Genomic DNA, 72,089 nt, shown 5'->3' on the forward strand with positions numbered 1-72,089 from the left:
GGCGGCCCACAACACACCAAATCGCACCAACCCGACAGTGGACGACCCTAACCATCCCTTATGCTTGGTATTTCGTTCCCTCTCTCTCCCTAGACTCCATAATTTCTCCCCTAACCTGCTCCAAGAACCATTTTCGGAGCTGAGAGGTGCAGAGAAAGATATAGAGAGAAAGAAGAAGAGAAAGAGGGAGAAAGGGAAAAAAGGGAGCTCGAGGAATTGCAGAGGAACCTCCCTTGACTGTCCAGGAAGAGATCTCGAGGCATAGAATCCCAGGAACGTCGCACAAGCCTAACCAAATCCGATTCAAACTGAATCTGATCCAAGAACAGGTGAGTGGCTTGAGTTGCTTTCGTGTACTCTCCTTTTCATCGTGTGACCATGATATCTCAATGGTTGGTTGAATGATCTTGAAAGAGGACATTTCAATGAGAATTTAGAAACAAACAGTACTCAATTTGGTTGAGAAACGAGGGAGATTTGAGCGAATGAAAACTGAGAAAAAACTGGAATTTTTTGCAGAGTCGCGATTTTTCGAAGTACAGGGGTTACGAATCAGTTTTCAACCTATAAACATAATTTTTAAATAATCCATTACTTGGATATAAAATAGGACATTCAAATGAATATTTAGAAACAAACGATGAGCGATGTGGACGAACTGCCCAGTTCCGGTCCGCCGAACCAGATTTGGTCAGTTTCGTACCAAGTGTGGGAAATCTTTTTCAGTTCGCCCGACCGAGGAGAACGAGCTGAGGAAGTCTGGTCCGCCCGGACCAAGTTTGGTCCTGGCGGACCAAACCTGTTTAGGACCAAAAATTGGTCCCATCGACCAAATTTCGCTTGGACGGTCCGGATCCGGTCCGCCAAACCGAATTCTGGTCCAAACCGGACCAAATTAACAAAAAAATGAGATTTTTGGACAAATTAAGAAAGAGATGCGGGATCCAAGGCCCAGACCCGGTTTAACCTAAACCGGACTAAAAATGGTCAGAACTGGACTATTTAACTAAGAACGATGGGATAAGATATAATTGAAGTAAACGGTAAAATAAAGGGATTAGACGAATGTGGATAATGTGGAAATACATATAAAGGGAAAAGGAATTTTAACCCGATGAGAGAGTGAAAAGTAAATTCAGAGGGAATTCGGAGAATGATAAAGTGGAAATACGATTTAAAGGATTGAGGATATGCTTGTGATTGAATGGTGATGGACCCCGATGAGCCTCGTATCTAGTACCGGTTGACGGCGTGGAGTCAGTACTAGTGCGATGGGGAGGAACACGTGTCCAGTGCCGGTTGACGAAGTTGGAGTCAGCACTGGTGCGTGCGTGTGGTGTTTCTGTAATCGTACCGGTTGACGACGTGGAGTCAGTACTATTACAGAAACGTGTGCCCGTAATAGTACCGGTTGACTGCGTGGAGTCAGTACTATTACGGGGACGGGTAGATGTGGAACCAGTGTCGATTGACGAACTTGGAGTCAACACTGATGTGTGTGTGGGTGTTTTGTAGTAATACCGGTTGATGAACTTAGAGTCAGTACTATTACAGAAACCCGTGGGTGTGGACCCAGTACCGGTTGACGAATTGAGTCAGTACTGGAGGGTTATGTGGACATTTCGGTAAAGGTACCGGTTGACGAATTGAGTCAGTACTACTACTGAAATGTAACACCAGTACCGGTTGACGAAGTGGAGTCAGTACTGGTGTATGTGTGTGGATGTTTCTATAACAGTACCGGTTGACGAAGTGGAGTCAGTACCGTTATAGGAATATGTAGTGAAGCCAGCACCGGTTGACGACGTGGAGTCAGTGCTGGTGGATCTGGATGGTCGTCTCTAAAATAGTACCGGTTGATGACGTGGAGTCAGTACTATTATAGAGAAGCAGGGTAGAATCAAGTACCGGTAGACGAATTGAGTCAGTACTGGATAACATCGATTGAAATGGTACCCGATAGTTCCGGTTGATGAATTGAGTCAGTACTATCATGTATCGATAATGTGTAGAACAATCCTATGACAGTAGTCAGTAGGATTTAAATGGAATTAATTAATTATAATGGATTAATGTGTGGGAATTGTGTGCAATTAATATGGCTTAGATCATTGTTGTATCATCGTTCTCGCTGGGAACGGGATGACCGATATCAATCCGGGCTACTCACTAAGCAGTTGTGCTTAGTCCTCGTTGATTAACCTTTTTCAAGTAACGAGGAGCACTAATACAATTGGATAGCGATTGAAGAGGAAGCAACATCACGTACGGATCTGATTTATGTTAAATTTATGGAATGACGTTTTCCCTTGTGTTGTATTTTAAGATCGGACGTGTGGTAATTAAAACTTGTACTAAACTATTCCGCTGCGTATTTATGAATTAAAAGTTTTAAAATTCTCGTATTTTTGGTTTTATAATATTTTATTGAGTTTTGTCCATGTGGCGCATCCTGTATACATTATACGGGATTCGGGTGTCACAACATTTGGTATCAGTGCAATGTTCCTTCCACGGGAAAGAGCGACTCATTTCCTTAAGGTTTTTGAATGAAAAATGTTTTTCAAAACCACGTCCAAGAAAAAGGTTTTAAAGAAAACTGTACTAAGTGATGCAAGCTTCTGTCGTCAAATGCTTAGTGAAGTGAACATGGTGCATTGGGAATGCCGCCATGATATGCTTAATGGAAAACATAACTTTTGCAATTAAGCCGAACTTCTGACCCAAGCGATTGGGATTAGAGAACTAATTTTGAAGTCTCTAATTAGAGGACCCCTTTTATACCAACATAAGGGATCAAAATGTGACCAGAAAAAGCAACGGTGCATTCCTGATCAAATCACCCTAGTAAAAAAAAACTGAAGGACCATCACGAATCGGCATACTCTACCGAGGATTAAATTATTGGATCGACTACACCAAGAACTGGACGATTCTACAAGACCGACTTACGGTTCAGACATCACCAATTAAGGCGAAAGATGTACAAAGGACAAACATCACAGTCTTAATAGGACCACTTCAAGTTCTAGTAAAGTAGTGAAGACTCACGAATACATCCATAGTATTCATGCAAATGGTGAATCGTATTTTAACGGATTATCTGAATGGGCTCATCATCATAAATGATGCTTTCATATACTCACCAGACTAATGCACCAGGATAAAGCATTATGGAAGGTACAATGACCCAATTATGCAAAAGGCTCATGGTCTGGATTTGTGGGACTCAAATAGATCTCTCTAAAGACCGAAGCTATCATGGATGGTAGGTTACCAATCTCTACGACGAAAGAAAAAAAAAACTTTCTAGGATACACCGACGAATTGTTGATTCATACGAAGGGCTAGCTACAACAGCTAACCCAAGGCAAAGTCAAATGAAAAAGCACAGGAGGTCCGAACGGACCGTTGATGCGAAAATAGTTTCAGATGACCGATACAAAATTCGACATAAACATAGATCTTGACATTACTATGGTCGAAGAATACTGTACGAAGTTTATACCGATGGATCATAACAAGGCTAAACTGCATGTAATGCAATCCACATATGTGCATCGAGGTAGTTGAAATGCGTGAGGAGAACTACCCAACACACGATATGGAATTCGTAACAGTAGTCCATGCATTGGAAATTCGGAGGTCATGCTTTTATGGAGAAAATGTTAACGTCGATCATAAGAACTCAGCCTATGCAATCTCTCCAAAAGGACTTGAATCAAAGGCAACATAGATGATCAAAGTTCATCACCAACTATGACTTAAATATTAATAACCACCCAGGAAGGCCAACGGTGTGGTAGATACGATAAGCCAAAAAAAAAGGATTCTAATGGGCATTTGTGACGTGACATCTTCACATAGTAACGTCGTTGATTTGAAAACCAATTCGAGATATTTGTCCCTGAATCTTGAAGGACACATGATTAACATAGCAGGACAAGCGGATAAAGGACAACACGATGATACTTTACTCCCTAAGTATACGGATCATAGGAATGAGTATGGTAGTAAAGGGTACAACTGTATTAGCAAAAAAAAGGAACTTCATAATCGGAGAACATATTATATGTGCTTGCTGACCTCGGATTGGACAAGAAATGTTGTCAAAGGCGCATCGACCAAGTTATTCATATACCCCAGGATAAGTAAACCATATCAAAAGATATGCTAAGTGACATACTTGTTCCGAAATCAAGAAGAATGTGGCTAAGTTTGTAGCAAGATGCTCAACCGTCCACAGGAAAATGTGGAGCTACAAATACAGGGGGTAGACAATCATTATTAAAAACCCCGGAATAGAACTGAGGGCCAAACACTAAAGACTTTGTGAAGGGATTATCATTCATTTCAGGGAAGAAGAGGATGATCCGAATAGACATGGACCGAGTAATCCGAAACTGCTCACTTTCTTCCTATACGACAGGAGTATCCGATCGAGAGGTTGGTGCAAATTTATATTAACGATATTGTGAGACCGCGTAGGGTTCCGAACGATATTATCTCAGACAGAGATGCTCGTTTTACTCCTCACACATAGGAGGCAATACAAGAAGCATTGGAGATGGAGTTGAAGATGAGTACGACATATCACCCTCAGACAGACGGGCAGTCGGAGCAGACTATACAAACATTGGAGGATATGCTCTGAACATGTGTGTTGGAGTGGAGAGCTCCGTGAAATCAGCACAGGACGTTGTGCGAGCTTGCGTACAACAACAATCACCATGCGAGTATTGGTGTACCATCGTACGACGCATTATATGGGAGACAATGCAAAACGTCTTTTTTGGACCGAGATCGGGGAGAGACAGAAATTCGGACCCAAGATTGTGGAGGAGACCACAGAAGTAATTCGAAGGATCCACGCAAACATGAAGACGGCGCAGGATCGGCAGAAATCATATGTTGATCAGAGGAGACGTGAGGTTACTCTAGAGGTTGGAGACCGGGCATTCCTCCGAGTTTAGGCCATGCGAGGGCATGTAAGATTTGGACAGAGCGGGAAACTGAAGCCGCGATACATCAGATCTTACCTGGTGAGTGGAAAGTAGGTACAGTAGCATGTCGTTTTGGTTTGCCATGGGTGGTAGGCAACATCCATTGATGTGTTCCAAGTGTATATGCTGCAAAGATACATAACGGATCCTTCACACATACTGCAACTATAGGAATTGGAGTTCTCAACGTTATGCATTTTTTAGACGAGCCTCTGCAAATTATGGATCAGAAGCTCAATAAGCTGCGGACGAAGGAAGTGCCACTCGTGAAGGTCTTGTGGCGGAGCCAAGGGGTCTCAGACATGATCTGGGAACCCGAGACGGAGATGCGTAGTAGTTATCCCCATCTATTTACTTGAGCTTATACAAACTCTCGTGTGTGATATTTTAGATTATATCATACTTGTTTCGAATGATGCGACGATATGGATATGTTTTTGGTAATGATATCAAATGTGAGAAGTTCTTGAGGATATCATGTGATTCCAAATTCGGGGACGAATTCTTTTTAAGGGGGGAGGATTTGTAATACCTCGAAACCCGTTAAGAATATTTAATTATTTTTTTTAAAAAAATAATTAAATGGATACATCGTAAAATCACCAAAAAGGAATAGTATAGTGTCAGGAGAAGGCACGAGGATCGTCACGCAAGGAAAGACGGAGAAACCGAAAGAAGAAAAAATAAGGTTTCAGGCTTGGTCGAGGTCAGACCAGAACCGGGTCCGGACGGACCAGAGGGAGACCAAGAAAAAAAAAACAAAAATGGGAAAACTGAGTTGGTCCGCCGGACCCGGACATGGTCAGCTCCGGACCAATCCAGTCAGTCGGAATCAGACTGAGCACGACGGACCGACGAACCAAGAGAAAGAAGTGTAGGAAACAGGACCTGGTCAGCCGGACTAGAATCTGGTCAGGGCCGGACCAGGACACTCGGTCGGACCAAAACGGAATTGGCAGACCAAAAATCTGATTTAGTCAGTCGGTCCGGCGGACCAAGTTCTTGGTCCGGCAGACCGGCAGTGCAAAATCTGCCAGCTCTGCAGCAACTTTTCCACACGATTCTCTCGCATCTAGGCGGCCCACAACACACCAAATCGCACCAACCCGACAGTGGGTGACCCTAACTAGCCCATATGCTTGGTATTTCGTTCCCTCTCTCTCCCTAGACTCCATATATGCTCCCCTAACCTGCTCTAAGAACCATTTTCGGAGCTTAGAGGTGCAGAGAAAGATATAGAGAAAAAGAGAGAAAGAAGAAGAGAAAGAGGGAGAAAGGGAAAAAAGGGAGCTCGAGGAATTGCAGAGGAACCTCCCTTGACTGTCCAGGAAGAGATCTCGAGGCATAGAAGCCCAGGAACGTCGCACAAGCCTGACCAAATCCGATTCAAACTGAATCTGATCCAAGAACAGGTGAGTGGCTTGAGTTGCTTCCGTGTACTCTCCTTTTCATCGTGTGACCGTGATATCTCAATGGTTGGTTGATTGATCTTGAAAAAGGACATTTCAATGAGAATTTAGAAACAAACGGTACTCAATATGATTGAGAAATGAGGGAGATATGAGCGAATGAAAACTGAGGAAAAACTGAAATTTTGCAGAGTCGCGACTTTTCGAAGTACAGGGGTTACAAATCAGTTTTCAACCTATAAACATAAATTTTAAATAATCCATTACTTGGATATGAAATAGGATATTCAAATGAACATTTAGAAACAAACGGTGAGCGATTTGGATAAGAAACGAGTGAGTTATGAGCAATCGAAGTCGGACCAAAAACCTGAAAACACGAAAGGACGAAATGCCTAGTTCCGGTCCGCCGGACCAGATTTGGTCAGTTCCAGACCAAGTGTGGGAAATTTTTTTCAGTCCGCCCGACCGAGGAGAACGAGCTGAGGAAGCCTGGTCCGCCCGGACCAAAACTTGGTCCGGCGGACCAGACCTGTTTAGGACCACCAATTGGTCCGATCGACCAATTTCGCTGGGACGGTCTGGATCCGGTCCGCCAAACCGAATTCTGGTCCAGACCGAACCAAATTAACAAAAAAATGAGATTTTTAGAGAAATTAAGAAAGAGATGCGGGATCCGAGGCCCAACCCGGTTTAACCTAAACCGGACTAAAAATGGTCAGAACTGGACTATTTAATTAAGAACGATGGGATAAGATATAATTGAAGTAAACGGTAAAATAAAGGGATTAGACGAATGTGGATAATGTGGAAATACATATAAAGGGAAAAGGAATTTTAAAACTCGATGAGAGAGTGAAAAGTAAATTCAGAGGGAATTCGGAGAATGATAAAGTGGAGATACGATTTATAGGATTGAGGATATGCTTGTGATTGAATGGTGATGGACCCCGGTGAGCCTCGTATCTAGTACTGGTTGACGGCGTGGAGTCAGTACTAGTGCGATGGGGAGGAACACGTGTCTAGTGCCGGTTGACGAACTTGGAGTCAGCACTGGTGCGTGCGTGTGGTGTTTCTGTAATAGTACCGATTGACGGTGTGGAGTCAGTACTATTACGGGGATGGGTGGATGTGGAACCATTGTCGGTTGACGAACTTGGAGTCAACACTGGTGTGTGTGTGTGGGTGTTCTATAGTAGTACCGGTTGACGAACTTGGAGTCAGTACTATTACAGAATCCTGTGGATGTGGACCTAGTACCGATTGACAAATTGAGTCAGTACTGGAGGGTTATGTGGACATTTCGGTAATGGTACCGGTTGACGAATTGTGTCAGTACTACTACTAAAATGTAACACCAGTACCGGTTGACGAAGTGGAGTCAGTACTATTACAGAATCCTGTGGATGTGGACCTAGTACCGGTTGACGAATTGAGTCAGTACTGGAGGGTTATGTGGACATTTCGGTAATGGTACCGGTTGACGAATTGTGTCAGTACTACTACTAAAATGTAACACCAGTACCGGTTGACGAAGTGGAGTCAGTATTGTGTATGTGTGTGGATGTTTCTATAACAGTACCGGTTGACGAAGTGGAGTTAGTACTATTATAGGAATATGTAGTGAAGCCAGCACCAGTTGACGACGTGGAGTCAGTGCTGGTGGATCTGGATGGTCGTCTCTAAAATAATACCGGATGACGACGTGGAGTGAGTACTATTATAGAGAAGCAAGGTAGAATCCAGTACCGGTAGACGAATTGAGTCAGTACTGGATGACATCGATGGAAATGGTACCCGATAGTGCCGGTTGACGAATTGAGTCAGTACTATCATGTATCGATAATGCGTGGAACAATCCTATGACGGTAGTGAGTAGGATTTAAATGGAACTAATGAATTATAATGGATTAATGTGTGGGAATTGTGTGCAATTAATATGGCTTAGATCATTGTTGTATCACCGTTCTCGTTGGGAACGGGATGACCGGTATCAACCCGGACTACTCACTAAGCAGTTGTGTTTAGTCCTCGTTGATTAACCTTTTTCAGGCAACGAGGAGCACTAATACAATTGGATAGCAATTGAAGAGGAAGCAACATCACGTATGGATCTGATTTATGTTAAATTTATGGAATGACGTTTTCCCTTGTGTTGTATTTTAAGATCGGATGTGTGGTAATTAAAAGTTGTATTAAACTATTCTACTGCGTATTTATGAATTAAAAGTTTTAAAATTCTCATATTTTTGGTTTTATAATATTTTATTGAGTTTTGTTCATGTGGCGCATCCTGTATACATTATACGGGATTCGTGTGTCACAACTTTATTCTCGATCGAGTTATAGAAGTAGTACCCTTTAATTTCCTTAGGGTATCCTACAAACAAAAACTTGTCTGATTTGGCGGATAGCTTATCAGAAGCCTGACGTTTCACGTAAACGTCACATCCCCAAATCTTCAAGAAAGACAAACTGGGATGCTTCCCAGTCCATATCTCATATGGAGTCTTCTGAACCGTTTTCGTTGGACTCCTTTTCAGAATGAAAGCAGCAATCTCTAAGGCGTAACCCTTGAAAGACTTTGGAAGATCAGTCTGACTCATCATAGACCGTACCATATCTAATAAGGTGTGGTTCCTCCATTCAGACACGCCATTCCATTGTGGAGTTCCAAGATGGGTCAACTGTGAAACAATTCCACAGTCTACCAGATAGTCAGTGAACTCTTGGCTCATATATTCGCCACCGCGATCCGATCGCAATGACTTAATAGTCTTGCCAAGCTGGTTTTGTACTTCGTTTCTGAAAGCCTTGAACATTTCAAGAGTTTCAGATTTATGTCTCATCAAATAGACATAACCAAATCTACTGAAATCATCAGTAAATGTGGCGAAATACAAATAACCTCCTCTAGCGGGTAAGCTCATGGGCCCACATACATCACTATATATTAGGTCCAATAATTCTAACGCCCGTTCTCCTTTTCCACTAAAAGGAGACTTTGCCATTTTATCCATCAGACAAGATTCGCATGCTTTAATCGATTCATAATCGAAAGAATCCAGAAATCCTACAGAGAGGAGTTTCTGTATGCGTTTCTCGTTGATGTGGCCCAAACAACAATGCCAGAGATAGGTCGGGTTTAAGTTGTTCGACTTAAACCTCTTCGCATTTACGTTATATACGGACATGGAATCGGAAGGTTGATCGTTCAAGACATACAATCCATTCACAAGGTAACCATTACCATAATAGATATCGTCTTTGAACATTATCAGGTTCTTATTCTCAATAACAAACCGGAAACCATCCAAATCCAAACAGGAAATAGAAACGATGTTTCTGCTTATAGCAGACACAAAGTAACAATGACTTAGTTCTATAACCAGCCCAAACGGTAAAGATAAATCATAAACGTCGACAGCCAATGCAGGAACCTTTGCTCCATTCCCGACGCGTAGATCCACTTCACCTCGAGCCAACGTCCTACTTCTTCTCAGACCATGCACATTTCCACAAATGTGTGAGGCACATCTGGTATCCAATACCCAAGATGAAGAAGTGAATACGTTAGCTTCGATAACGTAAATACCTGAAGTAAAAGCTTCAACAAGCTTCTTCTTCTTCAGATCTTCCAGAAAGAGTTTGCAATTTCTTTTCATGGCAGAAATGACACTCTCCTTTCTCGGGTTTAGAGTTGGCCTTGTTGGCAACATTTGCCCCAGTTGCCTTGCCTTTGCCCTTTCCCTTGGAACGTTTCCGCTTTTTCGAACTCTTCGAAATAACGAGCACGTTCTTTTCAACCTTAAGGCTCGTCTCGGCCGTTTTCAGCATCCCATGCAGTTCGGTCAAGGTCTTATATATGCCATGCATATGATAGCTCATGATGAACTGATCATAGCAATCTGGAAGAGACTGGAGCACAAGGTCAGCAGCCAACTCCCTGTCAATCCTCAAGCCGTAACGCTCAAGTTCTTCTAGATGACCCTTCATCTTAAGAACATGGGCACTAATCGATTGCCCTGTCGTCATACGACATGCAAGCAGATTCTTCAACGTGTTGTATTTCTCAATACGCGCATGCTCTTGGAACATAGTCTTCAACTGCTTGAGCAGATCAAAGGCGTTGACGCCCTCAAACTGTCGCTGCAATCCAGGAGACATTGTCCCGAGCATGAGACAAGAGACCTCCAGGTCGTCGTTCTGATGCTTCAACCAAGCATCACGAACGGCTCTCGCGGCGTTGGCCGGGGGCTCAGCAGGGAGAGCCCCTTCCAGGATGTACATCTTCTTCTCGTTCCTGAGAACAATTCTCAAGGTCCGGTACCAATCCAAGAAGTTCGTCCTGGTTAGCTTATCCTTCTCAAGGATAGATCGCAATGACATGGTTGGTACACTACCACTTGTCGCCATGTCATACAGAGATAAACAGAACAACACAATATGCAATATCAATTAGTACAATACTAATTATAGTACAATTACTATCACGGATGACATGATGCAAATATGAGATAAACTCCCACTAAGAAAAATAACCCTCTAGTAATTTTCTTAGCAGGCTAAGATCCATATTTCACATAGACTTGAGTCAGCTTTGGCATGACACTCAAACCTATGCTATTTAGGTAGACATCCAATGTCAATCACATCCAATGTGACTCTTAGATCGTTTATGCGAAAATAGTATCATTATACTACCGCATATTTCTAGTCCCATCTATACCGTTAGGTCCAAGTCCAACTTGATAACCCAACTCAAGCCAAACCATTTTCGAACATATGAGAATCACCATTTCTCCATCTTGTCTCACAAAGATTGTTTGGTATGCTCAGCTTTGGCATGACCCATACACAGACGATCGAAGCCTTGACAAGTGCTCGAAGACTGGGCGGTATAAGCTTGAAATTATAACGAGGGATTTTATCGTTATCAAGAAGCAGTCTGTTACTTTCGAGAAATGAGAACCACAATTTCTCAATTCTTGTCTCACTTAAATAATCCGGTATGCACAGCTTTGGCATGTCCCATACACGAATTACCAAGGTCTTGGCAAGAACTCTACTTGTAATAACTCTATTCTCGATTGAACAAAATATAACAATTATGCTTTTGTTCCGACTTTGTTATTTAGCTCGAATAGACCGTCTATTCAGCTTAGTAAACTAAGTCCCTTAACTCCCACTCAATCAAGTAACTCTTATACTTGATTAAGTTTTATGCACTTAATTCATGTAGACCTCTACATAATTAAGTCATAAACCAAAAGCAATCATGATTAACTCAGTCAAGTAACCATTACTTAACCGAATCGAATTCAGAAAAACGCGAAAATCCGAAAACAGTTGGTTGGTACGGGGCTGACCAAAATTTGGTCCGCCGGACCAAACCACAAGTCAGTTTTCGGAGTCAGCTCGGACCGGGGAAAGAGAAGGCGGAGTCAGTTGGGTTGGTCCGGGGCTGACCAACTTTTGGCCAGCTCCGAACCAAGACCAATGCCAGCTCTCTCTCTCGTTCTCGGACCAGATTTGGTACGCGCGGACTGAGGTCGTTGGTCCGGGACTGACTAAACTTGGTCAGCCGGACCAGACACCTCCAGTCCGCAACGCGCTTGTATCTCAGACCAGCTCTTTGGTCCGTCTGATCCATAACGTTAGGTCCGGGGCTGACCAAATCTTGGTCAGTCGGACTACACGTGTTGGATCAGGTTTCGGAGCAGAAAATTCTCGCCTGACCAAACTGACGTCTGATCTGCCGGACTCGTCCTGTCTAAGTCCGAACTTTTGGTCCGGGGCTGACCAACTGGTCGGTCTGCCGGACCACGTGATTCTGGGCAAAATCATACGAAATTTTTTCATCTTGATCTGATTTCTCGCTCCGTTCGAATCCGTTTTTCGCTCCGTTTTCTCGAGTTAATTCATGATTCAAGCCTCTACATATCTAAGTTTTGTTACATAACATAATCTACCATAGATTCATTTATATAACAGATTTAAACTTAGATCAAAACCAAGGAAAAACCAAGTTTGAACAATTTTCAAACTTGCTCAAGAGTGATCGTTCTTCATCGAAACGAAGAACCGAGCTCCAATACCACTGTTGGGTCACAAGGGATCCTAGACTACCGGTTCAAAACCGTGCTAGGATCTGATCTGTGGGTTTACACAGAGGAATTAGCGTTCAAAACGGTTTTGAACATCCACGGACCAATCTTTTCGATGAAGAACTTTCTTGAGAGAAAAACTAACCTTTGACTCACAATCTGAAGGTTGGTTTGTTGATCATAGCCTAGGTGTTGAAAGAGCCAACACCCTCTTGAGCAGTCCACACCTTGGGATGGTTTCCAACTCTTGGAAACTAGCTTGCTAGAGCTTGAAGAGATCAAATCTCTTGTTTTGGATCCAAGAACACTCTCTTGAGCTTGAGAGAGTTTCTCCAGATGCACCTTGGCTCATCTGATGGCCAAGGGACGAGATAATGTCGAGACCAACCTTCCCCACCTGCTTCCCATTAGAGAAAAGGCGACAAAAAGCAATTTGGAGTTTTTGACTCTTGGTCCGGAGCTGACCAACACTTGGTCCGCCGGACTAGGCATGTAAAACTCGCGGAACATTTTGGTCAGGTTCTTGGTCCGGAGCTGACCAACGTTTGGTCAGCCAGACCAAGATCATTGCGCTGCCGATAGTCCGAAAAATTCCCGATCCAGTGGACCAGAAACTTGGTCCGCCGGAACAACCGAACTCCGGACCATGCCCACACACCGACTGACTAGTGGGTCCGGCGGACCAAGATTTCGGTCCGCCGGACCAGCCATGCTCCGAGCCAATGCCATGTGCTCCGACTGACTGACCTGGTCCGTGACCAAGGTTTGGTTAGCTCCGGACCAGCCAGTTGTTTCGGCCAAATCGGTCCGCCTCTCCCAAGTCCGTCTGGTCCAGCTGACCAACTCTTGGTCAGCTCCGGACCAGACCTCAAAGACGGAGAAAAATCCGATTTTTCTCATCTGTTCGATCCCGTCCATACACGTCCATCCCATATGTGTGTGACCCTTTAGGCTCCTCCACATACGGCAGTAAACCCGAGATCCGATCTCGGTTTACAAATCATAAGCGGTCTCTAGCAAGACATTATGATTACCCATATTGGAAAGAGTTAGATGTGATATAACCGAAAAGCCAAAGATAGCTCTAACGATGATCCTCTTTGTCTCACGATATCATAATCAAACTCATAGTTCGAATGCTTTGTCGTATCTCGAGTAGACTGTAAGAGATAGATGACATTCATCTATAGTGCGACCACACATTTCTACAGTCTCACTCCTACAGCGGGTCCAAGCGATATCTCTCTCTTTCGAGAGGGACAAAGTTTCATCTTGACTATCTACTATCCACTGCATGATTCGTAATGTACCCGAGCCACGCCCTTATAATCATCCGGTTAAAGACGAGGTTTGACGCAATCAAAGTACATTACTCATCATGATGGATACAATAGATATCTCAGGTCTAAGGATCCAAAGTGAACCATCAAGTGAGATTCAAGTCATGGATAAAATCCAATCGACAATCTTACGCGAGTCATCCAGTCATTTGTTCCAAACAAATACTCATGACCGTGATCCGTATCCAATACACATGATCATCCATCATGTCTCATGTTAGTCTTAATTCATCATTGCTCCCACAATGACAAGCGACTAAGAAATTTAGGATCGTTCATAACGATCTATGGATATCATTATTTATCAAATATGCAAAATAAATAATGAACAAACAATGCATTCATCCAATAAATACATCGTATCATACATAGTTCTCATATCGTATGATCATCCTAGAGCATCACATCCATCAGATCTTCCTCAACCACATCATCTTCTCTCCGGTTAACCTCAGCAGATCAGCAGCTCCTTTATGTCCAAAGTACTCCTCGGTAGGCATTTTAACCCTGTGCAGCTCTGAGCGGACATAATTGTTAAACTCGAATGTACCTCTTGTCGTGTTCCACAAACTTGTGTCCAAGTCTCTAAACAGGACCAGGCTGAGCATTTGGTGTACCCTACCCAACATCACTGTTGTGTCAAGATTCACCATTGTTTTCTCATACAGTGCATCCTACATCTTAGTTAATGCTGGGTATATTAAGTCACACATACTAATAACATTGGGCAAAAATACCTTTGACAAATACCTATTCTCGCACAGAGTGCAGGCTATGGCCAATGCCGAGTCTAAGTCTGACCCGAGATTGAACTCATCTACATACCTCACTAAACAAGCCCAGATGTTCGACATCAACAGGTGTTCTTACATTTTTGCACCCACACATCACAGGATGCTGATACTCAGAACACAGCATGCAGGATCGCATTGGTGGCATTCAATATCTCATCGAATGTAGACACAAACGCTGAGTTATTGAACTCCAGTTCTCAATCAAAGAGTCCACATCATAAGCGACCCATCAATGTTCCAACCCATGGTATGTCGTCTGCCCCTTCTCCAAGTGGTCTAGATACAGGAGACAACCCTTCACAAGACGAGTTGTTTTATCTTGAACGCATCGCCAGATTGGAAAACACGGTACAGATTCAGTAACTTCCTCCTCCCCAAGCCATGTCGAGATTCATCCTGACCAAACCTGAAAACTTGTTGTGGTCACGCATCATCCCTCCACGAACAATGTTCTTCAACTCAGCCGGAGCAATTACATCCTTTCCAATTCCGACGCCCAATTGAACACACACGTTTTTTTTCTCCCAGTGTACTTGTCCGGAGACGCTAACACACTCAACACCGCCGGTGGGTTCCCTGTCCAGGTTGAACCTGAGATCGTAATCCACCACAAACTTGTCACTTGTAATCTTGTTAAACCAACCCTTCGCTCTCCGATCCAACAGCTCAGTGACACTGGAGATAATGGACTTTAAACTACATCTATCCTCACGCCGATCCATCAGAAGATGGCATGGCTTTTCAGTTATCATGTCGTACTCGCGCTTCGCGTTCGACCAAGCTGGAGAGCTCCTCCACATGCGATACAACAGCCGAATCAACGTCTTTTACTTGATCAACCATTTTTCAAGCTGTAGAGTTTGATCAGCTACCCGTTTAGATCTCGATTACATCGATCGTTTTCATAGCGCAAGTTCTAAAACCCTAAACCTCAAAAAACAAAGGGAAGATCGCGAACATGCAAAACCCGTGCCAAAAAGTAACATTACGTCTATGCATATACCACTCACTCACATTTTGGCAGCCGATTTCATCATCGCAGTCGCGCTTCCATTCTCTGAATCCCCCATTATCTTCTTCTCTACCCCAAACTCAAAACCCTATATTTCGTCGAGAAGAGCTTTGCTTGAACACAGAGACGCTCCAACTTCCACATCCGAGAGTGAGAGAGGGAGGAAGAGTGGCAGTTGTCTTCACTCCGAACGGCTATATTATATTACCCATGTTTGGGCCGAATATGAAATCTTAGCCCAATTACAACTGTAATGCTTTGTGAATGGAAGGCCCAATATCCAAGTTATTGGGCCTAACCCCAATCAATCCGTTCAGACGTGGATATTGGTCAATTTGCGAATCATGAAACACAAGACAACATTATTATACCAAATATTTTTTTTGATGAAATATTATACCAAATATTATTACAACGGTACAGAAATTGATATAATTTTTTTAACAAAAACACAACATATTATTATTGTTATTGTAGAATTAAATAGTAAAATTAAATAGGGGTGTGAATTTTGGTCCGAAACTCCGAAGAAAGATTTTTGAATGTGAAAAATAAAGAAATGTTACGAGTTATGTGTAAAAAATACGTTTTCAAATTTTAAACCACTGACTAAAACATAAAACTTAAAAGTACCTTTCCTTTTCAAAATTTGAACCAATGATCTCAATATAATCGTGTCTTTACACCACATGATATCAAACTCAAAAGAAAAAGTACATCTTTGATTAATATCAATCCCAATGCTATCAATTTTAAAATCCAAAAGAAATATATATGTTTTTGTAGGGTGGGCATTTCGGGAAACGGTTCGGGTTCCGAACGGGAATGGATCGGTTCGGTTCTTTCGGTTTTACAAAAATAGATACCAATCGGTTTTTATATTGTATTCGGTTCGGTTCGGTTTCGGTATTAGTTCGGTTCGGTGCCGTGTTTTGTTAAAAAAAAGATAGATTTTCTTTAAAAATATTCGGTTTTTCGGAATTTTTAAAGTTCGATTCGGTTCGATTTGGTTTCGGGAAAATTCGGTTCTCTAAAAATGGTACCGTTCGGAAATTAAGAACGGTTTCGAATCCAAAAAAATACCGTTTTTTCGGTTCGGTTCGGTCCGGTTCCGAAGAACCGAACCGAAACGTCCAGCCCTATATTTTTGTAAATTACATGATCTTTCATTCAAAACCCTTTATTTTTTTGAATCCAACAATAATTACCATAATCACCTTCTTAAGAACAAGTCAAAATCAAATCATACCCAACAAGGAAACCAAATTAAGAAACACAACACTATAGATACACAACACATTTACAGAATCAAAATATCAAAATTAAAATTTGTTCTGATATTAGAGATGGAAATTATTTACAAATGCTCAACTTAACTTTCATAATTTAGTTTTTTCATTAAACCAAGATCTTGGAATCTATATTGAACAAAATTGGGTTACCGTTATAGTCATTCTTCAATTCGTAGATTTTAATCTCATAGGAATAACTTGTATAATTGATCTCGATTCAAACCTTTTTTTAATAGATCTGCTAATTTTTTCTTAGATTTTACGTTATAATTATTACACTATTTGACATCGATTATATAATGATATTATATATGTCTACGATGTATTTGTCGAGATTTACCATTATATACTATTTTGTACCCTATCAATTGTTGATATGATATATTATAACAACACTCACACTCACAGGTTTGTTCCACCAAAATTTTAATGTAATCAGGGACGGACCTACGGTTTAATTGGGTGGGGTCCTATACCCCATCTATCTAATAATTTATTTATAGATTTTATAAAATTTTAATTGAAAGTTTAAAAATGCCCCAATACTTTTTTTGTGGTCTCCACCCTTTTTCTCCTCTTTTATTTGTTTATTTTTTTTAGGTTATGTTGTTGCCGTTTTTTCACTCCTTATTTTTTATCTATTTTTTTAAATCTTTTGATTATCTTTCTCTAACAAAACATAGAGAGAAAATAGTCAAACTAAAGTTATTTAATTATTATGGTTATATTTTAATCATTTTTTATTTTTTATTTATTTATCTGTTTCTATATTTCATTGGTAAAATTTACAAATAAAAAATTATAACAATAAAGAGATATTAGATAAGATTTTCTTTTAAATAATATGTATTTTTTTTAAAACACCGTATTGAAATTGTCAATATAAAAAATTATTATGTGAATTTAAGGAAACAAAAACATAAGCAATTTACATGACTACATTATTTCTATACTGTTGTAGATTTGTAAGTTAAAAATTTTAATAATCAATTTGACGAGCTAATTCGAAACTATTCATTTGTATGACAACTTTGAATCATGTTGACTCATTTTGTGAGTTTAACATGTCAAATTTAGTAAAATTGATTTGATTTATCTCATTACTTTAGTTCTTTGGAAAAAAATGTATCTTTCATATGAATTTAATTTTTATATCGAATAATTTGATATAAGATAACATGTTTTCTAATTTGACTAATATTGGAGATCTTATATTAGATAATTTGAGTGATTTTCTAATTTATTTCGTTGAAAAAATATATTTCAGATGATTATAAATAAAATTATTATGAATAGATTTTTAAAAACAAAGAAATCAGTTGCAGAACGTAAATATTTTTATAACTATATATTTTTATTAGGTTTTTATGTTTTATATATATATTTAATATTATTGTCCATATTCAAAAACATTTTTGGGTCCGAATGTAATGGTTTCTTTACACCAAGTGATATGGACTTCAAAACAAAAGGTACATCTTTCATTAATATCAATTCAAATGTTATCAAATTTAAAATTCAAAATAAATAGGTATCTTTTTGTAAAATACATGATTTTTTAATTCAAAACCCATTGTTTTTTTATTAAAAAAATCCAACAATAATTACCATAATCACCTCCTTAAGAACAAGCCAAAACCAAATCATACCCGACAAGGAAACCAAATCAGGAAACACAACACTAAATACACAACACATTTAGAGAATCAAAAAATCAAAATTAAAATTTGGTATAATATTGTTGCGAGTTCTTGACTAATGGCAAAGTGGAGCAGTTGTATGATAATGGTGATGCTGGTGGTCCTAACGATGGAAACAACAAGAGGAGAAGACATGAACAAATGGATCAAGTGTTATAGGACTTGCTATGACCAAAAGTGCCTTGGCAAATCGGATCCTGCTTTAGGAAACTGCGCCGAGTCTTGTAAGAACAAATGCGGCGGCCCGACCCCTCCAACTTCTCGATCACCGCCGCAAAGTATTCGTAAGTATTAGACATTGAAATTCGATTCTGGTTTATTCGATCTTGATAGCCATAATATAGTGTTGAGACATCTTTGATCTGATTATCTATGTAGACCCTTTTGTCCATTTCATGTATGCTCACAAGACTAATAATAAAGTTTGGATCTTGATCCGACCAAATGATACATTTTGAGATTTCAGTTTCATAATCCAATACATTTGAATTCGAACAAGGGTGCGTACATATAGGATTTTGGGTTCTCTTCTAAAATCGGTTCAGAGGCTTCATGTTACACAGACCCTACAACAAAACCGGACTAAAACGAGACATCTTTCGGCTTTCCCAAAATATTCTCTTACACCATTTTTTTTTGCCTCGACGATCGGATAAGTCGGAAAATGATGACCTGAGCCCTTTTTCTCGCCGCTGTGTTTGGTCTACGGGTCATTATCATTGTCTCCATCGAAATATTCGTCGTCCCGTTGAATGTGCTTGTCCCGTGCTCGCTCTGAAGAAGCGGTAGAGAGTTTCAAGGAAAATGAGTTGTAGAAAGTGGAAGGATTCTGGATGTAGGGTTTTCGGGTTTAGGATACTTACGGTCCACACGAACATCAGGGTTTTGTTCGTCTTCATTGAAATCCGGAATGTAGAAGTCAGGTGGAACCTACAGTGCCAAGAAAACAGCGATAGAAGCGATATAATCAAGAAAGCTGAAGAACAATGAATTATAAAACAACAAAGAGCAACGAGTTACCTCCTGCATCTGCACGCTTGGAGCATGCTGGATGTAACGTAGATTTTCCAGAATCTGTACTTTGATCGAGCTAATATAAGATTTTGTATTCATATTCTCCTGTTTGATCAACAAAAACCCGGTATAAAAACAGGACAGAACTGATAAGACAGATCCGATTCAACGGGTCATTTAGGGTTTGATTGAAGCATGGAAGCAAAAAAACAAGAGGTTCAAACTCGGAAGAGTTTCCATACAATAATATGCCCACCAGGGATCTTCAACGAAAAATCCGGTGCAAAATACTTGATATAGTCGTTTTCGGGGATCTCTGCCAAAGATGATAAACCAAGCATAGAAATTTTGAGAGCTCGAAGCAGGAAACTCAACTTTGCACATCAATGCCATGCATGTTTTTTGATTCATTTAAAAGAAATAATCTAAAAAATCGATATATATATGAAAAAAATATGATATTCCTCTTACCATTGGAGAGCTCTGCATCTAAAAGAACTCCGGTCTCGACGGTCCAACACCGAGCAACGTTCTCCTTTGTGTATCCCCCACCTCCAGTAACCTAAAAAGAACCGGGATAAGTGAATATCATCCAAAAGGGCATATACCACTAGATGAGTTGGAGAAGTACCAGTAAGGGAATATTGAATTTCTTCACAAATTTAACACATTCAGAATGACCTGAAAGGAATGGAAGAACATCTCAGACGTCAGACCAGAGTTTCTCCAATAACTAGCTAAAGACTTGAGCAAAACGGCACGATGAGAGAGAAAGAGATTTGATTATAAGAAGATCCGCACCGTCGATAGAGAGATTAAAGCATCCTAGCCGATCTCTAGCGAGTGAATCTGCCCCACACTGAAGAACGATGGCACCCGGTTGATACATCTCAACAACCTTGGAGATAATCTACAAAAAAAAATGAACCTTTTTAAAAAAATAGTTTTCATGGCAAGATCAAACAAAAATATAAAGCATCAAAATTTGATTTTCTGATGTAATAATACTTACGGTCCTGAAAAGACGGTTGAAACTATTATCGTCAATTCCATCCCTGAGTGGAACGTTTATGGCATAAAACTTGCCTTCTCTTTCTCCTATTTCCTTTGTTAAGAAAACATTTCAGAGTGACAGCCTGAGTTTGGAATGAAGATGAGAACGAAAATAACGAGAAACGATATGCAACAACCGGCACAGCTAAACAATGATATGCTAATCCTGGAAGAAAATTATACAAAAACCCATTTGATTACACTCTTAAAACATCAGGAACAAAGTTCTGAAAACTACCTTAACATCTCCCGTTCCCGGAAAGAACTTATCCCCAAACTTGTGAAAGCTAACAGTCATCACCCTGTTGCCATAAAATTAAAATTTTCATTATCAGTTTCGGAGTCCAAGAGAAGATTGATGTAGCTCCTTTCCCATAAAACATAATACATACATATATATGTATATAAGCCTACCTGTCAGTGAAGTAAAAGGCTTCTTCCACTCCGTCACCGTGATGCACATCTATATCTATGTATAAAACACGGGCATGGTGTTTCAAGAGCTCCAGTATTCCGAGCACAAGATCGTTGATGTAACAAAACCCAGATGCCTCACACTTTTTGGCATGGTGTAACCCACCGGCCCAATTTATAGCAATGTCACAAAGTTTGTTGTTTAATCTGCGTGCAGCATCTAGCAGAACATGTTAGTCAGTGAACAAGGATGCAAAAGGGACAATTAATACCGGACACGTAGATCCTACATGGATTATGAATTACCTATTGTCCCACCAGCGTAAATTTGACAAAACTCGAACATGTCCTCAAAGACAGGACAATCCTCTCCAAGATTGTCTGCACAGAGGATAACACACTTAAGGGAATAAGAATAGTTTCAAAGCAACAAACCTCTCCTTCTCTGATAACAAGATAAGCCACGTAAAAATTACCAGACCAATTAAAGAAGGAATAGCTTTCTTACATCTAGCCATTTCATTTGCAAATATATTCTCATTCCCTGGATTAATTCGTTGCAGGAACTCGACATAGTCGGGAGAATGGAACTGGGCCATCTCAACAGGATATGCCTTGTGTGGACGCTGAAAGAATCAACGAAAAAAATAACACCTCAACTTAGATCGATCTATCCATAGAATCTAAATAAAATGGGAAAAAATAAAGAAAAATTGAAATAAAGAGGCAAGAGACTGACATAAATTTCCATTTTGTCGTGTAGACCATATGAAAGGATAAGATGATGGGTCATACAAAGCCGGTGAGGTTTCATAGGATGATTCGGACCAAAATAGACACTCCCAACATCCCCTGTAACATCAATACCCATCAGAATCTCATTAGAAAACCCATATAGTACAATTTCCACAACATCTATCCACGCATTCTACAGCAAAAGCTTTGCCAAGATAACAAGAACAATTAAATTGAGCTCCCTTCATATGGAAAGCAGTGTTTAATAATCAACAAGAAAGAAAAAGCCACAACCTTTAGCACTATCTGCAAGGTTAGAGCATAGGGGCTGCGGCAGTAATGAGAACCGTTCTAGGGTTTCATGTTTCGGCAAACGATATCACAAAAGCTTCACCGAAATAATCAAAGGAGTTCAATTCAGTAGTACTAGAGTCGTTTCCAGAATTAGGGGGTATCTTCTTTGAACTCAAAATTTCAGATAATGGAAGCGAAAGGAGGAAATTCCACCTAAAACCCCTGTTTCCTCCATCAAAACCCTACTCCGAGCTCGACCCAATAGAAACTTGTCAGGATCCTACAAATCTTCGTACTTATTATACCCTTCGCCGTTTCTTGAAAACGATTGAGAAAAAAAAAATCTAACCTTTGGAAGTGTATAAACCATGAATATAGACGCAAAGCACGATTTGCAGATGTAAAAGGTTCTAAGGCCGCAATGAACAACCACAAACAAAGGAACCCAACAGAATATTCTGAACTATTACAGAGAAGTAAGAAGAAATCAGAGAGGTAAATACCATCATAGAAGTACGAAATTTTGTCTTTCGAACGCATATTTCAACAGAGACGCAGAAATTCAACGAACCCAATTTGCATAGAACGAGAGGACGAGAGATTCAAAGACTAAAATTGCGTTGTTTCAGCATATATGTGAAGGTTTCGCCATTGGAGAACTCTCGAAGGGGACACGAATCTCGCGCACACAGGGAGGACGGATGGGAAGAAAATAATGACTAAAACGACGTCGTTCCACCAACTAACCGGGTAGGTGACGTGTACGACACGTCAAATTCTGGGAGTATGACATGGATAACAGCTGGACACCACGTGGACAGTGATGTCACATGATGACGTATATAATTTTGATCAGTTCGGGCTCTCTCCACCTCGCAATAGCACAGAAGTGAGATTCAAGTGAAAGCCTTTGATGGTTAGAGTGTCTCCACGACAGAGCATCCGTCTCTTAATTTTTTACGAAATTATCGTTTAAATTGAAATTTAAAAATATTCATATTAAATGAAATAATATTTTTATATATATTTTCTCTCTATCTATAAAAAAAAATATTATATGATGTGGATTGTTTGATCTTCGTTGATGCATTCTTTCATAATAATTGATTGTAGATTTTATTAGTTGCTGAGGATTTGGATGAGAAAAATTGCGTGTGAAACCAAAAATCCATTAACTGTTACATTGTAATAAAATAATCAAATACGTCAGTTAAAATGTAATAACATAATTAACAAATAAAATACTGATAAAATCTAGTAATAATGATTAATTATCTGTTAAATCTGAAATTCTAAATTCGTCTATAAAAATCTGTAATAATTAATATAATTTATTTATCCTTTTAAAATTAAAATACATTCCTAAAAATGATATATAATTTTAAAATAATTAATTAATTTAAATAATTAAACAAAAATATATGATATAAAAAAATTATACGCATGTAAATGAACTACCAAAATAATATAATACAAACGAGTTGTCCAAAATACTGTGTACTAAAACTAAAGTCTCATTTTTCCATATGCAATTTATTAACATTGCTTCAAATATATCTCATAACACAGCAAAACCAAAAAGGAAAAAAATATCATTGGATAGAGAAATCGAAATGCTTTGACAAATTTACTAATCCGAAAAATGAAATTGACATATAATAATACTAAAGGATATCATTAAATGATCAAAGAATTAGAAAGAAATTAAATACAGAGAGCTAACCAAAATAAATTGTAAATGCTTTTTAATCTCCAAATTAATGCTTAAATGTGTAAATTTTATGTAAATGAAATGTAAATTCCATAGACAAAAAAGTAATATAGTTTAAATACAAAACGGGTTTTATTTGGGAGAAATTCAGAAAATGAATATTATCATCTGTGAATTAAAATCGTATAAACGTGAAGTGAATCTAATCATATAGGGTCAAGAAATATCAATCTTTCTAAAACTTGATTATGTTGCCCCATCCTTCGGTTTTGTTGGAATAGAAAACATTATTTTTTTCATTTATATATATATAAAATAGACTAATGAGATCTCTTGAAATACTCAAATTTTATCCGATATTTTAAAACTTTTTTGGAATGCTCAAACTTTTATCTGATGTAATATATATTTTAAAGCTTTTTGGATTTATCTATACTTAAAACCTTCAATAATCACATTCATACAAAATCATATATACATAATACGTACCATATATGTATATAAATTTAAAATTTAGCGCTTTATATCTATATTAAAAAGATCCAAATCTAAATGCATTGTCATTAAGGTTTGTGGTTAGCTCTTCATTATTACACCTTTTAATAATTAAAATATAATATTTATTTTATATATATATAAAGACTGTTTCTTTATTTGTAACCGGGACCCACTTTTTCTTTTCTTCACGAATTTGGATTCAATATCTTAAACGGAGATCGCAGACCCGAAATGATTGAGCCTGCAGTAATATTAAAATATTCAAAGTGATCGTGAAGGTCTGATAAAACTGTACCACACAATATATACTTTAGCACATATATGTGTGTGTATATATGTGTATACATCAATAGAGGAGGAAAAGCTGATAATCACAAAGGCAAACAACGATGATTACCGTGGAACTGCAGTTACGTTTCATCTTCGCCCTGACATGGTTCCTCTTATTTTTCTACTTCAAGAAACCAAAGAGCACAAACGCCAGTCTGCCTCCAAGCCCTTCAATCCTATGGCTCGTTAGCCACATTCACCTTCTTCTCTCTCTTCCATGGTGCAAGTTCCTCCAAAAGCTTTCCTCCAAATACGGCCATGTCCTCTCCCTCCGAGTCTTTAACACCACAGTCATCATAATCTCCTCGGCCTCGTCGGCTTACCAAGCTTTCAGGACCCAAGATCTGAACCTCTCGTCCCGTAACCACGACGCTACCGACGACGAATCTTCGATACTGTTCGGCTCTAATGGATTCACCACCTCTCCCTACGAGGGAATTGCTCAGACAGCGACATCTGAAGAGGTCACGCGTTGTTCGGGCGGAAGAACTGGAGAGGTTTTACATGGGTCTGTTGGATAAGGCGAAGAGGAAAGAGGTGATTGAACTGAGAGAGGAGATGAAGAAGCTCTCGAGCAATACCATAACGAGGATGATGATTGGAAGGAGGTTTTCTGAAGAGAATGGTGAAGCTGATGAAGCAAGAGACTTGATCTCAAAGTCATCCGCCAGTCGTTGAGAAGTTAATCTCAGGACATATACTCCGTCCGCTCAAGAGATTCGGGATTTCATTGCTTGACAAAGAAAACGATATTTCCCGTCGATACGATGAGTTGGCCAAGAAGATTCTCAGGGAACACGAAGAGAACTCCGGTAGAGACCAAACGGAGATAATGGATGTTCTGTTGGAAGCTTGTCATGACGAGAAGGCTGAGTACATGATCATAAGGGACCATATAAAGGCATTTCTGGTGGTAAAGTATATATATTCTCTTCTTGAGCGTGATATATATATATATGTGTGTGTGTGTTGTATCTAACTGGGTGGCATATGCAAGATATGTTCCTTGCCGGCACTGATACGTCGGCAATGGCGACAGAGTGGATAATGGCAGAGCTCATAAACCATCCAGACGTTCTTAAAAAGGTGAGAGAAGAAGTCGACTCCATTGTTGGGCGTTCAAGGTTGATTCAAGAATCAGATCTTCCAAAGCTACAGTACTTGCAGGCAGTCATTAACGAAGGTCTGAGACTACACCCACCAGGCCCTTTCGTGCAGAGAATCATGCAAGATTGGAGGGTTTGATGTGAACGAGAAGGCGTTACTGCTCGTTAATGTTTACGCGATAATGAGAGATCCAAATTCGTGGGATGATCCAAACGAGTTTCGACCAGAGAGGTTCTTGATTTCTTGGACAACAAGGCAAGGTAGTGATAACAAGGAACGGGTTCTCAAGTATGTTCCTTTCGGAGGGGGGGGAAGAAGATGTCTAGGTGAAGACTTGGCTTATATTTCCATGGGAATGGCCATAGGAACAATGGTACAATGTTTTCAATGGGTGATTGAGGGAGAGAAGAAGGTCAACATGGAAGAAGTAGGAGGCATGACCTTGACCATGGCTCATCCACTCAAGTGTGTTCCTGTTCTTCGCTATTAGAATACATGTGCCAATGGATTTGATTTGGTTATTTGCGGTTTAATTGGTTTTTGGTTTAATCGCTTTATATACAATTTTGAATTCGTGTTACCATGTTTGTTTTTCTTTCCCTTCTATTGCTTTGTACAAGAGGAAAATTGCATAATGGTAGCCAAGTTTGTGAGGCTTGTATTCTTATTCTTGGTAAACATTGACACGTTATTTTTTCTACTTCTACAACTCATTATGAAAATGTTTTTGATTTAGTTCACTCGGATTTATAGACTGTTTTTTTCGTTTTTTTCATGATCGATCACTTCAAATATTTTGTTACGTTTATAGATGAAAAAATCAAATGCACGTGATCTTTCAAACCTTTAAACAGTTTTGCTCTTATCACTAATGAATTTAATATTAAGATGAAATGTTTAAGAACAAATAATAGAGAAGAATAGATAGATAAGTAATTCATTCCAACAATACCTACTTCAAAATAGAATCATTCACCTGAAATCTTGTCCTCACATGCCACAACAAAATGGTGCAGCCGAACGTAAAAATAGGTATCCAATGAAAGTTGCTCACACCTCATGTTTCACAAAAAGTGTTGGGTTTTCTGATATCTCACTAGCAATTCATAATCCTAGAGATCCGGTTCTAGGGTTCATGCAACGGAAAATGAAAAACAAAAATTTTTCTAAACAAACCCTAAAACGAACATGCATGATTGTAGATCTATAGAAGAAACACTAACCTCAAACGATCCGGGGCCTGCACTCACAAATGAATCGTCGATCACAAGAAGGCAGAAAATATACCAAGCCCTCTACACGTATCCACATGTCAGAAAGGATTCCAACGGTTGGAACTCGTCTGTTAGGACTAGAAATCTTGATCTCTATAATGCGCAGGGTTTTAGGGAATCAGAAGCGGGTTTTGGGACTCTTAGATCTGCTCTAAAAGTTTGAGGAGACATATCAAAACTCTAGGGTCGTGCCCTTTTATTTTGGTTCCAAAACACCCTAGTTAGAGTAGGAGAAGGAATGTCTCGACGCCTGTACCGATCGGTCCAGCCTGTGGACCGGTCGGTATAGGTTAACTTTTTCCATCTGAACGCAACATTTGCTCTGTGGACCGGTCGGACTGGACTCTTGCGACTCGGAGATATTCGTCTCTTTCTCGTGCACTTGTCCTTCCCTATGTGTGTGACCGTGTAGGCTCATCCGGAATAGAAATAAGACGCATAATCTTCATTCCGGTAATATAAGTTGATAACTCCTATTCTTCTCTATATTTTGATGAGAGCTTGTCTAGGTTTTATAAGATAATCACATGCATTCATAGGCATTCTAGGCTTGTTAGGATACAAAACCCGGTTGTGCTTTAGTTTTGCAGTGTTACAGGTTTCGAAGATGATTGGACAAAGGAGTTATTTGGAGCATTAGAGGAGAAGTCCGGATGAGATACTCATGTTGCGACATCAATAACTTTCTCTGCAGAAGTCCAAATCATGCGAGACTGGTACCATTGGAAAGAGCACTTCAAGAGCTTCGCGTAGACACCAAAATCGCGTAAATCCGACACCGGAGCAGAAAGTTATGAGCAAATTCGTGAAGAGTCCGAGTCAGATGGGCCCGACTTGACTTGGTCCGAGTCAATACTTTGACTCGGTCGAGTCAAAACCTAGAAAAACCCTAATTCGCAATTTTTAGAGTTCTAATGAAAGGAGAACTCTTGGGAGCCGCCCTAAGGTTATAAAATAGACCTAACCACGTCCTAGAACAGAGGAGAGCCTTAGAGAACACTTAGATACAGACTTTTGGAGAGCTTTTGGTGAGAGAAGAATAGAAGTTCATGGGATTTCGGGAAGAAGAAGGAAGATTCGATCGTGGAGACTGCACATCTACATGAGCTTTTCTCTCCTCTCTTTTATCTCTTTTCTTTTGAGCTTTTTGTTGTTTTCTATGAACCGTGAGTAGATCCACGGCTGTGGGTTAGGGATTCGTTTGTGTTTTGGGTATGTTTGAACCCTAACTTGGTTGCGATTTGGATTTGTTTCGGTTTTATCGATTTGTGCTTTATTCGATTGGTGTTTGCTGTCCCCTTGGCCAATTATTTCAGATTCTGAACTACATAGGAATATGGGTTTAGTTTCGGATCGAAATCGATAGAATAGATCGTATTATTCACATAGGAATATGGTTTGATCGATCTAGGATTGATGATAGTGTTCTTCATGCATCTAGTTTGATAAATCACATAGGGATATGGATTTAGAGAACTTTAGATAGTGAGTTATATGCCGGGAGGTGATTTCTCTATTTGTGTTGCTTGACTATTCCCGAATACAGATTCAATATCGTGATTCTCGCATGCTTAGCATATACCCATACACGCGAATACGGTCCCGACACGCACGGTCATCTTTGCTTGATAGTTACACGTTTTTATTTGCTTTCTTATTTTAGTTATTTTAGATTCCACATACTTCCACCATTACTTTCACTTGCTTGCTTTGATTTAGTTTCGATTAGGGTTTAGATTTAGCAACCGGTCATTGTGTTCGACCTCGTGTTACGACGATCCGTATCCTTGCGGTGAGTTGTGAATCGTGTTATAGATTTTAGACTCGGTACACACGTATCATAAGTCATAGGCGATCTCTAGCAAAACACTATAACTACCTAATTCGAATAGAGTTAGTCTCCTGATCTAACGAAAGCCGGTAATAATCCATATGATGATCCCTTTGTAACGCGATATCATATGTCGAACATAAGACATGGAGCTAACCATCTTATCAGATTCGACTGCTTTTCTCGTTCGTTGAGTTAATTGAAACATCAGATAACTTATCATCAGATTGCACGCATCTCAGTCTTAATTCACTCGAGGGGCTCAAGCAATACAAATTTCGTATTGACTATCTATTATCTGTAACATGATTCCTGTCATACCCAAAGGACGCCATTATAATCTTCCTGTTACGTAAGACGTTCGATGCAATCAAAGTATAACACTCCTCATATCAGATACCATAGTCATCTCAGGTCAAAGTATCTAATCATGAACCTATCACATGAGATTCAAGTCATGACTCATGTCCATCTAACAATCTCATGCGAGTCATTCGGTACTTCATTCCAAATCAGTACCCATGACTGTGATCCATGATCATCTATTACACCTCATTCTAGTCTTAATATCTTAATATATTATCATTCCCATAACGAACCAAGGATTTCCTTATTTCATCAAATATGCAAAACGGATAAAGAGAAAGACACTCATTCACTTAACCAAAATCATGAATCTATTCATACAAAATGTCACGGTACTCATATTGTAAAGCAACGTATAGAGCACCTAAACCAACAGAAGGTAGTGAAGATATTTTGGAGCGATGCCCTCAAGATAATCTGTTTTCTCATTAATAGGCTCCCGACATAAGTATTTAATGATAAATCTTCATTCAAGCTACTCTATAATCACAAATCATCTCTTGACCACTTACGTGTTTTTACTTTTAAAATGTATGTGTTTTGTGTTAGTTCGGACGTCCAAAGAAATAAATTGGACCAAAGGAGTACGAGATGTATATTTGTCGGATATCCTATGAACCAAAAAGGGTACATTTGTTATGATACTTTTAACTCGTCACATTTTCACTTCAAAAGACATCAAATTTCTAGAGGAAACAAGATATTATACCAATAAAGATTGACTGAGCTTGGAGAATCTTGTGCAAGAAGGAAGCAACTAACATTATCCATATATTCAACATATGATATCATCAGAAAAAAAGATTAAAGTTTGAACCATTATCGGGCTTAAATTAGATCACATCTTACTCAATTCAAAGTGGATAATTGATTTACTAGAGGCTAACTATAATTTATATACCGAAATGTGATTTCAGGACTGTTACTACTGCGAATGCATATATGGTTACACACAACAGGGTTGAATAAGTAAATGTGTGAATTTTGAGATTTAGGGTTACTCGGACCGAATTAAAGTCAAGGGATATTCGGATCGAGTTGTAAGTGACACGAGCGAGTCACTTAGATAAGAAAATTCAATTTTGCTCAAAGAAATAACTCGTTCTGAGTTGTATTTGACTCGGCTGAACCATTTGGGAATATGAGAAAATCAAGTTCTTTAAAAAAAGGGGAGGGACTCGAATCCATAGATCTCTTCAAAGTAATCAACTGAATAATTCTATCAATCTTTAATCTTTATCTCACAACTTCTTATAACCTTGGATATGGCCTTGTTTATGTCCAAATGGCTCCAAATAATCATTCAATTGCACTTTGCCTTTACATGAGAAGTTTTCAAATTCTCTAGAATAAAGTAACGACTTGATTACAAGTAAGACTTTTAGTCTCAATCAACTACGTTAAAAAATTTATCGAATGAATGCGAATTTCTATGAATACTTAAGTTAATATATGCTGTTTATGCTACTAGTAATAAAATTAGGGAAAGATAGTTGTTATTAATTTGTGATTTCTTTATAATCAGTATTTTTTCCATTAATCAGTTTGGAGCCATCCAAGTCTGCTGTTCAATTATCTTCTGTTCTTTTCTGTTCTTGGCACTTGGTATTATTATTATTATTATTATTATTATTTTTTACTTTCCTCTTTCTTAGAAGGATGTGTTTTAGATTTTTTCACAATTATCAAGCAAATATAAAAAAAATTATATATACCCCTATTAAATTATATTTTCATTCATTTTTATTGAAGTTCATTTTTTAATTAAGGATAAAATTGTAATTTTTCTTATAAATCACCTAAAAGTTCTAAAACGAATTGTAATTAGTAATAAAAAAATATTTTGTAAAACGACATCTATTAAAAAACGGGAGGAATATTATTACGTTGTCTGAAAAAAAAAAATTGCACGCATCCACTGATTGATATGTCCACACATCTAATTTTTTAAACAAGTTTTCATGTGTGTATATATATATATTAGAATATTAATTTTTAATTCAGGATAGTAATTGGTTGAGATGGTTAGATGTTGGATAAAACTCTTTTTCAATTTAGATTAAACATTCACTTGAAGGAAATATTAATATAGAATTTCTCCAATATTCACTTGAAGGAAATATTAATATAGAATTTCTCCAATCTTTTGAAAGATATAGTTAAATCAAAAATTCGATAAAATTTTGAATATAAAAAAATATAATATTAGTTTTTATACATTTTTTTGTGGTATTTTCAATGTATAATATATTGTGTCTGATGTTCGAATTTATCCTTTTAACTTTTGGTTCGAACTATTTTTTTGTTTTTGTATATTAAGTTTGAGCAACCATTCGGTATTCAATTTCTTTTATGAAATTCGAACGTTAAATTCTTTTATTATTTTACTCAATTGAGTCAAAATATGTATATAAAAAAAAAATCAATTTCAATATATATCTTGACCTCTTTCTTTTGTTTCTTAAACTCATTTACGATAAAGCTCTACATATATACGCACACATGCACGGCATAAAATGTGTCATAACGGGATGGTGAAACAGAAACGTGTTGTATCCGTGTCGCTCACATATAAAATGGCTACTGCATATCGTTGCACATAGATATATATTATATCTATATATATAATTTAGCATTTTGTTTAGGAGCTGGAAGGAGGAAATGTGGAGGCTTAGGGTTGGAAAGGGAGGAGACGACGGTTACTTGCACAGCACAAACGACTATGTCGGGAGGCAAATTTGGGAGTTCGATCCTGACGTAAGATCTCAGGAGGAGCTCGACGAGGTTGAAGAAGCTCGTCGAAACTTCTCCCAGAGACGAGCTCGTGTCAAAGCTAGCTCCGATCTCATATGGCGCCTACAGGTGATGAAGTGTTGACTATGTGATGACGTGTGTGTATATATATATATCTGTATAAACATCTTTTATCCCTCATATGATCGAGATCTTACAGTTTCTGCGGGAGAAAAATATTAAACAGAAGATTCCCAAAGTAGCAAAGGCTGCACTTACAAGAGGGGTTCACTATTTTTCAGCCTTGCAGGCTGATGATGGACATTGGCCCGCAGAAAATGCAGGGCCTCTGTTCTTCCTCCCGCCATTTGTGAGCCTATATGTAAACAAATACAATTTAATTGTTTCTACATTTTCCAAAGTATAACAATTTCAATGAAAATCTACAAGTCATTTGCTTGTACATCACTGGACATCTGGATACCATCTTCTCTGGTAACCATCGCAAAGAGATTCTACGTTACATATATACTCATCAGGTACTTGTATGCAAATGAAGCATTACATAATCATCTATTTGAAATCTTGCTTCATATATATACATATGTATGTATGTATGTCATATGATTGATATATTCATTGTAGAACGAAGATAGTGGTTGGGGTCTACATGTAGAGAGCCATAGTGTTATGTTTTGTACTGTTCTCAACTACGTATGCCTACGAATCCTCGGAGAAGGGGGTGATGGTGGTAAAGAAAACGCTTGTGAATGGGCTCGTAAGTGGATTCTTGACCACGGGGGCGCTACATTTACGCCTTTGCTAGGAAAAGCTTGGCTTTCGGTGCGTAGAATTTGAGATATATTACGAAGAATAGGGGAATCATCTTTAACAAGTTATACAACATTTTTCTATTCTTGTAGATCCTTGGATTATATGACTGGTCTGGTTGCAAACCGATGCCACCCGAGTTCTGGATGCTTCCTTCTTTTTGCCCTATCAATGGAGGTTCCACTCCTTTCTGTGACATTACTAGATTCATTAAGGGAGTAAGTATAATGGTTTCCTTCTATTTCTAAGAAACGCCTTCGGAAAAACAAAATTATATTAGGTACCCTTTGGATATATTCTCGGATGATTTTCATGCCCTTGTCATACTTGTACGGGAAAAGATTTGTTGCATCCCCAACTCCTATCATTCTACAACTTCAAGACGAACTCTATACCCGGCCTTACAGCGAAATTGATTGGAAGAACACGCGCCATCAATGTGCACAGGTAAACTATCGATCATTATATGTACATTTATCATGCATGTATAACTTCATTCATACGTAGAGAACAACACAACGAGCATGCTATGTATTGAAGAAATCTATGGAGAACAGACAATTGATCAAAGCAACAGAGATTCACTGTAGGTTTGAGAAATGTTAGGGAGAGAGTTTGATTAAAGAACTCTTTCATTCCCCTTATTTTCCTGTACGTACACAAGCTTTCATATATACAGCATATATGTTTACAATTAAGGTAAGAATATATATTGTAGAATATGAATTAGCAAGTTTCTCCGTTGTAGAAGCAAGTTTCCTGTTCTGATAAGATTCTGCAGTATGTCTTGGGATGTCTTGGTGTGTTTCCTTTCTTCATTCTCTGTCTTGATCCGTAAATGTCTCCAGTCGTGTGATGGTGCTCATCTCGTGTGATTCTTGCTCAGTCTTCGGGTCTTCAACATTCCCCCTCAAGATTGGCCGGGAATAGTTGACGAGGCCAATCTTGGAGAGACAATTACTTAAGACAAATGAGCTCGTTGCCTTGGTTAGTACGTCAGCTAATTGGTCTTGGCTCCGAGTGTATTTTGTCGATATTAGTCCCTGAGTTATCTTCTCCCGAATGAAGTGGCAATCCACTTCTATATGCTTCGTCCTTTCGTGGAACACCGAATTTGCCGCTATGTGTAATGCGGCTTGGTTGTCGCAGTGTAAGGTGGTCGGTCCGTCTAGCTTGATTCCGAGGTCGTCAAGTAACTGTCGCAACCACATGATTTCGCTTGCAGTGTTGGCCATTGCACGATATTCTGCTTCAGCACTTGATCGAGCGACGACTGTTTGCTTCTTGCTTTTCCATGTGACCAAGTTGCCGCCGACAAAGGTGCAATATCCCGTGGTTGACTTCCGATCCGTTCTGTCGCCTGCCCAGTCTGCATCGCAGTACGCTACGATTTCCGTGTGTCGATTCTTTGTCATCCAGACTCCTTTGTTTGGCGTTCCTTTGAGGTATTTGAGTATCCGAGTCACCATTAGCCAGTGGGTTGTTGTTGGCGCATGCATCCATTGACTGACCTGATGCACAGCAAAGCTTAAGTCAGGTCGAGTAATCGTTAAATAGGTTAACTTACCAACAACGCGACGATATTGCTCTGAGTCTTCCAGTGATTCCCCCTCGCGTTGATCCTTAAAGTGTTCTTCGAGCGGAGTTCGGACGGGTTTGCATGCTAGCATTCCTGTATCCTGTAATAAATCAAGAATGTACTTTCTTTGGGAGAGAAATAAGGAATTAGTGCCGCGGGTTACTTCAATCCCAAGAAAATATTTTAAGTTGCCCAAGTCTTTGATATCAAACACCGACGTCAAGTACGCCTTAGTTTCTTTGATACCAATTGGATCGTTTCCTGCAATTATAATATCGTCAACGTACACAATGAGGAGAACAATGCCAACCGCGGTATGTGAAATAAAGAGGGAATGATCGGAGTTGCTCCGATTGAAACCGCGTGCTATGATTGCAAGTGAAAGTTTATGATACCAAGCACGGGGTGATTGTTTGAGACCGTAAATTGATTTGTGTAGACGACACACTTGGCCGGGTTGTATATCCCGATGATAGCCCGGAGGTGGTTCCATATAAATTTCTTCTTCGAGATCGCCTTGTAGAAACGCGTTTTTCATGTCCATCTGCCACAACTCCCAATCTAAGTTAGTCGCTAATGAAAGGATAACACGAACAGAAGATAACTTAGCTACGGGGGCGAAAGTTTCGGTGTAATCCTCGCCAAACGTCTGAGTATATCCTTTGGCGACGAGGCGTGCTTTATGGCGTTCTATCTCTCCAGTGCTGTGATATTTGATCTTGTAGATCCATTTGCAGCCCACAACGCGTTTGTCCGGTGGTAACTCCGTGATAGTCCAGGTGCCGTTATGTTCAAGGGCGTCGATCTCGTCTCGCATAGCTTGTTGCCATACCGGAATGGTCTTAGCCTGTGAATAAGTCTGAGGTTCCGAGGCCTGCATAATGCTACTCAGAAAACTTTGATCAGTAGTCAAAAAACAGGAAAGAGATGAGTAATCTTCGATGGGATACATCACCGTGTGGTGACTTTTTGGAACCTGAGTACCAAGGACCCAAGTGTCTGGATGTAAACGAACTGATGGCTGACGAGGGCGTGAACTACGTCGTATGGGCTCATTCGAATCAGGAGCAGAGGTGGTGAACTCGGGATCTGGTTGTGTTGCAATGGAGAGGAGCGGCACCTCGGGACGAACTCTGCTCACGCTAGTTTCCCCCTCAACTGGGAACGCGGGAGAAACAGAGGAAGAAGTGTCGTCGTCAGAATCCGCAGACGTATTCGAGGTGTCCAGTGAATCATGTGCGAGGGGAGCAGCTGGGATGGAGGCCACCTGCGAGAAAGATTCACCAGGAACCGAAGGAAGAGAGAGAACCTGATTTGGAGTGGCACTCGAATGTGGATCAGACATCGCAGGAGGTAGAGAGGAGATTTGTTGTGTGTCTGGCCGATTGCTAAGGTTCTGTAGAGAGGTTAGATATTGCAAAAGATATTCATTCGAATATGTACCTCTATGAACGATATTGTCCAAGACAGACCAGTCTTGTTTGTCGAAGTAGCTAACTTCTTCGACAAATCGTACATCACGGGAAGTGTGAACACGGTTGCTCTGAGGGTCGTAGCAAAGGTACCCTTTCGTATCAGGGGGATACCCCAAGAATACACAGCGAATACTCCGAGCGTCGAGCTTGTCCCTGTCTGTTTCATGTACACGGACAAAGCAAACACAACCAAAAACTTTTAAATGATCCAAAGTGGGTTTGGTTTGAAATAATACCTCATAAGGTGAGTGATCTTTGAGGACTTGTGTTGGCAGCCTATTAATCAGGTAACAAGCTGTTTTAACCGCATCAGACCAGTATCTCTTCGGGACTTGACGATGAAATAGCAACGTTTGAGTGACTTCCATGAGGTGTCGGTTTTTACGCTCGGCAACCCCATTTTGTTGCGGAGTTTTCGGGCAAGAACGTTGATGCACGATCCCTTTGTGTAGAAGAAACTGTCGGAAAGCGGTACTGAGATATTCGCCACCATTGTCTGTACGGAAAGCCTTAATAGTGCTGCCAAATTGGTTAGTGACGTATGCAACAAAATTCTGAAAAGCCAGAAAGACCGCTTTTCTTCTGCAATGGTGTGAGCCAAGTGAACTTTGATTTTTCATCAATGAAGGTCACGAAATATTTGTAATTATCTCTAGAAAAACACGGAGCAGTCCATACATCGGAGTGCACGAGATCAAAAATATTGTCATAAACGGTAGAAGAAACGGGAAAAACAGACCAAACGTGTTTTCCAAGAGTACAAGCCTCACAAATGGAACTAACTGGTTTGTAATCTGGAATAAGCAAATGAAGCACTTTCGAATGGGGATGCCCCAATCGATCATGCCAAATATCCGAAGAAACAGAATGGAAACTGGAAATCGGGTCGTCAAGGTAGAACAGATTGCCAACTGAGTGTCCTCTGCCAATGATCTCTAGTGTGTTAATATCCTGAAACTCAACAAGGTTAGATCGGAAAATAACGCAGCAAGAGATTTGTGTAAGTAATTTGGAGATGGAAAGAAGATTAGCTTGGAACTCAGGAACATATAGTCCAGAGAGTGTTCTGCCGAAAAGAGTAAATGAGCCATGTCCTTTGATAGGAACATTCTGGCCGTTAGCAACCGAGACTACCCCACTGCAAGGTTTAACAGATTCGAACCAGCGAGCATCTGCAAACATATGCGTGGAGGCACCGGAGTCGATAAGAACAGGGGATAGAGGAGAAAGTGTACCGTTATCTTTGGTGTTCATGGCGATTAACAGTTGTTTGAAGCCCCTGAGTTCTTCTGGTGTGAACATAACCGCAGTGTCACCAGAAGTAACCGAAGCAGTGGCTGTCATCGCAGAAGCTCGAGATGAGGAGCTAGCATTGTCACGATACCTTGCAGGTTTCAGATGGGAATTTAGTATCCAACATCTCTCTTTGGAGTGACCACTTCGCTTGCAATGATCGCAGTACAAGTTCTTGCGATCCTTCTGTTGGAAAGTTGCAGAGGTGGGACGCTTGGAGTAATGAGCGAGTTCTGTCGGGTGGGTGAAAATGTTTCGACCCCCTTCCTCTCGCTTAATCATCATACAGACCTCATCGAAACTTGGCAATTTGGATTGGCGCAGCGTGTGATAAATCAAATCATTATAAGTGGCATCAAGAGTAAGTAGAAGAGAGAAGACCTTATCTTCTGCAGCACGTTCTCGTGAAGTCAAGAGATCGGTTGTTCGCGGTCGGATCTCCTCTAATTCAGCCCAGAGAGCACAGAAATCTCCTTGAAGCTTGTTAAAGGCTTGCCCGTTCTGTTGCAGCTTGAATAGTTTTCTCTTGATTTCAAAGACTCGACTAATATTGGAGAGATTGCCATAAACACTCTTGAGAGAATCCCACAGAGCCTTGGCGGTGTCATTGGCGATAAATGATTGGAGGATGTCAGGTTCGAGTGAGCCTTGAAGAAGAACCAAGGCTTGGCTGTCTGATTTTTTCCAGGCAGCTTGTTCGAGTTCCTCTGTTTTGTTCTGTGCAGTCACGACGGCAGAATCTTCGCCGTCTGCAGCAATACGTGGTGAATTTGGGATTCTGGAGGTGATGACATGCTCCCACAGACCCTTGCTATGGAGGGCAGCTGTCGCCGCCTTGGTCCAATAAAAATAATTATTGCCGTTGAGAAGGATTGGAATCAGTTTGCTTCCTTGCTCCATGACGCCTTGTTGGTAGGACAGATCTGAGATCGGAGATCAGTTTGCAGCAACCGAGATATAGACAGGATCGAAAACGAAGAGAATCAGAAACCGAGAGGCTCTGATACCATGAAGAAATCTATGGAGAACAGACAATTGATCAAAGCAACAGAGATTCACTGTAGGTTTGAGAAATGTTAGGGAGAGAGTTTGATTAACAAAAGAACTCTTTCATTCCCCTTATTTTTCTGTACGTACACAAGCTTTCATATATACAGCATATATGTTTACAATTAAGGTAAGAATATATATTGTAGAATATGAATTAGCAAGTTTCTCCATTGTAGAAGCAAGTTTCCTGTTTTGATAAGATTCTGCAGTATGTCTTGGGATGTCTTGGTGTGTTTCCTTTCTTCATTCTCTGTCTTGATCCGTAAATGTCTCCAGTCGTGTGATGGTGCTCATCTCGTGTGATTCTTGCTCAGTCTTCGGGTCTTCAACATTCCCCCTCAAGATTGGCCGGGAATAGTTGACGAGGCCAATCTTGGAGAGACAATTACTTAAGACAAATGAGCTCGTTGCCTTGGTTAGTACGTCAGCTAATTGGTCTTGGCTCCGAGTGTATTTTGTCGATATTAGTCCCTGAGTTATCTTCTCCCGAATGAAGTGGCAATCCACTTCTATATGCTTCGTCCTTTCGTGGAACACCGAATTTGCCGCTATGTGTAATGCGGCTAGGAAGATCTCTATAGTCCCCAAAGCTTTCTACAAAAAGTGATATGGGATACCCTTTATATGTTTTATGAGCCGTGCATGATTCGTTGGCCCTTCAACAAGTTGATAAGACAAAAAGCCCTTCAAGCAACAATAGATTTCATTCACTATGAAGAGAAGTCAGCCATTACATTTCAGGCGGATGCGGGGGAAAGGTAATTGTCTTATTTTTCTTTTTTTTTCTTGTTCTAGAAGAAAAATCGATCTATGTTTATATCCATTACCATGTTCATATCAAGATTTTCATATTTTTAGAATATGACTTGGGCTGTAATTTAAATTATTATCCATTGCCTCTGTAACATTTTAGAATTGCTTTACGTTACTTGGATAGGCCTTATGTATGCTTGCTTGTTGGGTTGAAGATCCCGAAAGTGACTACTTCAAGAAGCATCTTGCTCGAGTCCATGATTTCATTTGGTTAGGGGAAGATGGTATGAAAATCCAGGTAATGTTTTCTGAACAAAAGATTCTCCGTAGAAAGATATGTTCTCGGGAGGGTTCAACAACGACCTATGGTTGTTGTGCAGTCTATCGGTAGCCAGTTATGGGATACTGCTTTGTCACTTCAGGCCTTGCTAGCAGCTGATCTTATTCATGAGATCGGGCAGACGCTAGTTAAGGGATACGAATTCGTGAAAAAATCTCAGGTTTGTATCGTTGGTTTCGAGATATTGTAGTTGTATAACATTCCCATGTGCAAGTATGTGTGAGTTGTACATATATGTATTTGTCAGGTTACAGAGAATCCTCCTAATGACCGTAGAAGAATGTCTCGTTACTTATCAAAGGGGGCATGGACATTTTCGGACAAAGATCATGGATGGCCGGTTTCGGATTGTACTGCTGAAAGTTTAGAGGTAGAGATTTCGATTTCAAAAATATCTGAAACAGTATCCGCTTCAATAAGAATGAAACGGAACGCACTGATAAATGTTTGCCAGTATTGCCTAGTCTTTTCAACAATGTCGTCCGAACTGATTGATGAGAAAATGGAAGTAGAAAAGCTGCATGATGCAGTCAATTTTCTCCTCTCCATGCAGGTGAATTAAGCTTAAGCTTATACAATACTTAGGCTTAAATAATCAGTATATTCAAAAAGATTTTTAGATTTCATGAAATCAATTTCACCAATTTTTTTACCCTTTCTGAAACATTTCAGAGCAATAATGGAGGCGTAGCAGTTTGGGAGCCAGCTCTTGGAAAACAATGGTTGGAGGTACCGTTTTGTTTCATCATTTCTTTTAATAAATGGTACAATATCGTCTCACGGACTTTCGCGCTTTACCCAGCGGCTGAACCCGGTGGAGTTTGCGGAAGACGTGGTCGTGGAGCACGAGTATTGCATATCATCACTCCCTTTTTCTTTTTGCCGTGACCGATTACTAAACTTAGACGACTATCTAAATGGATAAAACCAACCTTGGAATCCTGCAGGTATGCAGAATGCACGGCATCAGCAATAGTAGCGTTGGTTTCGTTCAAAAAACTGTTTCCGGGGCATAGAAAGAAAGAGGTCGAGAAGTTCCTTGCAAAAGCTGTAAATTATGTGGAGAACAAGCAAATGCCAGATGGTTCATGGTACGCCGTCACTCCATTGGATATAAATATAGAACAAATGCTTTTTTCTGTTTGATTTATACAGAACATATAGTAAGAACCCTAGATTGAAATTTATATATTATGATAATAATGCCCTTATACTCATCTAATATTAGCCAAAAAGAATATTTTTTGAAATGGGTCATAGACAGGTACGGAAACTGGGGAGTGTGTTTCTGCTACGGCACCTGGTATGCGGTACGAAGCCTTGTAGCCGCAGGGAAGAATTACGAAAACTGTTCAGCTATACGTAAAGCGGTTCGGTTCCTTCTCCGTACTCAGAACACGGATGGTGGTTGGGGTGAAAGCTATCTCTCTTGCCCAAACAAGGTAGCCTTCATTTTTGTTGATTTTGTTAGTTTTTTTTTTTTTTGGAAAATCTCATATGCTCCAACTTTTCAAAATATGCAAAATAAATACCTTTGAAAACATAATACCCAAATATAAAAAATGTATCGAACTAATATATCAATTCCTGAAATTGAGGATAACTCACAAGCTAAAACCTAAATCGATTCCGGAGGCGACTGGTTGCACCGCCGCCACCCGCAAACGGAGCGGTTGCGATTTCTGGCTGTTGCGGGCGATTGAAAAACTGACTGGTTGAACCACAACCAACCCAACCGCAATCAAACTTGTGTTTTCTAATCGCAACTTCCAACTTGCGTTTTGGTAGCGGTTTCCGACGTTTTGACAAAAAAACTAAAATATTTTTATTAGAAATTATATAAAACATTAATATATATATTGGTGATGATTTTTTTTAGTGTTATGATTTGATATTATTTTTTAGTATTATATTTTAATAAAAAAATACAATAGTATAATTTTTAAGTTTAATAATGATTATTTTTAATACTTTTTATAATAAAATTATTTTTTTACTTAAAAATAAATTAAATTGATAATATTTATATTTTAAATTTATTATTTAATTATTATAAATTTAGTAAATAATTTTTATCAAATGATACGAAAAATTTAATTAAAACTATTATAAAAAATTATTTTTAAATAATATTTTTTTTGACAATTTATATCAAAACACAACCGCAACCGTAATGAACCATTCACTTCTAACTGCACCCACCCGCAATCACTACCAACAGCAACTTCTCAACCAGTCAGTACTAATCATTTATAATCGCTATCAAACGTTTTGAAAACGCTGTCCCCCGCAACCGCAACCGCTGCGGTACAACCAGTCGAACCCTCAGGCGTTTTTGAACAAACGCAGTCATGATATTGGTTGGGAATTGATTTCAATTTTAGGAGTTGAGATATTAATTTGAGGCGAAGAATGAATTCAAAACGTAATATAAAAGTAAATTAGATGTACATGAATCCATAATAGAGAAGACCGTGTATATGGCAAAAAAAAATGGATACAAGTCTTCTGAATTGCAAAACTTGATCCATAACACATGAATATAACATAGAAATGTTTTTCGTCAGAAATATACTCGTTTGGAAGGAAACAAGTCCAATGTGGTGAACACAGCACAAGCAATGATGGGTCTAATTCTTGCCGGTCAGGTTAGTGAAAACGAAAAGAAAAAAAGCTTATATATTTATATTTATAAGAGAATATTAGGAAAAAATAATAATACGTAATAATAAAATCAAATATAAATATCACTGTCCTCATTCATATGTTTTTTTTTTTTTTTGGCTGTTTGAGAATGCAGATGGAAAGAGAGCAGACTCATGTTCATAGTGCTGCGAAAATGCTAATCAATTCGCAGATGGAAAACGGCGACTTTCCTCAAGACGTGAGTTATCTGAGCATCAATCAAATTAATGAAAGATACCATGCATGCATGAATCAATACGTTCTTTCTTCTCCTTCCTGATAATTGGGATTGAAACGCAGGAGCTTGCCGGAGTTTTCAAGGTGAATGTGATGCTCCACTTTCCGTCCTACCGAAACATTTTCCCGTTGTGGGCACTCGCGGAATACACCAAACGCCTGAAACTCATGTGAAAGCCATACAAGTACATGTAAAGAGTACAAGGGGCGTTACCAAAAAAAAAAAGAGTACAAGGGTATTATCGTAATTATGTAAGAAACTGCGAATCATGGAATACTTTCTAGTTGCAAATGTAAAAATAGAGATATCAAGTTTATGGAATTTAAGAAATGAAAATGGTTAGGGTCTAGTGAACATTTCATTGCAAATGGAAGCCATAACCTTCCGAATTATTTATTCGGACAGATAATGGACACTCCAAGATCCATTCAAGATATCGAAAATCGTTTGTACGTTCTGCCCAAGAATGTCTTTTGGCAAAACAATTCTCTGCCTTTATTCATTATCTCAATGACTTTTTATAATGCAAACACAAGTTATGATGAAAACAAGAAAATAGAAGTGGGAGATTGCATGTCTTTCAATCGTGGTATTGAGGAAGACTGATTCTTCCTTATTTTAAGCTAACTACTTTGACTTGTTTCAGTCATAATACGAAATGGTTTTCTTTTGACGAACCAGTCGAACCGGTAGGTTTGCATCAGGATCCCATGTGTAAACCTCGGAATGAAGGGGTTCGGGTTTGAGAAAACTAGAAGAATACAATAAAATCCCGGCCAGCATTGGTATGTGGTTTGGCTAAATCACAATATTTGCAAGAAACGAGGGTTCGGCTTCTCTCGTCTCTCATGGAAGCGTAAGATCGGCGATAGAAAACTAGCTTTTGTTCTGGTTCGACAACCGGAAATTCGGGCAGAGATGGTCCAAAATTACATTGAGTTACAACAAATGGCGATCGTTAAGGTCCGACCGTACTCAAGAACTCCATGTTATCTTATTATCTCTATCTCTACCTTCTGATGATAGTATGTGTGGAACCACTCAAAACGATATCTATCGGCCAAATCCTTCAATCATCTCTCAGTGTCCCATGGCATGAATTTCATTGTCCAATGGATGAATCTATGTCTTGAATGGATGAATCAAATCAATAAGAGATCGAAGCCGTAGAATAATAGATCGAAGTCTTGATGCGTTGACCGGTGGCAATCGTAATCGCAATCGCGCCGATTTCGACGTTTCGTATGTAAATGTATAAAAAAATAAAGTTTTCTGATTAATATAATTCGCATTTAGAAAAAGAAAAGAAATGTTAAGTCGGAAAAAAAGGAATCGGTGTGAATGCAGGGTGTGAAAACTATTCGCACGTTAATATATAATTTTTTAATTAAATTAAAGCATGACCATGTGGCCACATCGAGATTGATTTTTATAATTAATTATTTTATAAAATGGGATATTTTTAAAACATTTGTGCGGAGAAACTGGGCGTGGGCAGATTTTCAAAAACAAACTTGAATATGACTGACCAATGGGGAGATCGATTTGATTCTTACATTTAATTATCTTCCTTTTAGAAAATAGGAAATATCTATTTTTAAAATATTTTCTGCGGAGAAAATAATAGCATGGACAGATTTTTAATATTAATTACAATGACAACTATAGTTATATAAAGAAATTAATCAGTAAAAAGGACTAAAATCAATCATTGTTGGATATTTCAATTAATTCTAATCAAATTCGAATTAAATAAGTACGAATTTTATTGAACGAATACAGCTGTCCATCATCCACGTATACACCATATTTATAAAGGCGTTGACCACATCGACTTAATTAAAAATAAAGTAGGACAAAATTTAGCATCTCTATCCATTAATGAAATTTGGTTGAAGATCCAAATACCAAATTCACAATATGTTGCTTTGGGTGATAGGAATCGCAGCGGCTGTTCTACTTCTTTTCAAATTCTGTGTATGGACCATACGAGCATGTATAGCAGGTGAGTTGAGTACGTATGAAGACACGTACATCGTATCTTATACGCTGAAAATACTGCTGCTGTCCGTATATATACGTACACTTGCTGGTTTTCCTGCTTTTTGGTCTGAGGATACACATACGAAAGTGTGAGGAAATTAGGATTCGAAACGCATACTTGTAGATCCATAACTTTGGTTCGAATCACGTTCTGCATGTAGTTGTTTTTGTTAAAATATGGAACTCCTAACAGTTTTAAGCTTAAAATTTTCTGAAATTTCGATTGATACCCTTATTATTTAACAAAAATATGATTTGTTCTTCGGATTTTTTTTTTCCGGTATAGTGCTAAGAATAAGACATGGAAGCTGCACCGTTTCTAGTCAAGAACATTCTTGGATCGGGGATCTGCGAAACGATCTGTTGAGCATATTATACAGAAATGGATTCATCGTCTCACGACCCTTCGAATTCCCCGATCATCCCGGAGACGACGATTCTGAGTAGATTCGAAACCGGACAGCACGAGTTCACGTGTAAAAGAATCAAGAAACTCTGTTCGGGAAAGTTTCTTTTTTTGTAATCGATGCCAAAACCCTAATTTTTGTTGTATTTTGTTTTTTTATAACCAGGATGGTTCCCCGTACCAGAATCAAGAAACTCCAGTTTTTCAATCGCCCGTGATAATCGAAAATTGCAAATGCTCTGTTTGTATGTGGTGGCAGTGCAGCCAATTGCCCCATAAATCATTCACAGAGACTCCTAAACCAAAATCTGAAAGCTTTTTCCATGAGCTGCTGATAGCCCAAATGTTAACAAAACATTAAACCACAAAGACCCACTTTACAATCACTAGGCCAAGATAAAAAAAAGGGTGAACTTTAAAAAAAAAAAAGAAGCATACATACATGATCAAGAGCGGGGAGAAGAGATTCGCATCTTCTTCCACCATGGAGAATAAGATCTAATTAAGAATCTGTTTCTACAGTTCTCTGATCAATCGAGAGAACACCCTTTGGCCTATGGGCGAAATCCAATCAAGAACAATGCAATCCTTAAACGTATAGGTTTCTGCCTTGGACCGACCAAAGCTGCAACACCACACACACATAGGGTTTCATACCGAACTGTTCACTACCCTTTCGGAGGACGGAAATAACTATAGGCTGCAAAGAAGGCTTGGATCACCGTAAGGAGAAGAAGCGTTAATGCAGCGCAAGACGATATGCACGTCCACGGGCTATAGAAATGAGTGAACTTGAACTCCGCCCAGCTTACGTGCCACCCTTTCGAAGTATACTCGTTAATTCCTTCAAACACTTCCAGTAGTCCTAACTCTCTATGATTACGTTTGACATTCCGATGCATTTCAATTCGGATCAGTTTATTTCGGTTCAAATTCAAATCATTTTGATTCAAATGCCGAGACTTCATCCTCCGACCCGAAATAGTTCTCTATGATCCCTCTGTCGGTTAGGAACGTTGCATCGGCCTCGGTGTTTATAAGGCATCCTAAGAAAGCTACGTAACTAGTAATGTGGCTTGTGGTATCTGTATTGAACTGCTCAAATACAACAAAGTTAAGGAGCATTGAGCTGATAAAGTCGTCCACTAGTAATGGAGGTATCTCAAGAACACCGTTATTGTATCTGATGTCCAATAATGTGTCAGCGTTCTTCTTCGGCCTGAATTTTATTCCCCGGAGATGAAGCTTTCTTGCAGATAGAATTAATCTGAGAAAAGGGCGAGCATCCGATGATGTTTCTCCCTTGGAACCGCAGATTCTTTTGAAACAACAGTCTTTTGGAGTTTCTGTTTCAGATTCCTCCTTGGAATCACGAACGATTCTGACACAGCTATGTTCCGGTTTTTTATCTCCAGATGAAAAGGGTATGAAAGTTTTGCGAATCAGATCAAGAAGATGTTTCGCGTCGAGATTGTGATGTCTTGACCAAAACTCTTCTGGTCTTTCGATTGAATATCCAAAGAATACAAAGGCAATCTCATTCAATCCGGTACTTGGTGAAACCAACTTCGATTTCTCGAATAGAGTTTGAAGAAGAAAGAACGGAACCTGGTTTTGCAACAGGAGAAGATCTGTCCGAATAGCGGGCAGAAGCCACGGGATTCTGAAAATCGGATCGTTGATTTCGCTGTACCGAACTTTCCCCGCAACGACCAAGAACAACGTGAGAACGAAGCAACCATCAAGAACCATCATATTGATCAGATTCTCAGTATCAAAATCCGTGAGATTCTCGGAATAAGAACCCCTTATCTGTTCTTCAAGATCTGATACTGAAGCAACCAAATCTTGCCGACTCATACCCTTTTTCCGAGATTTGGATACGAAGAACTCCAAGAACCGATGTTTGTGCTCCTGAATCATCTCGAGCTGTTTCTCTCCGTGGTGGTAAGGACCTATCGAAACGATCTTCGGACGATAAGCCATGTGATTGTTACGGGCGAGGCTGTCGGGAACTCTGAAGATGCAACAAGATGCTTCACCTGCCGATTTCTTCAGAAGCTTTGGAACAACATTTGTCTTCGACAGTAAGTGATGACTGTCTTCAGGTTCTGAATTTGGATTCTGAGTGTTCATCTTTGTTTTTCTCTGTTTTTTTTTTTTTTTTTTTGTCTTTGATAAAATCATCTCTTGATCATTTTACTTATTTCAGATGTGAAGCCGATATTTTGGCGCTGGGTAAGTTCCGAGAGAGAGAGTTAGCCGATAAAAAAAAAAAGATTTTTGTTTTATTCTTAAGATTAATTATATTATAAAGAGAAAATCACATATGAATAATTCAATTTTTTAATATATGCCAAATAAATATCTAAATTTAATTTACAAATAATTATCGTTTGGTGTATGATTCATTTCGTGAGACGGGTATCAGAAAATCGAGCATTCGTTCATATGTGCAATGAGCACAAGTTCGACGATAGTGAGAACTTGATTTTCAAATTCGTTCCGTGATGGTTTTTATTAGAGATATATATACGAATCTGTTATTTAAATCAAAGATTTCGGATTTGTATAAATCTCTAATAGTTTTTTCTAGTACTCTTCCTCCTCTGCCTCTCATCGGTCGAATAATCTGGGAATGCTCGAGTATTTCCTAGTACGATAATCACCCGTTTCAAACTGCAAAATTCGAGATGAGATATTCCAAAATCACGGATACGGTACCCAATGTGACTTGTGGCTACCCAAACCAACGTTGGCGAGTGATCAAGTTTTTTTTTTTTTACGAAAAAGTGGTCAAATTTGGGGTGAAAGATAATTACACCTTTAAAGTTGAGTGTTCGATTCCTGACTAGTACGAGAGAGGTAATTTATGGGTCTATATGATCTATATACAAAGGTTATTCCCAAACCGGAGGTTTATCTAGTCAGCACGTTCGAAAAGTTAGCAGTTAGAGGTACTCCGTTATAAAAAAAAATATGACTTGTGGATAGTGATTTAAGGAAATTTAATAAAAAGGAAAAAAAAAGGAAAGAATCAAAAGAAATTAACATATATTTCGGTTTTTTCTTTTATAAAATCAAATGACATGTTACAGTCTAATCGGATCCCATTTAAAAATTGTCCGTGTAATATTTTTTTCGAAAACTAAATTCATTGAAATCATTCGGATTATAAAATAACAAAATAAAAACAAAATTTGTTCACAAAATTAATATTTTAAATGAAAACGAATAGAAAATCAACATAAAAACTAAACGGATATAATTTGTATACGCCGAGAAGATCTGAACCAAAATATTATCGAAACCAAAAAAGTATATTATCCTCTGATGTAATTTTATTAGTTTCCTCGTACGAACACATTTAATCAGTAGGTATTAATTTTTTTATAGAGATAATTGCATAAAAAAATCACTTTTGAAAAAGTTTTTTTTGGTAAACCATTTTTGAAAAAGTTACATATAAAACCATAAACTTTGTAATTTTTAAATAAAATCATAAACTTTTTGAAAATTGTGATATTTCCACAAAATCTATAAATTCATGATTTTATATAATATTTTAAAATTTCCTAAAATTAATGAATATATATTGGAAATGATAAGATTTTAAAAAGTCTATAATTATATATAAAAATTATAAAATTAGTGATTTTATGCGAAAAGTTTCTTGAATTGTTTTTTAAGAAATTGTCCTTTTTCTATACCGTCAAAAAAAAAAAGTGGATTTTTTTTTTTCACGTGGCCTATGTCCATCGTCCACATATATGCCATATTTCATTTAATGATAAATAAAATAGCAGAATTAATCAATTACCGACACGACCACTCACCAACCCACCAAGGAATTAAAGTTTGGGACAAAACAAAAATATCATCTCTCCATTGAAGCGATTTTTCTTCTTATAATTTTGGTTGAAGATCCATATGCATAGGAACTCGAAGCAAGAACAAGATGCTAATCCTGGTGATAGGAATCGCGACAATCGTACTACTTCTTTCCATACTATGTATTATATGGACCGTACGACAATGTATAAAAGGTACGTATGCAGACGCGTATATCAGTTCTTAGACGCTGCAAATACCGTTGGGTGTATATACTTGTTAGGTCTAAGAGCTCTGTAGCTTCGATGCACTTGCGTGGAACCTAACTTTGATTGGGTTTTGATTCTGGTCGGATTAGTTCAAAAGACTTAACCTTATTTAAAACTAACTAAATTTTTGTTCGGTTCGGTTTTGTTTCACAAGGGTTGTCTTGGTTTTGGATGGTTGATTTGTAAGGTTTGGCGTTTCGCTATTCGGTTCGGTTCTATAAAAATACATACCAGTCAGGTTATTATATAATACTCGGTTCTATTTGATTTTAGTTTTTATTAAAAAATATATATTTTCTTTTGATTTTTTGGGTCTATAAAATTCGGTTCTCTAAAAATACCGTTCCAAAATTTTGGACGGTTTGATTCGGGAATGATACGGATTGTTTTGGTTTGATTTCAAAGAGCCGTACCGAAAGAGTTTGTTGGATGGGAGGAAAAGTTGGTCGAATTTATTTAGTGAAAATAATATGTATATATATATATATATATATAGGTGAAGAAAGGGATGAAAGTAGGCGTGAGAAAGATGAAGAACGAAGCTTAGTGGATGAGGATGAGGAGTCAAGTGCTCAAAAGACTGAGCCCTCCTCCTTCGGATTCAGACCACAAGCTCTCGCATGGAGTGTTGGCGATACCATTACCGATGATAAGAACAGAAAATCTGCAAAGAAGGAGAAACTCCGATGTGGGTACATCGTATCAAGGCCTTTCAGCATGCAAGACTCGCCGGTATCCGACAGTGATTCCGAATCCCAAGGGCCGTGATTTTTTATTTTATTTATTCAATTTATTTGGTTTCTAATCTGGCAAGTGATGTAGATGTCGAACTTCTACTAAGAACAATGTTATGTTTTGAGTCTTATTCTCTCTCTCTCTCTCTCGCTCATGAACGGTTGCTGAATTTGAAATCTCCATCGGAAATTCGCAAATTCGAAACATCAAGATTTAACGAGTTCCTCAACCTCTAAACGAGATTGATTACGCCTCGACGATTCTTTGGAACCGACATTCCACTGTTTTTCGTTAAGATACAAGACTCACACCGTTACAAGATCAAATAAAAGAACTCGTAACCCTATTTCCACCCGAGGCTCTGTTATATAAAACCAAAAACATGAATTCAACATGTGACTAGGGGCGTCAAAACAAACTCAACTCGCGATTTGGCTCATAATCAACTCGTTTGTTAGCGAACCGAACCAATATTTTTAAGACTTCGTTTAAAAATGATTCTAAGGAACCCAGTAAGTAGTGGAGAGTGGTTGAAAGGGTGTTGTCCTCGGGGTCCGGGTCACCAGTTCTAATCCAGCTGATGGGGAGGGAGGGGTGCATTTAGGATGTTGCTCTGGGCCCTTAGATGTACTTTAAAGGCTGTTCCCGGGCCGTGGAAGATGTAGTCGTGCCGAAGGTCCGGTGAATTTCTAGTTATCAATAAAAAAATGATCTTAAGGAGGCAGCTCGCCACAACTCGTGAGCTTGACGAACTATTTTTATATTTCTTAATTATTAAAAAAGATATTTTTATATTTTTATTGTATTTTTATATATTTTATAGAAAATTAATATTTAATTTAATTTTTATTGATTATATATGTATATTCATTTTATATATTTAAGTTTGATATTTTAATATTTAAATTTCATATTAAAATATCATTTTACTTGATATTTTTATAATATAAATAAAAGATATTATATTTATTTCTCATTCACAAATCGTCCTGCGATTGATTGATCTACCATTTTAGTGGCTGCACTCTTGTTTAGCTTCAGAAATTGGTTTAAATTAGACCAAGATTTCTTTGGCTCGTTGGCGATTTGAACTCAAAACAAACCAGATTGCCACGAGTCGAGCAGGCTTGTATGACAAGTGACCAATATCGTCTTAACAAATTTAACAAACCATCAACACGATTAGATTAGATTCCATGGATAGAGATCATTTGATTCCTTCCAAGTTAGCGGCTACAATTCTTGTTGGTTTTACAGCATGTCGCGATTTCTTATTCTCCAGTAAATCTGAACTTGTAAATCCAATTCGTAAATCCGTAGTGTGTCATTTTTTTACGGTTTTTTGCTTTCGGTGAGGGTGAGTGAGGTAAAAAAGGTTGGAATCTAGTGAAATTAAAGCTATATTACTTAATAGTAGTCCTAACTCTCTATGATTACGTTTGACATTCCGATGCATTTCAATTCGGATCAGTTTATTTCGGTTCAAATTCAAATCATTTTGATTCAGGTTAATTTAATTCGATTTGGATCGATTTAGATTCGTTTCGTTTGGGACCGATTCATTCTGATTTTAATTCGATTCGGATTGATTCAAAATTATGAGTCATATAGATATAGACCAGCCGTACCTTTATAAAAAAATAAAAATTGATATAGACCAGCACATCAAATAAATATAAGTCCCTTGCCTCCTTACATGAATTGTAGATTTAATTAAGCCAATCACTAATATTCTATACAAGTACCCCAAACTATTTAAAATATCAGGTTGATTTTTTTTTTTTTTGTAAAAAATTGAATTTTAAATATTGACTAGTATATAATTTATAATAAATAAATATGTTTTTATAAGTTGATGAATTTTTATAAGAAAATTAAAATATAATTTTTTTTACATTTAATAAATATTTATGAGATGACGAAATTTTACATGTAAAATACGATTTTTTTTAAAATAATATTTTTTTTTTGTTTTTGAGATTATCCCTATTGCCTTTTCCAAATTCCAAGGTCTGATTCAAATTGTGAGTAATATTGATATTGACCGGTCCCTGGGCTCCCGACATAAATTGTAGATATAATCAAGCCAACTACTATTATTGAATTCCAAAGACAAATGAATAGTGGTTTCGTCGAATGCAGACCATGCCCATCACCTCTCTCGGACAGTGTACGATATTTTGGCAGCAGTAATTGCATCTTAAATTGTAAGCCTGGAAATGTCACATGATCGACCATTAATGTTCAATACACACACACACAAAATGAGTTTTGTGTGTATATTCAGAAAGAAACAGTTTTTTTTATATGATTTTTCTTTATTTGCATAAAATATTATTAGAGATTATAATCATTATGGATTACGGTATAAATAAAGAAAAATCATATAAAAAAAACTGTTTCTTTCTGAACCGATCCCACACAATGTGTATAACCTTATTTCTATTCTAGGGTTCCAATTTCTTTTCAAAAAAACTGGGCGGATTCAAGCTTTTTTTTTTTTTTTGGTATGAATGTGATTCTAATATTATCATAATAGTGTTTACAAAATCAGTACTTGACTGCAATCAAAACGACAGTCCCCGACCGTAGAACCCATGATAACAAAACATCAAAACATCAATAGCTAATTACAGAAGCATTGCGTTAATCATTCTGACTACATTAAGACTCACAAAGGAAATACCAATCCTGTAATAGAATGTTACTGATGCCATATCGCCCCTTTTGAGTGGAGAGAATGTTGTCGCGAATCAGGTGCTCGATGTGGATCCGCAACTCATGCAGCGTCCTTCTCCTGCCTTCAAAGATTCTAAGATTTCGTTCACGCCAAACCTCATAGACTATCACCTGGGCTATTAGGTGAGCAATTTGGTAGCGGTTGTGGGACATATCACTTTGGCTGATCATCCACGGCGAGCAAACAAGCAGGTCCTCCGGAGGAAGGGGCCAACATCTTGCCGCGTAGTGCTTCCAGAGTGCCGAGGAGAATGGGCAAGCAAAGAAGAGATGAGGATGACTCTCCTGGTCGGCGTTACAAAGAACACATGCGATGTCCACTTGCAATCCCCATCCCCGCAAGCGGTCTTTAGTTGGAAGTCGGTGTGTAATAGCCTGCCATTGTACAACAGAGTATCTAGGTATAGCCAGCTTAAACCAAATAAGATCATACCATAGTACCTTCTGCTTTGGAGTTCTCAGCTGCTTCCATGTGGAAGAGGAGGAGAAGGAAGCTTTGAACTGCCCTCTATGGTCTCTCCACAGATTCAAGTCCTCACCTTTCTCCGGGTGAGGAGGGTCGGTGGTGATGAGTGCCGCTTGTATAGTTTCCAGGCCTGCTCCACGAGCTGGCGGGAGGTTCCAATGGTTTCCAGATGTCGCATCAATGACCTTGGCCGATTTAGGAATATGACCAAGACTCGGCCCACTTCCTCCGGATACCGCTATCAATGGCCCGAGGGACAACCAATGATCATACCGGAACCATGTGTCGCTTCCATTGCCCACCTGCTTCCGATGGAATCCTCTTGCTAACACCTGCAAGTGGATGAGTTTGTTGAAGTTCTAGGATTGGTTGGCAGAAGGCTTGCATTCCCAGAAACATCCATTTTTCAGTAAGTGTTTAACACTCCAAGCATACCAAAGAGACCCTGATTTACATAGTAAGGTCCATATCAGCTTCAGCCTAAAGGTTCTGTTATGTTCTTCAAGCTTACAGATACCCAAACCCCCTTCCGTTCGAGGCAAGCATACAGTGGACCAAGCTATGCGGTGCCCTGTTGATTTATCCGGAGTATTGGATCAGAGAAAGGATGCACACATTGAATCAATGGCCTTGAGAATAAACTTAGGGAGCACAAACATTGAACTCCAAGAATTAACCATCCCGTAGATAACCGTTGAGATTAACTGAACCCTGCCTGCCATAGATAGAAATCTTGTTTTCCAAAGAGTCATTTTACTCTTTATTCTTTCTAGAAGTGGTTGGAAGTCCCTCTTGGTTAGGCGCCTTGAACTTAGCGGTACTCCCAAGTATTTAACTGGTAAGGAGCCCAACGGTAAGCCTGTTGCCGAAGACATAGCGAGGCTGACATTATCAGAGACACCTCCTAGGATTAGTTCTGACTTTGCTCGATTAATCTGTAGGCCACTGGATACACCAAATTCTGTCAGTAGTAGTAAAACTTTATTCACAGATTCAAGATTACCTTTACAATAAACAATGACGTCGTCGGCAAACGTGAGATGAGTGATGAGTGGATCTCGGCATCTATGGTGTGGGTTCAATCTTCCAAGACTCACGGCTTGGTTCAAGGACTGAGATAGGAGTTCCATCGAAAGGATGAATAAATTTGGCGATAGAGGGTCTCCTTGGCGAAGCCCTCTCCGACCCTTAAAAAACCCATGAAGTTCCCCATTTATGGCAATCGAGAACTTTGGGGTTGTGAAACAGAGTTCCAGCCATCTTATAAACCGTGTGGGCAGGTTTATGGTGTGGAGAAGCCTAAGAATCAACCGCCAATCAAGGGAGTCAAATGCTTTCTTAATATCTAACTTCACCATCGCCGTTGGTGTTGCTCCCTGTCTTTCACTAGCTCGGATTATCTCAGTTGCGAGGAGGAAATTTTCGGCCATAAGTATGCCTTTCAAGAAAGCAGCTTGGTTCCTAGAGATCAATTTCTGGAGGATTGGTCTGAATCTTCTTGCCAAGATAGTAGATATAATCTTGTAGAGGGTATTGCAACAACTTATCGGCCTAAAGTCTGAGAGGAACACTGCTCCAGCTTTCTTCGGAACGAGGACTAGAGATGTCGTATTAATCTGACCAAGCAAGGTCCCAGAGATGAAGAACTCCTGTACAGCTCTTATTAGATCCTCGCCTATCGTAGTCCATGCTCCGACAAAGAATTCTTTTGGAAAACCATCGGGGCCGGGTGCCTTGTTGTTAGGAAATGACCAAAGGGTCTGTTGTATCTCCTCTGCAGTAGGTATATCAGTAAGCCCACTGCTGAGTTCAGGTTGGCAACAAAAATATATCAACGACTGGAGCTGATCTAGATTGGGAACCCTGACTGTGAGATCCTTCCTGCCAATAAGGTCTGAATAAAACGAACAGCATAATCATCAATCTCCTGTGGGGATGTGTACTTGTTACCTAGGTCATCTTCGAGATAGCAGATACGGTTATGAGAGTTTCTGAGCTTTGTGATGTTATGGAAGAATGCAGTATTCTTGTCCCCTAGACTGAGCCACTTAATACGCGATCTTTGCCTGAAGAATTTCTCCTCGGCCAGTGAGAGTTCCAACCATTTCTCATGCAGTTTCCTTTCCTCTGTGATTAGAGATGAAGATGGTTCTTCCAGAATTGCAGCCTGCAAGATATTCAAATCCTTTCCAGTCTCCTTAACCCTTGTTGAAATCTGGCTAAAATTAACCGCATTCAGCGTCTGTAACGGTTTTTTCAATAGTTTCAGCGCCTTGGAGAAACGATACTGATGAGTGCCCGTGAGGAATCCCGCTTGCCAATTAGAATGTATCACCTGCTCAAAACTAAATGAAGTGATGAGATGATGATAGAACTTGAAGGGTGATTTCAACACCTTGATCCTATCTGGAAAGTGAACAATGGTCGGGGAGTGATCTGATGGCCCCGGTGGAAGGAATTCTGAAAAAGCATTTGGGAACTTGTCTAGCCATGCTTGGTTCCCCATCACTCGATCTAACTTGACCGAGAGTGGATTTGAGGGCTGATTGTTGCACCATGTGAACCGCATTCCTCGGCATGGGATGTCCGAGAAGCCTGTTGTTTCTGCACCACTCTGAAATTCTGATGAACCTTGGGAGGTGGCATTAGTGACCATATAATCCGATCGATCCGCCGATGATAGAATTTGGTTAAAATCTCCTAAGATGAGCCATGGAGAAGAGGGAATTGGCTGGGTAGCTGCAACAATCTCCAGATTAAGCCAAAGAGTGCGTCTTTCAGTAGAGGAATTTGACGCATATATGAAGGTAGCAGCCAAGGAAAGGTCATGATCGTGACTCTGAATAAGGCAAGTGACAGCTTGCTTTGAGCAATTTAGGATGATGACAAATATGTCAGGTTTCCAAACAATCCAAATGCGGCCTGTTTGTCCAGCTTCAAAACAGCAAAAATGCCTCCACCCTAAGGGAATCGAGGCCAAGATACGCCCCGCATTATGTTCCTGAATGTGGGTCTCCAACAATCCTCCCGCAATGAGCTGATGCTCCAAAATCCAATTCCGAATAAAAAACTGCTTATTCGAGCCGTTAATGCCCCTTACATTCCAGCAAAAAATCATGGGTTAAAGGTGGGTTTATTTACATCTCGAGGCCCCTCGGCCTCGGCCTTTACCTCGTCCACGTCCTCTAGACTTCACCGTTATGAATCCCTCATTCTGGATCTGTTGCTCCTCCGTTGGGGTACAACTAATAGGGGAAGTGGGGTCTATTTGTGATTGGCTAGTTGGTTCATGGCATTGTTCCTTCTTCTCCCCACTCGTTACTTTCGTTTTAGGATCTTCCTTTGCTATGGAAACTGGTATCTAGGTCTGGATTGGCGGGGAGGATGTTGTTTGTGTCCCTAAATGACCATCCTGTGATTGCTTGGGCACTTTGGAAGAGCTGACCGGGGATTGACGTGTTCTCTGAGCAGGGTCTGCCTCCTCTGAGAGTTGAGCTTGGGAGCTTTGCGGGTGAGGCGACTAAGGGTAGTGTCTACTGTCATGTCCAATCTCTGAGATGATATGCTCCTCTCCGGAGGGAAGTTTAACTGCAATGTTTCGAGGTGGGTGTCGTAGCAGATTAACATCCACAAATAGCCTTGCTACGAATAAGTTACTCTTGGTTGCCGATTGATGGTCTGGATACAGGGGTCTTCCGACCGAGACCAATGAATCAATACATAGTCAAAACATCATATCATGGATCATCATAGAGCATTACAACCAACACTCTAATCGCCTGCACTCGGAGAAACACAAGATCGCCCACCTCAACTGTAAAATCCCTTCTCTTCTGATCCGCATATGACTTCTGGCGATCCTGTGCGACCTTCAGATTGATCTTGATCTTGCGGATAACCTCTGTCGTCTCTTCCACAATCTCAGGTCCAAAGATACGTCGCTCTCCGATCTCCGTCCAACACAGAGGCATCTTACAAGGCCGCCCGTATAAGGCCTCGTAAGGTGGCATACCTATGCTGGCGTGGTAGCTGTTGTTGTACGCAAACTCGCACAACGTCAGGTACCTATCCCAAGGAACTCCCCATTTCAGGATGCACGCTCTCAACATATTCTCGAGCGTCTGGATGGTTCGCTCTGATTGTAAGTCTGTCTGAGGATGATAAGCGGTACTCATCCTCAGTTGAGTTCCCATCGCGCTCTGAATGGCGCCCCACAGTCGCGCGGTAAACCGAGGATCACGATCTGAAATGATCTCACTCGGAACTCCATGCAAGCGGACAATCTCATCGATGTATATCTGTGCCAGCTTCTCCACTGTATACTCCTGTCGGATCGGAATGAAATGTGCAGACTTCGTCAATCGATCGCCGACCACCCAAATAGCATTCTTTTTCGCTGGGGTCGTCGGTAATCCAACAACAAAATCTATCACAATCGAGTCCCACTTCCATTCCGGAATCTCCAACGGCTGTAACTTTCCACTGGGCATCTGTCGCTTCACTTTCACCTGCTGACAGATCAAGCAATGGGCTACAAAATCTGCGACATCCCTCTTGATACCTGGCCACGTGTACCACTGTCTAAAACCCTGATACATCTTGTTGGCTCCCGGATGTATAGCCAATCGAGACTAATGAGCTTCTCGCAAGATGTCCTGTCTCAGCTCAAGATCTGCCGGTACACAAAGTCGCTGATGGAGCCGTAATGCATGCTCCTCATCCATCTGGTACCCCTTCTCACCATATCTGCTAATCTCATCAATAATCTTCTGCAAGTCCGGATCATGACTCTGTCCCGCTATCACATGTCTCCTCAAACTCAAATCATGATCCTCCTCAATCTCCATATGTCCTAACATAGCTGATAATTCAGCTATGTTCTCCTGCGAAGATGAGAGTACCTGAATAGCTGATAGGATCTTCTTCCGGTTCAAGGCATCTGCGACCACGTTCGAGTTGCCCGGATGATATGCAATCTCTAAGTCATAATCAGCTATCAACTCAATCCATCTACGCTGTCGAAGATTCACATCCTTCTGCGATATCACATAGGTTAAGCTCTTGTGATCAGTGTTGAGCTTAACCTTCTCTCCATATAGATAGGATCTCCAAATCTTCAATGCATGTACCACTGCTGCTAGCTCCAAATCATGTGTCAGATAATTCTCCTCATGTTTTTTCAACTGTCGGGATGTGTATGCAATCACATGTCCTTCATGCATCAATACACAACCCAAACCCTGTCTCGACGCATCGGTGTATACCTCATAAAGAATACCTGGTTGTGGTAATGCCAAGATGGGTGCGGTCGTGAGTCGTTTCTTTAGCTCTACAAAGCTCGGTTCACACTCCGGTGTCCAATCAAACCGCACATTCTTCCCCGTCAACTTGGTCATTGGTTTTGCCAACTTGGCGAAACCCTCGACAAATCTCCTGTAGTACCCTGCCAATCCCAAGAAACTGCGGATCTCCGTGGCACTGTAGGCGTCTTCCACTCCATCACAGCCTCAATCTTTGTCGGATCCACTTGTATACCTTGAGCCGAAATCACATGGCCTAGAAATCCAACTTCCTGCAACCAGAAAGCACACTTGCTGAACTTCGCATATAACTTCTGCTCCCTCAAGCGCTGCAATACCATACGCAAGTGTTGCTCATTGCTACGTCGATCCGGTGAGTAGATCAATATGTCATCAATGAAGATGATGACAAACTCGTCGAGGTAATCCATAAATACACGGTTCATGAACTGCATAAATACTGTAGGAGCGTTCGTCAGTCCAAAAGGCATAACGACGAACTCAAAATGTCCATACCGTGTACGAAAGGCCGTCTTCTGCACATCCCCGGCCTTCACACAAATCTGATGGTATCCCGAGCACAAATCTATCTTCGAGAACCGTTGTGCACCCTGCAACTGATCAAGTAACTCATCAATCCTTGGCAATGGATACCGATTCTTAATGGTTACCTGATTAAGTCCTCGATAGTCAATGCACAATCGCATGCTACCGTCCTTCTTCTTGACGAATAGCACGGGCGCTCCCCAAGGCGAAACACTCGGCTGAATGAATCCCTTCTCCATCAACTCATTCAACTGCTTCTTCAATTCCGCCATCTCTGTTGGAGCAGTCCGGTACGGAGTCTTAGATACAGGTTCCGTACCTGGAATCACATCAATACAAAAATCCACCTCTCTCTCCGGTGGTAACCCTGGCAATTCCTCCGGAAAGACGTCGGGGAAATCACGAACCACAGGCGTCTCATCCAACCTTACCTTAGACTCCTTGGTAGCGATCACTACCACAAGAAACGCCTCATCCCCCTTTCAAATCATTCGGCTGGCCCGAAATGCTGATATGATCGGAAAAGGATTCCGTGCTCTGTCCCCCAGAAATTCAAACTTCCCTGCCGCTTCTGCAAACTTAATAACCCGTCGGCGGTAGTCAATATGTGCCTGATGCACGGTCAGCCAATCCATTCCCAATATCAGATCATACCCCTGAATAGGCACTATAATCAGATCAGCTAAGAGATTCCTTCCACAGAGTATTAGAGGAATCCCGCGTAACACCCCTGTCACTGGCAGGATCTCTCCCGAGGGAGTGTGTACTCTATATCTCTCAACTGTATCCATATCCATCACATCCAACTTCTCTTCCATACTCAAGCTTAGGAAGCTATGTGTAGCTCCCATATCAAACAAAACGTGGCATGCAGTATCATGAAGATGTATGATACCTGTGATGGTAGCAGCATCTAACTGCTCGGGGTCACCCTCGACCACAGCATCAATGGTGACTGTCTCGTGAGCAAAGTAAGTCCCGTCACCCAGGACTTCTTCCTCCGCAGCAAGTGCATATACCTGTGGCGCTACGCCCCCTCTACGTGGTGGCTGAGGGCGTGGAGGTCTGGCTCCCTGCTGGCTGGAAGCGGTACATCTCCGGTGCACTGGTTAGCGAAGTGGCCAGGTTGACCACAACGGTAACAAGTGTACCCGGTACGGCATGGTCCCACATGATCTTTGTGACACCCGTAACCCGTGTACAGTATACGGGCTGTGCCACATGGACGATATAAAGTAAAATAATAAATTAATGAATGGTGGAAGCGAAAATTTCGAAGTCCAAAAAAATATATTTTTAATTCAAATCAGAGTAGCAGCGGGAAATACAAAGCGATTAGTTTCGCAAAAAGTCACATGTCTGAATATTCGTAATACAACCGTACAAAAGTTGAAACGATAAGTTCTTTGATTCAGAATACAAATCCCGTACATGATGTTGCTTCTCTCGGTTCGTCGCCTGCTGAGGCGTTAGGCGTAATCCTCGTGATCTGAAAAAAAAATATAAACCGCGAGGGCTAAGCACAATCGCCTTGTGAGTAGCCCGGGTTGAACCCGGAAATCACGTTCTCAATGAGAACGGTACAATCGACATTTCCAAATACACATGCAATAAGTATACCAACACAATAAGCACATCAATAGCAAACACAAACACGCCCGTATGGAATCCACCATAAGGCTTAGCCATATACCCTGGTCAAATCCATGATCAGGAGCGAATCCACACCCGTCACTCTCGTGACTACCGATGTCGAATCCACGACACAACGGAAATACATTCATATCCCTGTGGAGTCCACCACAGCGTCCAGCCATATACCCTAGTTGAATCCATGACTAGGGGCGAGTCCACGCCCGTCAAGTCCATGACGTTGGCCGTCGTGTCTCACACGACAAAAATGCGTCTCAAACGCGTGTCAAGTCCATGACGCCGACGGTTGAGTCCACAATCGTCCACAAACACAATACTGCCTGGCTCGTACGCACGAGCAAGCTACACACATGGCACACAACGTACAATATCCCCATGATACAACCACGCGTATCACGGTATCCGGTCCCTACCGGAATACCGTTCAACGCCATACAACTCTACCCGCAAGTAATCACGCAACGACCACTCGTAGTTTGATATCACACATCTCGCCACGTCACGCAACGTGTTAACAAAACTTGTCCCGGTTGATCCCAATAGCGAAGCCTGCCCTCTGTCGATGGTTTGGTTCGCCCACAGTCACGTCTGGTCGGGTCCGGGTCAACCCCGAGGGTCGTTTTCTCCTTCCCGGTCAAAGCCTCTTTTTTTCCTAAGTTTCCTGAGCCTGGTCCGGCGGACCGGGGTCTGGTCAGCCGGACCAGATTCTCTTCTTCCCATGGTTCCGGTCTGGTTAGTCAGTCGGTCCGAGAGAGAAATTGCACGTCTGGTCCGGCGGACCAGGATTGGTCAGCCCCGGACCAGACGGTTCTTTCCTTCTCTCGGTCCGGCTCTTGGTCAGGCGGTCTGGTGCTTCACTTCAACACGTCTGGTCTGGCAGACCAGGATTGGTCAGTCCCGGACCAGACGGTTCTTCTTGGTTCGTTCGCTTCCTCCTGGCTCGGCGGACCGTGAGGCTTCAGAACACGTCTGGTCCGGCGGACCAGGTTCTGGTCCGGCGGACCAGGACGTGTTTGTCTTGGTCCGTTTCGTCTCTCCTCGGTCAGGCAGAGTGTCTGTACTCCGACACGTCTGGTCCGGCGGACCAGAATTGGTCAGCCCCGGACTAGACGTGTTTTTCGCTCAGTCTGGACTTTCCTCTTTCGGTCCGACTGACTCCACGTGTTTTCCCAGTCTCGGTCCGGAGCTGACCACACGTGGTCCGGCGGACCGGGACTGGGAACTTCGTCTTCCTCGCGTTTTTCTCCGAAGTTTGCTCGATTTTCTCACTCAAATCGATTCGGTATGGCTTCCAAATACCAATTAAACATAGATTGACAGCCCTAAACATGTTCTATAGCTCAAACACGCAAGGAAAATCTCGAATGCACCATTAAACATTGAAAACGAGATTGCACAAATCCAACTCAAGCCACTCACCTTGTTCTTGAGTTGGTCCGAGCTTGGGTGAGTTCCTCGTGGCTCCACACGGCGTGAGAAGCTCCGGGAAATGTCTAGGCACGTCCCTCTTGGTCTCACCGAGCTCCCACTGCCTTGGTTCGTCTCCTTTCTCCCTCTTTCTCTTGGTTTCTCTTCTTCCTCTCCTTGCACCCGAAATGGTTTTGGGAGAGGATTGAGAGCTCGATTTCTTGTGGGAGGGGGGGCAAATTGGTTTCCACCAAGGCTCATGGGCGAGCCTGCAACCTTATAAAGGCGTGGGAGGCAGCAGGACGACAGCCAGCTCGCGGACTCAGGCGAAACTCGCGTCCCAAGACCGCAAGATGGCGAGCTGGAGATTCTGTCGACTCCCGATTCGACGGACCAGGAGTTGGTCCGGCGGACCGGGGTTAGTTTTATTTTTTTTCGAACTTTCTCCCAGTCCGCGCTGCCCAGTCCCGACTCCGGCTGAGTCGTTGGTCCGCCCCGGACTAGGCTCTCTTTTTTTTCTTTTCTTTTTCTTTTCCGTTTCTTCGTTCCTTCTCGATCCTTCCCGCATGTGACGATCCTCGTGCCTCTCTCCGGCATTGCACTATTTATTTTTGGTGATTTCGTGACATCCCTATTTAATTATTTATATTTAAATAATTAAATATTCAATTCGGGTTTCGGAGTATTACAATCTTGCCCGCAGCGTGGGCAAGATCTGCGCGGTCCTGGTAGTGCTGGTGGCGGTGGTGCTGTAGGACGAAACGCTGGCGCCTTCCCCTTATCACGGGGCTGTATCATCTGTCTAGAGCTCGAGGGGCGAGTGAATGTAACTCGTCTCATAGGACTCCTCTCTCGGTTCCTCGCCTCTTACTGCTCTTCATATTCCGTCCTCTCCAGCTTCGTCAGCTGCGCAATGTACCTACTCAACGTAGGATACTCCTGGATCTCAATCCTCCTCCGCAGATATGGGCGTAATCCAGTCACAAACTTCTGTATCTTCAGCCTCTCGGTCGGCACCAGATGTGCTACATATCGCAACAACCGGGTGAACTCAGCCTCATACGCAGCTAAAGTGCGGTCACCCTACTCCAAATGGAGGAACTCCACAATACGGTGGTCCTGGTCTCCCTTCAGACAATACTTGTCTTCAAAGCGCGCTCGGAACTCGTCCCAAGTAAACTGGTATCCCGGTACCGCCTCACGAACCACTTCCTCCCACCAATGAAGGGCTTCTCCAAATAGATGGTGGCTCGCGATCTCTGCCCGGTACTGCAGCGGGCATCTGACATAATCCAGATCCCTGGAGATGCGGATCAGCCAATCCTCCGCGATCTCAGGTCTCTGGGTACCCTTGAACCTCGGTGTCCCCATCATCTGAAGTTCCCGTATCAAGGGCAGGTAGTCCACCGCAACAGGGGCTGGATACCCTGGTGGTCCCGGTAGAGGTGGGGGTGGAATACCCTCTGGTCTAGCCCCAGCCTGATGTGGCATGTTCATCTGGTACTGACGCCACATCGAATCAAAGAACTGCTGCTGGAACTCTGGTGTGCATGCTCGGGTGGAGAGGGTTCTTCCCTCACCGGCAAACGGGCAGGTCTACCACGTCTCGGAGGCAACGGTACACTGCAGACAAGGGAGAGAAAGTCTCAGTTCTGGTGACTTCAAGATCATGTATAAATACGTTTTAAAAAAACTTTTTTAAGAATCGTTTGAAATCATAACAATGTTTTCGTGGGTTTCAAGCAATTCCTTCCCGTGGGAAGAACTGCTCTGATACCACAAGCTGTGACACCCGTAATCCGTCTCCCGCTCACGAGTTGTGCCACATGGACGCTCAATCATATAATAAAATAGCGGAAATTTAAAAACATTTTACTTTATTATACACGCAGCGGAAAAACAAGTATATGTTTAACAAACTCACATACAGTAGTATACATACCAACATAAAGACGGTAAACACGATATAACACAAAGTCAAGTCACCGCCCGTACAAACCAACATAAGTCCAAAGGAAGAAAAGTACATGATCCAGAAAACTCCTCACGCGTCACCAGTACCCTCGTCCTGCCGCTGCCAATACTGCTCCATGCCTGAAATGTTGCATAACAACGTCCATAAGCTACGTACTTAGTGAGTACTTCGGGTTAGACCCGAAGACCATACTCAAATTGCAAATGGCCAAACACAACCAATAGTATACACATAGTACATATAAGTGTATACATATATACACGCTACATGCCATCAAACACCGTTCACTCAATCGCACGAGTAATCACTTATCATACACACTCAGTCCGAATGATGAGTCATCGGACACAACCGTCAAATCCTCTCTATGTGCATCGCACACATAGGATACCGCAAGGATCTGGTAACACCAGATCAGGACAGATATACCAGTAATAGCTCGACCCATCCGGTCTCTCAGTAACATCAGTATCGTCAAATCGTCTCCACGTGTGCATCACACACGTGGGTAAGGACTCTCCATGTGCAATCGCACATCCCCCGCTCTCCTCGGCAACCACCAGAACAATAAAACACGTAATCCAGTTCCCTACTCCATAAAATATAATACATTAACCATCCCCTCTGATATCGATGTCACCTCTCGATACCAGGTGCCTCCTCCATGCCACCACCGACTATGTCGAGCGAAGTCAGTACACAACTGACAACCTCTCGTCAGCCGTCTGCCACGGAAAAGCTCATCAGACCCAAGCTCAGGTCTTTCAGAGTCTTTCCGCATAACCTCGTCGGGAGAATCGCTCAATCCCGAGTCACGGGTAAATGTGTCGCCAGTCTCTGCCGGGAGAATCACTCAATCCCGAACCCGTTCCATAGCTAGTGGAACGTTGGCGCGGTTACAGTGTAACCGTAGGATTTCCTCAACCCATGATAGCCGAATCACTCAAGATTATCACATGTATCGTCGGCTCCAAGCTCTGCCCGTGGGCAATCAATCACAATCATGCCTCCTCAATAAGAAACCCGACCCGGGTCAGAGATCATAAAGAGGAGATCTAATTCAATGCAATCATCGGGATATCACCTCAAAACTCGCTACAATCACACGCTCAACCTCATCCCGGCCCTCCGGAATGAAGCCTCGCGCCATGCCAACTACCCGGATCCCCAATCACAAACATTCATATGGGTTATACTATACTCATATATATATATACACGTCTTGACTTATCGTTTCGGTATGTCAATTCTATTACATTTACTTTATTATTTTATCCTCCGATCCGATCAAATTGGGTTCCGACCATCTCGGATTACCAATACAACTTGTTCCGAAGGTTTTACTTACCGTAGGTTGGTTTCATTCGAGTTTTGTGAGATTCGGGTGAGGAATGGGTCAAGGTAGGTCAGGTGTAGAGGTCGGTTGCATCGGATCTCGCTCGATCCGACAAAACGAGCCAAAACGGGGAGACAGAGGTCCGGAACGGATGGTCTGCCCCGTCTGGAATGGACGGTCCTGGTGGTCTGGTCCCTCCGGTCTGAGTGGAGCTGGAACGGATGTTCCGCAAGGAGTGGAACGGATGTTCCGCAAGGAGTGGAACGGACGGTCTAGGTCCAGAACGGACTGTCTAGACCCGTCTTCTTCCCCGCGACCCTGCAACCCTAGAACGAACGGTCCTGGCCTGGACCGTTCGGTCTAGGCGAACTAGAAACTTCGGGTTTCGATTTTTCGCACCAAACTCAACATTTCATACCTCAAAATGATCCTATTAACATCAGGAACTCAAATCTAAGGTCAATTTCATGCAATACACACACAAAACACAGAATTCTCCATTTTCAATTTGATTATCATTTTCCGACATAATCCGAAACACTCACCTAGCTCAAATTCGAGCTTGGGGTTTCGTTGGGGATGTTCTGTAGTGTTGATTGCTCTGTTTATTTGTTAATTTCGATCAAAATCGGAGCTTCAATCGAAGATTGAAGTTTCGGACCTTTGAGAGAGAGTTGAGAGAGAGTGAGAGAGTGAAGTGAGAGATCGAATACAGGGGAAATGGGTGGACTTAGGCCGCAAATCCTCGCGTCCTAGAGGAAGCAGAAGGTGTCACGGCAAGTAGGAGGTGTCACGCACCGGAGGGAGGCCGAAATTGCGGCCGTGACTCAGCAGAAGGAAGAGGCGGCGCGTGACCTGGCTAAGCCCGTCGGAACGGACGGTCTGTGTAAGCGGAACGGACGTTCCGCTTGGCCTGGAACGGACAGTCTGCTTACTCAGACGGACGTTCTGGCCTCTTCTTCGCCCGTTTTCCTCGCTCGTTTCGGTCCAATCTTTCGAGTTTACTTGGTTAGGGTCCAATTCAATATTTTAGGGACATTTTTATGGCTCATATTTGATTTTTCTAAAATTCGGTTTGAAAGTTGAATTTACGGGTTATTACAAGTGACCTCCTTGGAAAAATATTTTCCGGGATGTGTGCGAGTGAGGACAAAATATGCTAAAAGGTTTCGTGTTGGTGTATGAGGATAACTTTGACATTCCGTAGCGGTCTCGTGTCGTTATAGTGATGGTTGGCAATAACCCATTTGTCAACACCACCACGGAGAATAAGATCTAATTCAAGAATATTTTCCTAATCCTTATGTGTTCTTCTCCAACATTCCCCTCAAGATTGGTTTGGAGGAATATTGAGAAGCCAATCTTGCAAAGCAAATGTCTTCATGGTTGTGTAGATTCCCCTCCTGCGATCTCCTCACATAGTGGTTCCTTTGGCTTTTGAATCGTAACCCATGTTTTTTTATGTTTTATTTTCTCCATTGCCTTTATGAAATTGTTAAAAACCATAAGGGGGGCCATAGCACTACGTTTGACTATAAAAGGTGAATGTAATGAGGGAATAATATGTTTATCATCAAACAAGAGCAAGAAAAGAGTTCTCATATGCTTTAAGATGGATTTTTTTCAGTTTTTTCCTTTGTTGTTTCTCCATTTGTTGCATTTTTTTGCTTTGAAATCACACGAGGATACCATCACATTCCTTCTCACTCTTGTGCTTTGAAATTTTAGAGAAGACTTTATTCGATGATTGTTTAGGAACACTTAATAGAGCAAAAACATTATCCTGAAAAACAAAATTGTTAAGTATTGGATAATAGAAATAATTGCAAACCCAATTGTTGATCCACATGAAAATAGTTGTTCAATGTTTTTGGATTGATGGAAGGGGTTGTATTTCAGTTGTATTTGATGTCTCATTGGCAGGGTCTTTTTCTTCCTTTTTGAGATCTTTCAAAAGGATATATCGGTTCAAGTAGGTTCATTTCCTCCTCTTTTATTTCATCTGATGCCTAGGTTTCTATGATGGTCGAACCTCTTCTACTTTCTTCTTGTTTCTCATTTATCAAACCAATAAACTAATTAGAATTAAAAAGAAATTCAAGAAGTTGAGAAGTTAACCAAATGTTGTCTTCTTGGAGATATGTGAACAATGTCCCCTTGACTTGCAATGGGAGTTAGTCAAGGATATCTTCGTCTACATCCCATTCCCCCTCATCTTCTTGTTCTATGAATGGTTCTTCATCCATACCCATACCTTCTGCATCTTCTATGGAAAAATTGTTTGATACTTCAACTTCTTCCTTCGAAGACCATACTTCTTCAACCTCACCATTTTCATGCATGATGTAGGTACAATGATTTCTTTCTTCATCTACTAGGGAAACAAGATCATCCTCCCAAGAGTATCTCATTGATAATTTGGAAGATGAAAAATATCGAATGAAGAGAAAATTAATTCTCCTTTCGGTTTGAATAACAATGTCCGAAAGGGATAAAAAAAATTGTTCCCCTCTACAACTTTGAAAAGTGTCAAGAGGGATAAGAAATGGTGATGTTTTCGCCTAGAAATAAAAACAACAAATAAATGAGAGAACAATAGAACAAGCAGGCTCCTCTTCGGTACAAATTTTCATCGAGAGGGAATATGTTTTTAAAAAAAACTCGTGGTATTGGTTGCGGAAAACAAATATTTTGACACTCTAGATCATAGAGTTCTGATACCATGAAGATATCTATGAAAACATTAAGAACGAACATGAGATGCAAAGAGAATATGACCAAGAATATATGATTGAAAAAGAGAGAACTAAAATCCCGTTGCGAAAAAAAATACCGCATTTTTTCGGTTTGGTACTGTTCAGTTACGGTCTCCTGATTTTGATAACACAAAATAATAGAGATTATAAATATTGTGGATTACAGTATAATGTGTGTGTATATTTGTGGATTCTTTATATAAAGAATAATCATATAAAAATCTAGTATACATGTGCATAAAATAATCGCTTACTTTATGTTTGCGGACACTCTGATTCAAGGAATATTAAACATACTTAGACATATTGAGAGGAACCTTGACAAATCACTATTTTGATAGGGGGTTTACGGTATAGGAAGAATTTGGGTTCTGGTTTCAGAATCGGTACACAACAACTTCACATCTGGTAACATTTGGTTAGGGTTTGGTTCGATTTTAGAATAACCATACCCGTTCGGTTTTTATATTGAATTCAATTCTATTCAGATTTGGATTCAGCTTTTCCGGTTTTAAAAAAATCATAACTATTCGATTTTACATCAAATTCGATTCGGTTACAGTTATATGTTAATGATATAACCAATTGGAAAAACTGATTTGATTCTTAGAATTAATTATTTTATAATATAGGAAATGTTTATTTGAAATATTTTTTTTATAATTAATTTATTCAGATCAGTACTACAGTTGTCATTACGGAAGATCCATTTGATTCTTAGAATTAATTAATTTATAAAATGAGAAATGTTTATATTGTAAATAATTTGAGTGGAGAATTGTAGATATAAAGAAATTAATAAGTAGAAAGGAAAAAAGTATCGATCTCATTAACATATTCTCGTTATCCTCAATCAAATTTGAATAAAATAAATAATTCATATCGATTTTATCGAAAAGTCCATTCATACAACTTTTTTAAAATTAAACTAATCAAAAATAAATAAAAATAATGGAGACAAGAGAAATGATTCACATCTTCTTCCGCCACTCAGAATAAAATCTAATTCAAGAATTTGTTCCTAACAGATTGGCTTCTCCGCAAAATTTTAACAGAACAAGACAGTATTAGAGCAACAATCCAATCAGAGTTGGTCGACTGGTGTAGTTGGTTGAGAAGGGTTGGGGTATTCTTGTCCGAGATCTAGGGGTAGACACGGATACTTGAAACCTGCAGGTTTTCGGGAATCCGACCTCACAAATACTCGAAAAACGGGTACAAACTATATAATGAAAACGGAAACGGGTTCGATAAGACCAAAAATCTGGATTGCAGGTACGAGTTCGGATCCTGTTTGGATAGCGGCGGATACCCTCATCATATCTTTGATATTTTAATATATTTACAATCATTATTAAATATATTTTAAAATTAAATTACTAAAATATTCCTAAAATCAATAAAAGTCAACGTTTGCTAAAGATTTGGACGGATTCAGATATCCTTAGGTAATCGAATTCAAAGATGAGTAGCCAAGCCGCGAATAACCGAGATTCACAAAAACGAAAATGAGATAATGTCTTTTCAAAACCCGTGAAAACGAAGACGAAGTTCAGGTATTCCAAAAAATCAGGATACCTGACCCATGTCCACTACTACCGAGATCATATGTTCGAGTGGCCATCCGGGAGGAGGTGCGTAATTTAATTGCCATACAAAGGTTGTTATTCAGACTTGTTAGATATAGTTGGATCGAATAGATGTAATTGAGTCTCGAAGGCTTGTGAACTTTCGAATTATGAAAAAAAAAATAGTAGGACAAGAAGGCGAATTGCTCATTGATCGTAAGATTCTTTTAGACTAAGCAAGAAGAACAAATATTTTGAAATCTCTCGTAAAAGGGATAACATCGGAAGATCCATAACGAAACCCTAATTGATGATCATTCATATATAGCATGTGTCTTTTAGACTAAACAAGAACAATGCAGTTCCAAAACATACTGGCTTCATCCTTGGACTGACCAAAGCTGCAACACCACACACAGATAGGGTTTCATACCGAACTGCTCACTACCCTTTCGGAGGACGGAAATAACTATAGGCCGCAAAGAAGGCTTGGATCACCGTAAGGATAAGAAGCGTTAATGCAGCACAAGACGATATGCATGTCCACGGACTATAGAAATGAGTGAGCTTGAACTCCGCCCAGTTTACGTGCCACCCTTTCGAAGTATACTCGTTAATTCCTTCAAACACTTCCACCAAGTAACTTGCGCCTAAGTAGAACGGAATGTCTTTCCCGATGCTCTTGAAGAATACCGAGACTTCACACTCGGTCCCAAAATAGTTCTCTACGATCCCTCTTTCGGTTAGGAATGTTGCATCGACCTCGGAGTTTATGAGGCATCCCAAGAAAACCACGTAACTCGTAATGTGGCTCGTGGAATCTGTATTGAACTGCTCAAATGCAACAAAGTTAAGGAGCATTGAGTTGATAAAGTCGTCCACTCGTAATGGAGGTATCTGAAGAATGCCGTTATCGTATCTGATGTCCAATAACGTGTCAGCGTTCTTCTTCGGCCTGAATTTTATTCCCCGGAGATGAAGTTTTTTGGCAGATAGAATTAATCTGTGAAAAGGGCGAGAATCCGGTGATGTTTCTCCCTTGGAACCACAGATACTTTTGAAACAACAGTCTTTTGGAGTTTCTGTTTCAGATTCCTCCTTGGAATCACAATCGATTCCGATAGAGCTATGTTGCGGTGTCTGATCTCGAGATGAAAAGGGTATGAAAGTTTTGCGAATCAGATCAAGAAGATGCTTCGCGTCGAGATTGTGATGCCTTGACCAAAACTCGTTCGGTTTTTCGATTGAATAACTGAAGAATACAAAGGCGATCTCGTTCAATCCGGTACTTGGTGAAACCAACTTTGATTTCTCGAACAGAGTTTGAAGGAGAAAGAACGGAACCTGGTTTTCCAACAGGAGAAGATCTGTCCGAATAGCGGGCAGAAGCCATGGAATTCTGAAAATCGGATCGTTAACTTCTCTGTACCGAACCTTCCCCGCAACGACCGAGAACAAAGTGAGAACGAAGCAACCGTCAAGAACCATCATATTGATCAGATTCTCAGAATCAAACTCCGTAAGATTCTCGGAATAAGAGCCCCTTATCTGTTCTTCAAGATCTGATACTGCCGCAACCAAATCTTGCAGATTGATACCCTTTTTCCGAGACCTGGACACGAAGAACTCCAAGAACCGATGTTTGTGCTCCTGAATCATCTCGAGCTGTTTCTCTCCGTGATGGTAAGGACCTATCGAAACGATACTCGGGCGATAAGCCATGTGATTGTTACGGGCGAGGCTGTCGGGAACTCTGAAGATGCAACAAGATGCTTCACCTGCCGATTTCTTAAGAAGCTTTGGGACAACATCTGTCGACAGAAAGTGACGATTGTCTTCAAGTTCTGAATTTGGATTCTGAGTGTTCATCTTTGTTTTTTTTTTTTTTTATTTTTTTGCCTTTGATGAGATTTGGTGAAACCGATGTTTTGGCGCTGGGTAAAGATTTTTTCCTGTTTAAAAAAAATAATGATAATTCCACAATCATTATATATATTTTTTTTATAAAAGGTTAATTAAAGGCAATGAGTCCTCAATCATTATATTATGATAAAATATGAGAATCTTTTTTTTTTTAAATACTATATTTTGATAGCAGAAAATATGAGAACCTCGTATTCATGAATGAATTATGGATTCAATAAACCATGAGACAGCTAAGCAATGCAATCAACCACTGAAGTAAACCATCATCTGGGTCAAATCTAGCTCCAAAAATCATGGATCCAATCTAAAAAATTTGAACCGTGTAGTATTTTTCTAAAACTAAATTCATTCTGGTTATAAAAATAACAAAATAAAAACAAAATTTGTACGCAAAATTAATATTTCAAACGAAATCGAATAATCAACATAAAAACTAAACGGATATATAATTTGTCCGCACGCACAAACCTATAAATAGTATTATATATGGTGTTATTTATTATTATCATTAATTTTAGACGTTGTAAGCTATATATAGTCTACCTACTACAAATTCAATAAAGAAAAAAATTTAACTATTCATTCAATCTATCATTTTATTTACAAATGTACTGAGATTTAATAATATAAAAAATCTTCCAAAATTTTGATATACAAAATTAGGAAGAGGCTCTACTTTAATTTTTAGAATTTAAAAATATAACAAAACATTATATTTATGTAAAGTCCATTTATATATTATGTTTGTTTAATTTGCAATTTTTGTTTTTTTTTTTTGATAAGGGTTGTTGTATTACTATGAAATTTAAGTACATAGTGGAGAATGTTTAAGATTTACAAAAAAGTCAGACATCCAGCAAATGGAAAGGTGT

The 72,089-nt window shown here is 40.1% G+C and overlaps 5 protein-coding genes, 2 long non-coding RNA genes and 1 pseudogene across 8 annotated transcripts; 5 read left to right on the top strand and 3 right to left on the bottom strand.

Annotated features, from left to right (window-relative positions):
• Positions 1 to 19,069: 19,069 nt before the first annotated feature.
• Positions 19,070 to 22,857, bottom strand: LOC104814794 (histone deacetylase 9). Of its 2 annotated transcripts, XM_010542989.2 has the most exons (14): positions 22,671 to 22,857; positions 21,878 to 21,990; positions 21,647 to 21,764; positions 21,445 to 21,519; positions 21,139 to 21,358; positions 20,963 to 21,026; positions 20,684 to 20,776; positions 20,473 to 20,581; positions 20,303 to 20,352; positions 20,143 to 20,233; positions 19,914 to 19,987; positions 19,678 to 19,776; positions 19,521 to 19,587; positions 19,070 to 19,431 (listed from the first exon to the last, which is right to left on the bottom strand). In XM_010542989.2, the coding sequence occupies exons 1-14, from the start codon at positions 22,705 to 22,707 to the stop codon at positions 19,361 to 19,363; spliced, it is 1,281 nt and encodes a 426-aa protein (XP_010541291.1). In that variant the 5' UTR covers positions 22,708 to 22,857; the 3' UTR covers positions 19,070 to 19,360. The 2 variants fall into 2 exon arrangements, with proteins under 2 accessions (XP_010541291.1, XP_010541292.1); XM_010542990.1 differs by lacking the exons at positions 21,647 to 21,764; positions 21,878 to 21,990; positions 22,671 to 22,857 and having other exon boundaries at positions 21,139 to 21,345; positions 21,445 to 21,525.
• A 2,676-nt stretch (positions 22,858 to 25,533) lies between these two features.
• Positions 25,534 to 26,480, top strand: LOC104814795 (cytochrome P450 705A5-like). The gene is given in 3 exon segments (XM_019202688.1): positions 25,534 to 25,616; positions 25,746 to 25,920; positions 25,922 to 26,480. Coding segments are annotated over 2 exon segments (549 nt in total). The 5' UTR covers positions 25,534 to 25,616; positions 25,746 to 25,753; the 3' UTR covers positions 26,304 to 26,480.
• Positions 26,481 to 31,944: 5,464 nt separating this feature from the next.
• Positions 31,945 to 32,470, top strand: LOC104814797 (germanicol synthase-like). Its single transcript, XM_010542991.1, has 2 exons — positions 31,945 to 32,146; positions 32,238 to 32,470. The coding sequence occupies exons 1-2, from the start codon at positions 31,946 to 31,948 to the stop codon at positions 32,442 to 32,444; spliced, it is 408 nt and encodes a 135-aa protein (XP_010541293.1). The 5' UTR covers position 31,945; the 3' UTR covers positions 32,445 to 32,470.
• Positions 32,470 to 42,610, top strand: LOC104814796 (annotated as a pseudogene).
• A 1,543-nt stretch (positions 42,611 to 44,153) lies between these two features.
• On the top strand, positions 44,154 to 44,856 carry LOC104814799. The gene is made up of 2 exons (XR_771981.1): positions 44,154 to 44,266; positions 44,591 to 44,856. It is a non-coding gene; the product is annotated as an uncharacterized LOC104814799 (long non-coding RNA).
• Positions 44,857 to 45,007: 151 nt separating this feature from the next.
• On the bottom strand, positions 45,008 to 46,905 carry LOC104814800 (UPF0481 protein At3g47200-like). Its single transcript, XM_010542992.1, has 2 exons — positions 45,657 to 46,905; positions 45,008 to 45,616 (listed from the first exon to the last, which is right to left on the bottom strand). Exons 1-2 carry the CDS (start codon positions 46,895 to 46,897, stop codon positions 45,379 to 45,381), a joined length of 1,479 nt encoding a protein of 492 aa, XP_010541294.1. The 5' UTR covers positions 46,898 to 46,905; the 3' UTR covers positions 45,008 to 45,378.
• A 1,631-nt stretch (positions 46,906 to 48,536) lies between these two features.
• On the top strand, positions 48,537 to 49,680 carry LOC104814801. The gene is made up of 2 exons (XR_771982.2): positions 48,537 to 48,756; positions 49,307 to 49,680. It is a non-coding gene; the product is annotated as an uncharacterized LOC104814801 (long non-coding RNA).
• Positions 49,681 to 69,477: 19,797 nt separating this feature from the next.
• LOC104814802 (UPF0481 protein At3g47200-like) lies at positions 69,478 to 71,226 on the bottom strand. Its single transcript, XM_010542993.1, has one exon. The coding sequence runs from the start codon at positions 71,158 to 71,160 to the stop codon at positions 69,736 to 69,738; it is 1,425 nt and encodes a 474-aa protein (XP_010541295.1). The 5' UTR covers positions 71,161 to 71,226; the 3' UTR covers positions 69,478 to 69,735.
• Positions 71,227 to 72,089: the final 863 nt, after the last annotated feature.

The sequence above is a fragment of the Tarenaya hassleriana genome, unplaced genomic scaffold, assembly GCF_000463585.1.
Source record: "Tarenaya hassleriana unplaced genomic scaffold, ASM46358v1 Cleome22, whole genome shotgun sequence".
In the NCBI taxonomy this organism is placed as follows: Eukaryota; Viridiplantae; Streptophyta; class Magnoliopsida; order Brassicales; family Cleomaceae; genus Tarenaya; species Tarenaya hassleriana.

What these genes read in the sequence shown, in the direction of transcription:
- LOC104814794 (XM_010542989.2), bottom strand. Translation starts at nt 22,707, where the DNA reads ATGCGTTCGAAAGACAAAATTTCGTACTTCTATGATG. An exon ending in CTTTAATCTCTCTATCGACG is followed by an intron (nt 20,353 to 20,472) that starts GTGCGGATCTTC and finishes CATTCCTTTCAG; the next exon opens with GTCATTCTGAATGTGTTAAA. An exon ending in CCCTGATGTTCGTGTGGACC is followed by an intron (nt 19,432 to 19,520) that starts GTAAGTATCCTA and finishes CCGCTTCTTCAG; the next exon opens with AGCGAGCACGGGACAAGCAC.
- LOC104814797 (XM_010542991.1), top strand. Translation starts at nt 31,946, where the DNA reads ATGTGGAGGCTTAGGGTTGGAAAGGGAGGAGACGACGGTTACTTGCAC. An exon ending in ATCTCATATGGCGCCTACAG is followed by an intron (nt 32,147 to 32,237) that starts GTGATGAAGTGT and finishes GAGATCTTACAG; the next exon opens with TTTCTGCGGGAGAAAAATAT.
- LOC104814800 (XM_010542992.1), bottom strand. Translation starts at nt 46,897, where the DNA reads ATGATTTTATCAAAGACAAAAAAAAAAAAAAAAAAACAGAGAAAAACA. An exon ending in GAAGTCTCGGCATTTGAATC is followed by an intron (nt 45,617 to 45,656) that starts AAAATGATTTGA and finishes ACTGATCCGAAT; the next exon opens with TGAAATGCATCGGAATGTCA.
- LOC104814802 (XM_010542993.1), bottom strand. Translation starts at nt 71,160, where the DNA reads ATGAACACTCAGAATCCAAATTCAGAACTTGAAGACAATCGTCACTTT.